The sequence below is a fragment of the Triticum aestivum genome, chromosome 6A, assembly GCF_018294505.1.
Source record: "Triticum aestivum cultivar Chinese Spring chromosome 6A, IWGSC CS RefSeq v2.1, whole genome shotgun sequence".
Taxonomy (NCBI): domain Eukaryota; kingdom Viridiplantae; phylum Streptophyta; class Magnoliopsida; order Poales; family Poaceae; genus Triticum; species Triticum aestivum.
The window spans coordinates 518,915,316-518,987,404 of NC_057809.1; the positions used below are offsets into that span (position 1 = coordinate 518,915,316).

General features: G+C 46.1%; 2 protein-coding genes across 2 annotated transcripts; one reads left to right on the forward strand and one right to left on the reverse strand.

The window, feature by feature from the left end:
• The first annotated feature begins 23,887 nt into the window (after positions 1-23,887).
• LOC123128231 (probable amino acid permease 7) lies at positions 23,888-26,392 on the forward strand. The gene is made up of 4 exons (XM_044548176.1): positions 23,888-24,132; positions 24,706-25,039; positions 25,124-25,356; positions 25,458-26,392. The coding sequence occupies exons 1-4, from the start codon at positions 24,021-24,023 to the stop codon at positions 26,180-26,182; spliced, it is 1,404 nt and encodes a 467-aa protein (XP_044404111.1). The 5' UTR covers positions 23,888-24,020; the 3' UTR covers positions 26,183-26,392.
• LOC123128232 (ADP-ribosylation factor GTPase-activating protein AGD12) lies at positions 26,275-31,867 on the reverse strand. The gene is made up of 9 exons (XM_044548177.1): positions 31,596-31,867; positions 29,475-29,576; positions 29,259-29,343; positions 28,853-28,928; positions 28,530-28,693; positions 28,321-28,450; positions 28,066-28,182; positions 27,843-27,938; positions 26,275-26,819 (listed from the first exon to the last, which is right to left on the reverse strand). Exons 2-9 carry the CDS (start codon positions 29,524-29,526, stop codon positions 26,541-26,543), a joined length of 999 nt encoding a protein of 332 aa, XP_044404112.1. The 5' UTR covers positions 29,527-29,576; positions 31,596-31,867; the 3' UTR covers positions 26,275-26,540.
• Between the last annotated feature and the right edge of the window lie 40,222 nt (positions 31,868-72,089).

Sequence of the window (72,089 nt, forward strand, 5' to 3'; positions counted from 1 at the left end):
AGATAATATAGCATGGAGCAATCAAAAATTATAGATACGTTGGAGACGTATCAGGAGTGTTCGTCGTCGCGAGTTTGGCCTTATATGCATCAACTCCGAATCATGTCTTTGGTCAAATGTTGGGTTTGCCCGGCTCCTGTGTTTTGCTGCCTTACGTTCCGCTCTATCGGCTAAGGCGGCACCAGGAGAACTACTGCGATTGTGCCCCGGTTCATCCGGACGAGCACCTCAGTAGAGAAAGCCAAAAACTGACTGTCATGATATAGCGTGGGACTGGCCAACCACTCGATGACCCATCGGAATGTTAGAATTCCTCCGCCTTAACGAAGGGCCATTTCCTGGCCAGGCATGTACGCACCCTGAATTCGGGAGAGTGCGGAGCCACCAGGGGCTATATAGTAGCCCCACCGTCAAACTCCTATGGCTAAGTGAAAGTGTTAAAGCATTATAGTCCGGTTGCCTCGTTCACTGTGCTATCACCTCCTTATTAGGACCAAGACGTTGGATTAAGTGTGAACATGCGTCTTCTGCGAACACCCCCGCATTATATGCGTGGGGGCTGAAGCCGACGACTGCAATCTTTCAGGTTATATACATATATACATAAACGGCCGCACAGGAGGCATCATATTACTTTCAGGCAAAAGTATAAATACAGCCTTAATAAATTTGATAAACATTGTTTTTACAATGGGAATACATGTCACTCAAACATAATATTCTTCAAGCACTGGGCCTCTATCAAACGAGCACCCTCAAGAACTTCTTCGAAATAGTGCTCGGCAGCCACTCGGCCTATGGCCGAACCCTGCGCCGCAATAGAGGTAGCATCCATCTCCGCCCAGTATGCTTTGACACGGGCAAGGGCCATCCGCGAGCCTTCTATGCACGCCGACCTCTTCATCACATTGATGCGCGGCACCGCACCAAGGAACTGCTGCACTAAGCTAAAATAGTTGTTCGGCTTCGGCTTTTCCGGCCACAGATGATCTACGACGGACCTCATGGCGAGTCTGGACAATCTATTGAGTTCGGCCCATTCGGCAAGTTGATCAGTTAGTGGAAGAGGACGCTCTGGAACGTTAAACTGCGACCAGAATAGCTTGTCCACTTCATGATCTGTTTGATCTCAGAAGTATTCGGCCGCATCGACAACACTCGCCGTCAAATCCAGATATGCGTCTGCCGAACTCCATAGCCGATCCAGAGGGGCATACCGCGGATCTCCGAACTTCCTCCGCAGCAAAAAGGGCTTCCCAGCCAAAATATCACCAGCTTCACGCAGCTCTTCCTTCTTTTCCCTCATGGCAGAGCGGGTGTCTTTGGCCGCCATCGTGGCCTTTTCGAGGTCCGTCTCCTTCGCTCGGTTTTCTTCTTCAAGGAACCGGCAACGGTCGACAGTATCTTTTAACTTTACAGCCATCTTGGCCATCTTTTCTCTGCTCTCGCCATGTGCGGCCTTCTCGGCTCTTAACTCTTCGTCCGCCTTTAAAGCGGCCGCATTACTAATCCTTATTTGTTCGTTGGCTCGGTCAAGTTCCGCCCGAAGGGTCTCCACGGCGGCAGCTCCATCTGCAGTCACAACATATTAAAGATACTGGCATCACGCTGCTCTTACTATGTGACATTGACCGAAAAAACATTACTTACCCTGTGCCTCGTCAAGCCGCTTGTTAACAAGCTCGATGTCGGCATCTGTCGCATCCAGTTGCCGCTTTAGTTCGGCAAACTCATTAGTCCGGCCAGCCACTGGAGCTTCCATCACCTGCACATAAAGCGGTATGGTTATTACCTGGGACTACAATCCTCTGTTTGTTGCCGTTCTTGGTGACAACCAGAGTCTCAGGGGCTACTATCTACACAGGGCACACCTAAAAATGTGCGGTACCATCACAAATGTACATCATTTTACGTACCTCAAAGCCCGTTAGTAGACTCATAAAGGCGTCATGCAACCCGCTTTCGGCGGATGAAATCCTTTCCATCACCGTACCCATCAATGTACGGTGTTCTTCCGAGATGGTCGCCCGCCTTAGCAAATCCCTCAGTGCATTCGACCGCATACCAGACGGCGTCGGACTCTTTTGTTTGCTCTCTTCAAGAGCCGGATGCTGGGGACTTCAAGTGACTATAGGATTATCTTCTGGCCTCACCAAATCCGGAGAGGCCCTCCGTGACGACACTTTAAGGTCGCCCGCTTCTTGAGCGGGGAAGTCCGGGGGAGGCGTTTCGCTCTCCATCATCTCCAGAAGAAGGTCCCCTGAAGACGAGCTCCGTTGAGAAGGGCTAAGATCCAAACTGCGAGATAAACACTTCGGTTATTTTCCTTGGAAGTAAGGTAGAATATCTTTACTATTAAGTATTTTTTGATCACTTACGGCTTGTCAGAGGGCTGATCCCCACGCGACTTTGTGCGGCAAAAGCACCCTCCGAGGCAGGATCCTCTGGTGGAGACTTCTTCTCCCGTTTGGAAGCCTTGGTTTCCGGATCTTCAGAGGCAGTCCTCTTCCTTCCCTGAAGCGAGAGAAGGTCAGATTCTTCCCCTTGGTTATCCTCCTTCACGGAGGCGCGCATTCCTTCGGTTGGAATTCGTAGCGATGGGGGCCCACTTTCGACCTCATTATTCCCCCCTTTATCTTCCTTTGAGGGCTCTGGTCAAGGTGCTAGCTCGAGCATCTTTTCCAGTACCGGATTCTCCAAACCCTCAGGAAGGGGGGCCGAACACCGAATCATCTTCGCCTTTGTTAGCCAGTCCTGGTCAAAGAGCGATTTCTCAGAATGACGTCATGGTAAATGAAATACGGTGTGTTCGGCTAGAGGATTACTTACTTGGTCGACGGTACGGTTGATGCTCAGGCCCACGTCCTCGGTAGTATCCAGACACTCTATTTGGGGTCCGAAGAATGATTTGTACATTTCCTCGTGCGTCCGGCCGAGGAAATTCTGAATAGTGCACGGCCCTTCTGGGTTGAACTCCCACATGCGGAGGGGCCGGCGTTTGCAAGGCTAGACTCGACGAACCAGCCTGACTTGCACCACCATAACCAGACTGAAATCTCCGTCGAAGAGATCTTGAATGCGGCTTTGCAGTATAGGCACGTCCTTGGCTGGACCCCAGCTCAGCCCTCTGCTAATCCATGACATCAGTTGTGGTGGAGGCCCGAGCGGAAAGCAGGGGCGGCCACCCACTTGGCACTTCTGGGAGCTGTGATGTAAAACCACTCCCGCTGCCATAATCCGGACACCTCTGAAAAGGAACCCTTTGGCCATGGAGCTCCAGCGATTTTACTTATTAATGCGCCTTCGCACGCTACGTGCTGCCCCTCGACCATCTTCGGCTTCACGTCAAAGGTCTTGAGCTACAGGCCGAAGTGAGGGGTAATGCGGAGGAAGGCCTCACATACGACAATAAATGCCGAGATGTGGAGAAAGGAGTCCGGGGCTAGATCGTGGGAATCTAGCCCGTAATAGAACATCAAACCCCTAACAAAGGGATCCAGGGTGAGGCCTAGGCCTCGGAGGAAGTGGGGGATGAACACAACGTTCTCGTTGGGTTCGGGAGCAGGGACGACCTGCCCTCGGGCAGGCAGCCAATGCGAAACCTCGGCGGTCAGGTATCTGGCCTCCCTCAACTTCTTGATATCCTCTTCCGTAATGGAGGAGGGCATCCACCGGCCTTGAAGGCTAGATCCTGACATGATTGAAGGTCCGAAGCACCTGACCTGGGCTTTGGGTGTTAGAACTCGAGACCGGGGAAGGATTTGATTGAGCACAGGAGGGAAAAAAGTAAAAGCCTCGTCCCTTTATAAAGAGGATGAATATCAAGCGTCCTCCTAGTGGCCGTTTGGGACTTGCCTAAAATCTAGGAGTCCTAGGCACGGTTGGGTTACCCACGACCGTATTGATGAGAATCCCGTAATTAGGGGAACACGATCTCTGCTTTGACAAGATGTGTCAAGAAACTGCCTCGCGTTATGTCTGGAGCTGGTTGAAGAAAAACGGTTCGAATAATCACCGAGCCATGGCCTGACGTCATGTTGCCAAAGCGTGTCAGCAGATTAAGATTTGTGGAAATATTATTCTCTCTACGGTGGTATGTGGAATTTATTTTGCAGGGTCGGACACTATCCTGGTATTCAAACTGTTCTGTGATATGTTCGGAGGAGGAACCCGCCTTGCAATGCCGAAGACAACACTGCGCGCTGGACTCATCGTCATTGAAACCTGGTTCAGGGGACTGAGGGAGTCCGGGATTAGGGGTCTTTGGACAGCCGGATTATATCCTTTGGCCGGACTGTTGGACTATGAAGATACAAGATTGAAGACTTCGTCTCGTGTCCGAATGGGACTCTACTTGGCGTGGAAGGCAAGCTAGGCAGTACGGATATGGATATCTCCTCCTTTGTAACCGACCTTGTGTAACCCTAGCCCCCTCCGGTGTCTATATAAACCGGAGGGTTTTAGTCCGTAGGACACAATAACAGACAATCATACCATAGGCTAGCTTCTAGGGTTTAGCCTCTCTGATCTCGTGGTAGATCTACTCTTGTACTACCCATATCATCAATATTAATCAAGCAGGACGTAGGGTTTTACCTCCATCAAGAGGGCCTGAACCTGGGTAAAACATCGTGTCCCCTGCCTTCTGTTACCATCCGCCTTAGACGCACAGTTCGGGACCCCCTACCCTAGATCCGCCGGTTTTGACACCGACAATAACCTTGCAGATATCTTCACGAAGCCTTTGGATGAAGCAAGATTTCGTGAGTTAAGGCATGAGCTAAATATCATTGATTCGAGAAATGTGACTTGAACCCTTGCACACCTCACCTCACTCAACTTGTTGTCTAGTTTAGGTGTTGGCATGGACATAGGGGGAGTGTTGTCCTCTCAATGAACTTTCCCTCCCCCCATAATGCATAAACTAACCAAACTCTTTCACATTAGCCATGTTTATGGTACTTGTGCTTCAACGATGAGTGTTGGTCATGGGCCCAAGGTTAAAATCTTCGCGGCGCCATACCTCTGAACTCAAACATAGGTGGCCTCGGCCACCGTCCTCTCTTGGAGAGGTGTGTGTCTTCCTTCTTTTTGTCGGTTTTGTGTGTGTGTGTGTGTGTTCTCATTTTGTCTCGGTTCTTCTCTTGTGTTCTGCCCGGTTTGGTCGGCCCTTTTTGCTGCATAGCGGTACTACCGCTGCGTGAGCTGTACTACCGCTGACAAGCGTCAAGCAGTACTACCGCCCACCCCAGTGGTACTACCGCTGCGGGGCGGGCGACGGGGGGTTATGTCGGGGCAGGGGGAGTTGCTTCTCCCCCATACCCATTCGCCCCCACTCGTCTTCCTTATTGATCCTACAACCTCTCGCCATAGGAGGGGCCCAGCCGGCCGCCGTTATCGTGCCGTCCCTCTCCATTTCCTCCAGTGGAGTTGATCCCCACCACGTCCTCTTGCCATGGATGCCGGTATTGCCCCCATTCCCATTCTCTCTTTGCCTAGATCTTGCATCTAGTTTTTAGGGGCAATAGGCATTGTTCTTCCCGTCTTTTGGCCAAGACGAGGCTTGAGTAGGATGGAGATGGATTCTAGGCACAGTGGATTGAAGTTTGGTAGGTTTCTTTTTGAATTTGGCATCTCCCGTAGTGCTGGATCTGACCACGGTAGTAGGGAACCGCCGTTCCCCATCTGGCGCGGTACTACCGCTCTCCTCGAGTAGTACTACCGCTCAAGCGGTACTGCCGCTGTTATGTCACGGTACTACCGCTCCTGCGGTACTACCGTTGGATGCCCAGTTCCATCTTTTCCTACCAAGATTGGATCCTTGTTGTTTGTTTGGTGGCTTATGCTCTTTCTTTCGTGTGTTTCTTCTGGTCGTGTGTTTTGGTTCCAGGTGATGATCATCCTGAGCAGCAGGTCCGCCGTGTCAACCTCGGTCATGCAACGTCAAAGCGCTACCGCACTTCTGAGTCAGCGGGTGGTTCCTCTAGTACTCAACCGCCGCCAGCAGGCGCAACCTAAAGTGCTCCACCGCCACCTTAGCAGACGAAGAGGTCCGCCAACAAGCCAAAGGGAAAGACTATGACTGAGATGACTGCCAAGGAGTTTTGGGCAAAGCGTCGCCGCAACCCCTATGAGGAAGACCAAGATCCCACTTTGGTCAACCGCACATTCTGGAACCGCTTTCAGTTTTCCATCTATTTTGATGTGATCAAGGCTAAGAAGAATCTCTATGTTGATGTACACTACATCGACACGGATGCTATGGAGAAGGACCCTGAGTACTTTGGTGAAGCCCTTCAGATGTGTTCTCAGCTGAACATTCTCAGAATCATGCAGTTCAACAAGGATTTTGATGCAGATTTGGTGGCTCAATTCTTTGCTACTGTTCATCTTGGAACTGATGCCGACAGGACTCTGACTTGGATGACCAATGGCAAGTTGCTTTCCGTCAAGTGGAAGGCCTTCATGGAGTTACTTGAGGTGGAAGATCACGGGCTTGAGACTCCAGTCACCTTCCGCCCTCACCACAATGCTACCTCCACTCACAAGCAAGCCCTCTGGCCCTACTGTACTGTGAAGGTTCACCCTGTGACTAAGAAGGAAACTTATGAGCTGTCTGCCTTTCTAGACATCCTTCATCGTGTCTTCCGAGAGACTCTCTTCCCTCGCATCGGGAATCTGGATATGGTCCACTCCTATCTCGTGGACATGCTTCTATTCTGCCAGCATGAGAAGGAAGCAAACACTAGAGAGTGCCTAGACATTTCTCATGTTATGTGGTCTGAACTTCTCTCTGTCGTTTCTGAGCGCAAGTGCCCAATCTATGGTCCATTCATCATGCGGCTCATTGAGAAGGCCCAGGCACGTGTCTATCCCAAGGAGATGTTGGAAATTGGAGAATTGGTTTCTCATGAGATCAAGCGTCTGAGGAAGAAGGACAATTGGGGCACCTCAGCGCCTAAACCAAGGGGGTCCATCTACTGCTGCTAACATGGAGACCGAGGGTGGGGCTGCAGCCGATGATCACGATGAGGACCTTGGGCCTTCTAGTGCAGAACCCTCTTGGGCAAAGAAGCTTAAACACAAGATGAAGAAGCTCTTTTGCATGGAGTCTCATGGTCAGTACATGACTCATGTGGCTGAGAAGCAGGCCAGGGGGCGTCACAAGGAGCTCATGCATCAGCTGGGTGCGACCGTTGCCAGCGGTTCTGAGGGCCAGATCACTGAAGAGGAGGAATGGATTCAGCAGCACTGTCCATGGACCGATTCATACACCGAGGAGTTTCCGACTGAGGATGGCAGTGCGGATGACCCTGCCAGGATGTGATGAGGTTGCTATCACCTGGAGTCGTAGCTTCACTCTTTGCCCTTTTGGTGTCTTGCTACCTCTTGAGCACTGCGTTGGTTTTCCCCGAAGAGGAAGGGATGATGCAGCAAAGTAGCGTAAGTATTTCCCTCAGTTTTTGAGAACCAAGGTATCAATCCAGTAGGAAGCTATGCGCGAGTCCCTCGTACCTGCACAAAAAAAATAAATCCTCACAACCAACGCAAGTAGGGGTTACGAGAGTGAGATCTGATAGATATGATAAGATAATATTTTTGGTATTTTTATGATAAAAGATGCAAAGTAAAATAAAGGCAAAGTAAATAGCAAAGGAAATAACTAAGTAGTAGGAGATCAATATGATAAAGATAGACCCGGGGGCCATAGGTTTCACTAGTGGCTTCTCTCGAGAGCATAAGTATTCTACGGTGGGTGAACAAATTACTGTTGAGCAATTGACAGAACTGATCATAGTTATGAGAATATCTAGGTATGATCATGTATATAGGCATCACGTCCGAGACAAGAAGACCGACTCCTCCTGCATCTACTACTATTACTCCACTCATTGACCGCTATCCAGCATGCATCTAGAGTATTAAGTTAAAAACAGAGTGACGCCTTAAGCAAGATGACATGATGTAGAGGGATAGACTCATGCAATATGAAGAAAACCCCATCTTGTTATCCTTGATGGCAACAATACAATACGTGCCTTGCTGTCCCTACTATCACTGGGAAAGGACACCGCAAGATTGAACCCAAAGCTAAGCACTTCTCCCATTGCAAGAAAGATCAATCTAGTAGGCCAAACCAAACTGATAATTCGAAGACACTTGTAAAGATAACCAATCATACATAAAAGAATTCAGAGAAGATTCAAATATTGTGCATAGATAGACTTGATCATAAACCCACAATTCATCGGTCTCAACAAACACACTGCAAAAAGAAGATTACACTGAATAGTTCTCCACAAGAGAGGGGGAGAACGTTGTATTGAGATCCAAAAAGAGAGAAGAAGCCATCAAGCTACTAACTATGGACCCGTAGGTCTGAGGTAAACTACTCACACTTCATCGGAGGGGCTATGGTGTTGATGTAGAAGCCCTCCGTGATCGATGCCCCCTCCGGCGGAGCTCCGGAACAGGCCCCAAGATGGGATCTCGTGGATACAGAAAGTTACGGCGGTGGAATTAGGGTTTTTGCTCCATATCTGATCGTTTGGGGGTACATAGGTATATATAGGAGGAAGGACTTCGTCGGTGGAGCAACAGGGGGCCCACGAGGGTGGAGGGCGCGCCTGGTGGGGGTGGGCGCGCCCCCCTACCTCGTGGCCTCCTGTTTCCTTTCTTGACGTAGGGTCCAAGTCTCCCGGGTCTTGTTCGTTGAGAAAATCACATTCCCGAAGGTTTCATTCCATTTGGACTCTGTTTGATATTCCTTTTCTTCGAAACCCTAAAACAGGCAAAAAAACAGCAATTCTGGGCTGGGCCTCCGGTTAATAGGTTAGTCCCAAAAAATAATATAAAGTGGATAATAAAGCCCAATAATGTCCAAAATAGTAGATAATATAGCATGGAGCAATCAAAAATTATAGATACGTTGGAGACGTATCAAGCATCCCCAAGCTTAATTCCTACTCGTCCTCGAGTATGTAAATGATAAAAACAGAATTTTTGATGTGGAGTGCTACTTGGCATAATTTTAATGTAATTCTTCTTAATTGTGGTATGAATATTCAGATCTGAAAGATTCAAGACAAAAGTTCATATTGACATAAAAATAATAATACTTCAAGCATACTAACTAAGCAATTATGTCTTCTCAAAATAACATGGCCAAAGAAAGTTCATCCCTACAAAATCATACAGTTTAGTCATGTTTCATTTTCGTCACACAAGAATGCTCTCATCATGCACAACCCCGATGTCAAGCCAAGCAATTGTTTCATACTTTAGTAATCTCAAACCTATAAACTTTCACGCAATATATGAGCGCGAGCCATGGACATAGCACTATGGGTGGAATAGAATATAATGAGGGGGGTTATGTGGAGAAGACAAAAAAGGAGAAAGTCTCACATCAATGACGCTAATCAATGGGCTATGGAGATGCCCACCGATTGATGTTAATGCAAGGAGTAGGGATTGCCATGCAACGGATGCACTAGAGCTATAAATGTATGAAATCTCAACAAAAGAAACTAGTGCGTGTGCATCCAACTTGCTAGCTCATGAAGACCTAGGGCACTTGAGGAGGCCCATTGTTGGAATATACAAGCCAAGTTCTATAATGAAAAATCCCACTAGTATATGAAAGTGACAAAACAAGAGACTCTCTATCATGAAGATTATGGTGCTACTTTGAAGCACAAGTGTGGCAAAGGATAGTAACATTGTACCTTCTCTCTTTTTCTCTCATTTTTCTTTTTTTATGGCCTTTCTCTTTTTTTATGGCCTTTCTCTTTTTTTATGGCCTTTCTCTTTTTTTTGGGACTTCTCTTTTTTTATGGCCTTTCAATTTTTTTATATTCCTCACTTGGGACAATGCTCTAGAAAATGATGATCATCACACTTCTATTTATTTACAACTCAATGATTACAACTCGATACTAGAACAAAAGATGACTCTATATGAATGCCTCCGGCGGTGTACCGGGATATGCACTGGACCAAGAGTGACATGTATGAAAGAATTATGAATGGTGGCTTTGCCAAAAATACTATGTCAACTACATGATCATGCTAAGAAATATGACAATGATGAATGTGTCATGATGAACAGAATGATGGAAAGTTGAATGGCAATATATCTCGGAACGGCTATGGAAATGCCATAATAGGTAGGTATGGTGTCTGTTTTAAGGAAGATATAAGGAGGTTTATGTGTGAAAGAGCGTATCATATCACGTGGTTTGGATGCACCGGCGAAATTTGCGCCAACTCTCAATGTGAGAAAGGGCAATGCACGGTACCGAAGAGGCTAGCAAGGATGGAAGGGTGAGAGTGCGTATAATCCATGGACTCAACATTAGTCATAAAGAACTCACATACTTATTGCAAAAATCTACAAGTCATCAAAAACCTCGGTACTACGCGCATGCTCCTAGGGGGATAGATTGGTAGGAAAAGACCATCGCTCGTCCCCGACCGCCACTCATAAGGAAGAGAATCAAATAACACCTCATGTTTCAAATTTGTTGCATAACGTTTACCATACGTGCATGCTACGGGACTTGCAAACTTCAACACAAGTATTTCTCAATTTCACAACTACTCAACTAGCACGACTTTGATATTATTACCTCCATATCTCAAAACAATCATCAAGCATCAAACTTCTCTTAGTATTCAAAACACTCTTAAGGAAATTTTACTAACTTTGAATACCTAGCATATTAGGATTTTAAGCAAATTACCATGCTATTAAGACTCTCAAAATAATCTAAGTGAAGCATGAGAGATCAATAGTTTCTATAAAACAAATCCACCACCGTGCTCTAAAAGATATAAGTGAAGTACTAGAGCAAAACTATATAACTCAAAAGATATAAGCGAAGCACATAGAATATTCTAACAAATTCTAAATCATGCTCTCTCAAAAGGTGTGTACAGAAAGGATGATTTTGGTAAACTAAAAAGCAAAGACTCAAATAATACAAGACGCTCCAAGCAAAACACATATCATGTGGCGAATAAAAATATAGCTCCAAGTAAAGTTACCGATAGAAGTAGATGAAAGAGGGGATGCCTTCCGGGGCATCCCCAAGATTTGGCTTTTAGGTGTCCTTAGATTATCTTGGGGGTGCCATGGGTATCCCCAAGCTTAGGCTCTTGCCACTCCTTGTTCCACAATCCATCAAATCTTTACCCAAAACTTGAAAACTTCACAACACAAAACTTAAAGTAGAAAATCTCGTGAGCTCCGTTAGCGAAAGAAAATAAAAGACCACTTCAAGGTACTGTAATGAACTCATTATTTATTTATATTGGTGTTATACCTACTGTATTCCAACTTCTCTATGGTTTATAAACTATTTTACTAGCCATAGATTCATCAAAATAAGCAAACAACACACGAAAAACAGAATCTGTCAAAAACAGAACAGTCTGTAGTAATATGTAGCTAGCTCAAGATATGGAGCCCCAAAAATTCTAAAATAAATTGCTGGACGTGAGTAATTTATCTATTAATCATCTTCAAAAAGAATTAACTAAATAGCACTTTCCAAATAAAAATGACAGCAGTTCTCGTGAGCGCTAAAGTTTCTGTGTTTTACAGCAAGTTCAACAAGACTTTCCCCAAGTCTTCCCAACGGTTCTACTTGGCACAAACACTAATTAAACACAAAAAACACAACAAAAACAGAGGCTAGATAAATTATTTATTACTAAACAGGAGCAAAAATCAAGGAATAAAAATAAAATTGGGTTGCCTCCCAACAAGCGCTATCGTTTAACGCCCCTAGCTTGGCATAACAAGCAAGAATAGATCTAGGTATTGCCATAATAGTAAGATAGATTATTAAAAATCATATCATATTCTCTATGTTCGGCGGCAAATTTTCTTTGAGGCAAGCAAAAGTAATCAAAAGGGATAAATTTAATGGGACAAAAGTCCCCAAGATCAACCTTGGGAGGTATAGGTTCCTCCTTTGGTCCTTCATATTGCACAACCAATTCATCATTATAAGCATTCTTTTGACAGAACTTTGTGAGCCTATATTCAAGAGAATATCCTAGTTCATTATTTCGAATAGCCAAATCATCATTAAGTTCAGAGATTCTGTCAACTAAAACATTGGTAGGAACCCTTTTTCTAAGATTTTCATTGAAACCAACATAGTCTAGAGATTGAAAATGCATTATTTCTTCTTGATCAAAGAGGATAGCCTCTATGGGAGGACGGCAAGCGTCCACCCTATAATGTGCAAAGATTTCTTTGGCCTCTTTTATTATGAATCTAAACTCATGAGCCAAAAAGATAGTAGTGGCACGCTTAACAGAAGAATGCTCAATATTAGAAAAATCCAGAAAAATCCTTTGTATGGAAGGATGCATGTGCATGAATTGTCTTTCAAGTTCAACTACAAGCATGGCAATAGTGTCCACAAGACTACTAGTTCTATGAAGGATAGAACTACCCATAGAAGGTAAAGCACCAGTACAAGTAAAGAAATCTTGAATAACTCCTTTTCCAATAATATTACCACTACCAACACGAAATCTTTTTGTATGTGAGATAGTGGCTTCTTTAGTAGGAGCATCAGAATTATTATCGACAATAGTTTCCCCAATTTCAGACATAGAGGCAGAAGGTAAAGGACTAGCCATAACGACAAGCAAACAAACTAACACACAAGCAAACAGAAAGCAAGCGGGCAAAGAGGCAAATGGAGAAAGAGAGGGAGGATAAAACGACAAGGGTGAAGTGGGGGAGAGGAAAACGAGAGGCAAATGGCAAATAATGTAATGCGGGAGATAAGGGTATGTGATGGGTACTTGGTATGTTGACTTTTGCGTAGACCTCCCTGGAAACGGCGCCATAAATCCTTCTTGCTACCTCTTGAGCACTGCGTTGGTTTTCCCCGAAGAGGAAGGGATGATGCAGCAAAGTAGCATAAGTATTTCCCGCAGTTTTTGAGAACCAAGGTATCAATCCAGTAGGAGGCTACGCGCAAGTCCCTCGTACCTGCACAAAACAAATAAATCCTCGCAACCAACGCAAATAGGGGTTGTCAATCCCTATAAGGCCACTTACGAGAGTGAGATCTGATAGATATGATAAGATACTATTTTTGGTATTTTTATGATAAAAGATGCAAAGTAAAATAAAGGCAAAGGAAATAGCAAAGGAAATAACTAAGTAGTAGGAGATCAATATGATAAAGATAGACCTGGGGGCCATAGGTTTCACTAGTGGCTTCTCTCGAGTGCATAAGTATTCTACGGTGGCTGAACAAATTATTGTTGAGCAATTGACAGAATTGAGCATAGTTATGAGAATATCTAGGTATGATAATGTATATAGGCATCACATCCGAGACAAGTAGACCGACTCATGCCTGCATCTACTACTATTACTCCACTCATCGACCGCTATCCAGCATGCATCTAGAGTATTAAGTTAAAAATAGAGTAATGCCTTAAGCAAGATGACACGATGTAGAGGGATAGACTCATGCAATATTAAGAAAACCCCATCTTGTTATCCTCGATGGCAACATTACAATATGTGCCTTGCTGCCCCTACTGTCACTGGGAAAGGACACCGCAAGATTGAACCCAAAGCTAAGCACTTCTCCCATTGCAAGAAAGATCAATCTAGTAGGCCAAACCAAACTGATAATCCGAAGAGACTTGCAAAGATAACCAATCATACATAAAAGAATTCAGAGAAGATTCAAATATTGTTCATAGATAGACTTGATCATAAACCCACAATTCATCGGTCTCAACAAACACACCGCAAAAAGAAGATTACACTGAATAGTTCTCCAGAAGAGAGGGGGAGAACATTGTATTGAGATCCAAAAAGAGAGAAGAAGCCATCAAGCTACTAACTATGGACCCGTAGGTCTGAGGTAAACTACTCACACTTCATCGGAGGGGCTATGGTGTTGATGTAGAAGCCCTCCGTGATCGATGCCCCCTCCGGTGGAGCTTCGGAACAGGCCCCAAGATGGGATCTCGTGGATACAGAAAGTTACGGCGGTGGAATTAGGGTTTTTGCTCCGTATCTGATCATTTGGGGGTATGTAGGTATATATAGGAGGAAGGAGTACGTCGTTGGAGCAACAGGGGGCCATGAGGGTGGAGGGCGCGCCTGGTGGGGGTGGGCGCGCCCCCTACCTCGTGGCCTCCTGTTTCCTTTCTTGACATAGGGTCCAAGTCTCCTGGGTCTTATTCGTTGAGAAAATCACGTTCCCGAAGGTTTCATTCCGTTTGGACTCCGTTTGATATTCCTTTTCTTCGAAACCCTAAAACAGGCAAAAAATAACAATTCTGGGCTGGGCCTCCGGTTAATAGGTTAGTCCCAAAAATAATATAAAAGTAGATAATAAAGCCCAATAATGTCCAAAACAGTAGATAATATAGCATGGAGCAATCAAAAATTATAGATACGTTAGAGACGTATCATGTCTCACTGCCAAAGGGGGAGAGAGTTTAGGGATTTGTGTTGTTGCCGTGTTGCGAGTGTGTCTTTGTGGTTTGTGGTGTCTTGTGTTTTCTCATCGTTTTGCTTGGTTTGGTTTGGTGCCAGTGAGACCTTAGTTCTAGACATGTGGTGTGAGACATATGCTACCCTATCTTTACCTTATTATCTATGTCTATTCAGTACTGTAGTATCTTATGAGTTGCATGTTTATCCTATTTTATACCCTACTCTCATGTATCCCGTGCTTAGAACTTTTGGACTATAAAATATAGGGGGAGTGTTCATCCGAATGTGTGTGCCTTGCATTCCAAAGGAACTACTAACTAGGTGCACACATTCAGGGGGAGCCCGTCTATATTTTGTAGTTCTAAGTATCCTTACTTTTATGTCTTTTCCCTGTGCAAATCCCTGGTTGTCATCAATCCACCAAAAAGGGGGAGATTGTTAAGGCATATCTCTCTCGATGTAGTTTTGGTGATTGATGACAACATATTTGCAGACTAACCTTGTGCTTTGAGTATTTCAGAGATTCATCCTTTGGCTCGAGACAATTTCTTTCCCCTCGGAGTGTTTTTCAAGACGGTGTAGCTCTTTCGTTTCTTGTTGGTGGATTAGTTTCGTAGGAGTCACCGTACTATCAAGAGGGGGTCCGCTTTGGTATGGCTAGGGTGGAATCATCATGTACACTTTCGTTTCACACCCTCTAGGCCTTCCCGCGTCGTTGGAGGTCTTATTCCCTGCTGTTTGGGCAGTCTTTAGCCCCAACGGTAGTACCACGGTGCCCAGCGGTAGTACTGCTTATGTGTCCTCAGCGGCAGTACCGCTGCGGTACCGGGCCACTACCGCCTCGACTCGAGGGGGCACTTCTCGTGTCGGGTTGAGCGGCACTTGCAGTGGTTATAGGTGCAGTAGTACCGCTCGAGAGCGGTAGTACCGCCCTGCCACCGCGGCAGTACCGCGCTGGGCCTGTCCGGAAGTACCGTGTTGGGCCATTCCCTCCTCTATCTTCAAGCCCTCTCTGGCTGGGCGGTAGTACCGTATGTGGGAGCGGTAGTACCGCTGCCAACTGCGGTAGTACCGCCCTCTGCGGGGTTGTTTAGTGGGGTAGATTGTTCCCCCCACTATAAAAGGGGGTCCCGTTCTTCTTTGTTGACTTACCTCTTCCCCCAAAAGCTCCATTATTGCTCCAAGCTCCATTTTCGCTCGATCTCTCTCTCTAGCCAACCAAACTTGTTAATTTGCTCGGGAGTAGTTGAGAAGGCCCCGATCTACACTTCCACCAAGAGATATTTGATTCCCCCACTAATACCTAGCGGATCTTGTTACTCTTGGGTGTTTGAGCACCCTAGACGGTTGAGGTCACCACGGAGCCATAGTCCATTGTGGTGAAGCTTCGTGGTGTTGTTGGGAGCCTCCGATTGAGTTGTGGAGTTTGCCCCAACCTTGTTTGTAAAGGTCCGGTCGCCGCCTCCAAGGGCACCAATGGAATCACGACATCTCGCATTGTGTGAGGGCGTGAGGAGAATATGGTGGCCCTAGTGGCTTCTTGGGGAGCATTGTGCCTCCACACCGCTCTAACGGATACGTACTTCCCCTCAAAAGGAAGGAACTTCGGTAACACATCCTCGTCTTCACTGGGTCCACTATTGGTTATCTCTTACCTTTACTTGTGCAAGCTTATTAGTGTTACTTCTCTTGCTTGTGTGTATGTTCATTGTTGTTGCATCATATAGGTTGTTCACCTAGTTGCACATCTAGACAACCTACTTTGATGCAAAGTTTAATTTGGTAAAGAAAAGTTAAAAATTGTTAGTTGCCTATTCACCCCCCCCCCTCTAGTCAACCATATCGATCCTTTCACCGCTCTATCGGCTAAGGTGGCACCGGGAGAACTACTGCGATTGTGCCCTGGTTCATCTGGATGAGCACCTCAGTAGAGAAAGCCGAAAACTGACTGTCATGATAAAGCGCGAGACTGATCAACCACTCGATGACTCTGCGGAATCTTCAGGATTCCTCTGCATTAACGAAGGACCGGTTTTCCGGTCACGTATGTACGCGCACCGTGTTCGGATGAGCACAGAAGTGCCAGGGGCTATATAGTAGCCCCACCGTCAAACTCCTATGGCTAAGTGAAAGTGTTAAAGCTATATAGTCCGATTGCCTTATTCGCCGCGCTATCACCTCCTTAATGGACCAAGACGTTGGGTCAAGTGTGAACACGCGCTTTTCTGAACACCCCCGCATTATATGCGTGGGGCTGAAGCTGACGACTGCAAACTTTCAGGTTATATACATACATAAACGGCCGCACAGGAGGCATCATAATACTTTCAGGCAAAAGTATAAATACAGCCTTTATAATCCAAATAGCATTGTTTGTACAATTGGCATACATGTCACTCGAACATGATACTCTTCGAGCACTGAGCCTCTACTACACGAGCGCCTTCCAGGACTTCTTCAAAATAGTGCTCAGCCGAGACCTGGCCTATGGCCGGATCCCGGGTCGCAATAGAGGTGGTCTCCATCTCTGCCCAGTATGTCTTAACACGGGCAAGAGCCATCCGCGCACCCTCTATGCACGTCGACCTCTTTACAACGTCGATATGCCGCACAGCACCAAGGAATCGTTGCACTAAACCAAAATAACTATTTGGCCTTGGCCCCTTCGGCCAAAGATGATCCACGATAGACCTCGTGGCAAGTCCGGACAACCTATGAAGCTCGGCCCACTCGGCCATTTGTTCATTCAACAGCAGTGGACGCGTTGGAGCGCTGAACTGCAACCAGAACAACCTCTCCACTTCATGATCTTTCTAATCTTTGAAAAACTCAGTCACATCAGCAGCACTCATTGCCAAGTCCGAATACGCGTCTGCAGCACTCCATAGTTGATCCAGAGGGGCATATTTTGGATCTCCAAACTTCGACCGCAACAAAAAGGGCTTCCCAGCCGTGATATCTCCGGCTTGACGAAGCTCCTCCTTCGCCGCTCTGATTTCAGAGCGGGTTTCCTTGGCTGCTTCCATGGCTTTCTTCAGGTTAGCTGCTTTCGCTTGGCTTTCCTTTTCAAGAAGCTCATATCGGCCGGCGGCATCTTTCAGCTCAATGGCCATCTTGGCTATTTTATCTTCGCTCTGGCGACGAGCAGCCTGTTCGGCTCTTAAGTCTTCGGCCGCCTTTAGGGCGGCCGCATCACTTCTCCTTGCTTGTTCCTTGGCTCGGGCAAGTTCCGCCCGAAGGGTCTCCACGGCCGCAGCTCCATCTGCAGTCATAGCATATTATAGGTAATAGCATCATGCTCCTCTTAATATTTGTTGACCACCCGAAAATACATACCATGTGCCTCGTCAAGCCGCTTGTTCACAAGCGCAATGTCGGCATCTGCCGCGTCAAGTTGTTGCCTAAGTCCGGCCAGCCACCGGACCCTCAGCCTCCTACACATGAAAGCAGCGTGATCATTACCTGGGACTATGATCCTCTGTTTGCCGCCTCTGGACAGCAACCAAAGTCTCAGGGGCTACTATCTGTATATAGCACACCTAGCGTGTGCGGTATCATCAAAAAATCTATATATTACTTTGCGTACCTCAAAGCCTCTTAGCAGGCTCGTAAAAGCCTCATGCAACCCACTTTTGGCGGATGAAATCCTCTCAGCCACCGTACCCATTAAAGTACGATGCGCCTCTGAGATAGCTGCTTGCTCCAAAAGACCCATCGGTGTGTCCGGTTGTGCACCAGACAATCCCAGACTCTTTTTGTTGGTCTCCTTAGGAGCCGAATACTCCGGACTTCGAGTGGCCGAAGGTCACCTTCTGGCCTTGGGGGATCAGGAGAAATCCTCCGTGATGACACCTCAGGGTCGTCCGCCCCAGGTGGCGGGGAGGCAAGGGGAGGCGTTTCGCTCTCCATCATCTCCGGAAGAAGATCCCCCGAAGACGAACTCTGTCGAGAAGGGCTACGAGCCAGACTGCAAGATATATGCCGCGGTTATTATCCTTGGAGATAAAGCAGGATATATTTACCAAAAGTACTCTTGTTCACTTACATCTCGGTGGAGGGTTGGCCCCCTTGCAGGCATTGTGTGGTAAGGACACCCTCCGGGGCAGGGGCCCTGGCGAAGGTTTCTTCCCTCGTTTGGAAACCTTCGTTTCCAAGTCTTCAGAGGCGGTCCTTTTCCTTCATTGGGGAGAGGGGATTCTGGATTCTTCTCCCCGATTATCCTCCTTCGCGGAGACACTAATTCCCCCGGTTTGGATGAGTAATGCGTGAAGCCTGCTTTCGGCTTCTTTATTCCTCCCTTTATCTTCCCCTGATGGCACTTGATATGGTGCGCGCTTAAGCATCCTGGCTAGCACAGGATCCGGTGAGCCTTCGAGAAGGGGGGTCGAAAACCTGATCATCTTCGCCTTTCTTATCCAGTCCTGGCCGAGAGCGATTTTTTTAGAATGATGTTGTGACAAATAAAAAGACAACATGTTCGGCCGCAGAATTACTTACGTGGGTATCTGGACGGTTGTAGTTGAGACCCGCATCCTTGGTGGTGTCTGGACACTTTATTCGTGATCCGAAGAACAATCCGTACATCTCTTCGAGCGTCACGCCAAAGAATTGCTGAATAGTTTGCGGTTCTTCCGGGTTGAACTCCCGCAGACGGAGAGATCGACGTTGGCATGACAGGACCCGGCGAACTAGCATAACTTGCATTACCTTGACAAGACTGGCATCCCTCTTGAGGAGATCTCAGATGCGACTTTGTAATGTCAGCACGTCATTAACTGGCCCCCAGTCCAGCCCCTTGTTGACCCATGACGCTAGTTGCGGCGGGGGGGGCGAGTGGAAGGTAGCGGCAGCTGCCCATTTTTTACTTCGGGGAGCTGTGATGTAAAACCACTTCCGCTGCCATAAGTTGGACACCTCCGGGAAGGAGCCCTTAGGCCATGGAGCATCGGCGCCTTTGCTTATTATGGCACCTCCGCATTCTGCGTGTGGCCCATCGATCGTCTTCGGCTTTGCATTGAAGGTCTTGAGCCATAAGCCGAAGTGTGGGGTGATGCGGAGGAAGGCCTCACACACGACGATAAACAACGAGATGTGAACGATGGAATCTGGAGCTAGATCGTGGAAATTGAGCCCGTAATAGAACATAAGCCCTCTTACAAAGGGATCAAGACTAAAGCCTAGCCCTCGAAGGAAGTGGGAAACAAACACGACACTCTCGTTGGGTTCGGGAGTGGGGATGACCTGCCCTTGAGCAGGCAGCCTGTGCGAGATTTCGGCGGTCAGATACCTGGCTTACCTTAGCTTCTTGATGTCCTCCTCTGCGACAGAGGAGGCCATCCACCGACCTTGAAGGTTGGATACGGACATGGTTGAAGGTCCGAAGCGCTTAGCCTAAGCCTTGGGTGTTGGAACTCGAGGTGGGGGAGGGGAAGGATCGGGCGCGAGAAGAAAAGGACAGGCCTTGGCCCCTTTATAAAGAGGGTGAATATCAAGCGTCCTCCGCGTGGCCGTTTGGAACTTGCCTAAAATCGCGGAGTCATACTAACAAACATGATTGGGATACCCACACCCGTATTGATGGGAATCCCGTGATAAGGGGAACACGATCTCTGCTTCGACAAGACGTGCCAATAAAATTGCCTCGCAACATGTGCAGTGGCAGGCTGGGAAAAACGGTTCTTAATGACTGGACCACGGCAGGATGTCACGTTATGAAAAATTGTCAGCAAATTAGATTTGTGAAATATTACACTCTCTACGGTGGCATGTGGAATTTATTTTGCAGAGTCGGACACGATCCTTGTGTTCAAAATCTTCTATGGAGTATTCGGAGAAGGAACCCGCCTTGCAATGCCGAAGACAATCTGCGCGCCGGACTCATCATCATTGAAGTCTGGTTCAAGGGCTACTGAGGGAGTCCTGGATTAGGGGGTCCTCGGACAGCCGGACTATATACTTTGGCCGGACTATTGGACTATGAAGATACAAGATTGAAGACTTTGTCCCGTGTCCGGGTGGGACTCTCCTTTGCGTGGAAGGCAAGCTTGGCAATTCGGATATGTAGATCTCCTCCCTTATAACCGACTCTGTGTAACCCTAGGCCCCTCCGGTGTCTATATAAACCAGAGGGTTTAGTCCGTAGGACAACAACAATCATAATCATAGGCTAGCTCCTAGGGTTTAGCCTCTACGATCTCGTGGTAGATCAACTCTTGTAATACTCATATCATCAAGATCAATCAAGCAGGAAGTAGGGTATTACCTCCATTGTGAGGGCCCGAACCTGGGTAAACATTATGTCCCCCGCCTCTTGTTACCATCAGCCTTAGACGCACAGTTCGGGACCCCCTACCCAAGATCCGCCGGTTTTGACACCGACAGCCGGCGATAGACTAGGTTACAATCCGCTATAGTTTAGTTAAAATATGTCAGAAATGTAAATGTGTTTGTCCGGTTTGCATGAATTTCGTTTGGTTTGTTGAAATCCGCTTTGAAATGTATACGGGCAAGGTTGAATGGTCGGCTCCCTCATCAATGTCCATTAACTGATCTCATCGATTCAGGGATGAATACAGTGTCCAGTGTAAGGGTCAACGGTGGAGATGCCCTAAGAGCATCTCCAGCCGTTGGCCCCCCAGGATGCATAAAAATCGCCCCCTGGGGCGAGCTGGCGATACAATCGACGCTGGGGGCGGTTTTGCGCCCAGTCGTCGCCCCCAGGCGCCGATATTGGCCCACTTTTCAGCCCCATTTTGGCGAATAAAGGGCCCATATGGGCGACAATAGGCCCATATTCGGCGTGGTTCGCCGTTGCTCGGCGTCCAATTATCAACATAAATTTTTTATCACATATTTCATCAGAGAAAAATCAAATACTTCAATAAAATAGTACAACAACAAATAGTTCAATACAAATTATATAGTTCAACAAATAAAAACTCATATTTCATCACACGTCGCGCCCGACGTCTCCCTTGAGCCTCCATAGGTGCTCTATCAGATCTTGTTGCACTTGATGATGCACCTGTGGGTCTCGGATCTCCTGACGCATACTGAGATAGGCAGTCCAGGTTGCCGGTAGCTGGTGATCAACTTCGGCTAGAGGACCCTGCCTGTAGTATGGTTCAGTGTCAAACACTGGGTCTTCTTGCTCGCTCTCGATGATCATGTTGTGCAAGATGACACAGCAAGTCATAATCTCCCACATTTGATCTTTCGCCCAGGTCTGAGCGGGGTACCGGACAATAGTAAATCGAGATTGGAGCACACCAAATGCCCGCTCGACATCCTTCCTACAAGCCTCCTAAACCTTCGCAAACCAGGCGTTCTTGCCTCCTGGCACAGGGTTTGAGATCGTCTTCACAAATGTCGACCATCTCGGGTAGATGCCATCAGCTAGATAGTACCCCTTGTTGTAGTGCCGCCCATTGATCTCGAAGTTCACCGGAGGAGAATGACCTTCAACAAGCTTGGCAAAGACAGGAGAGCACTGCAGCACGTTGATGTCATTGTGAGTTCCTGGCATACCAAAGAAGGAGTGCCAAATCCAGAGGTCATATGTGGCCACCGCCTCAAGTACCACACTGCAACCGCCTTTGGCACCTTTTTACATCCCCTGCCAAGCAAATGGGTAATTCTTCCATTTCCAATGCATGCAAGTCGATGCTTCCAAGCATCCCAGGAAATCCTCTTGCTGCATTCTATGCTAGGATCCGAGCAGTGTCTTCCGCATTGGGTGTTCTCAAGTATTGCGGTCCAAACACTGCCATCACTGCACTACAGAACTTGCAGAAACACTCCATGTTGGTCGACTCGGCCATGCGCCCATAGTCGTCCAGTGAATCACCGGGAGCTCCATATGCAAGCATCCTCATCGCTGTCGTGCACTTCTGGATCGAGGTGAATCCAAATTTGCCGGTGCAATCCATCTTGCACTTGAAGTAGTTGTCGAACTCCCGGATGGAATTCACAATCCTGAGGAAGAGCTTTCGGCTCATTCGATAACGGCGCCGAAATGTTTTGTCACCGTGAAGTGGAGCATCGGCGAAGTAGTCGGAGTAGAGCATGCAGTAGCCTTCGAGACGATGCCGGTTTTTTGCTTTCACCCGCCTCGGCGACGAGCCACCTCACCGCGGCTTTTCATTGCTCGCCAGCACCTGGGCGAGGGCGGCGAGCACCATCAGATGCTCTTCTTCCTGGACGTCGGCCTCGGCTTCCTCCTCCAGCAGCGCGACGAGCGCTTCCTCGTCATCCGAGTCCATCGCCGAGGCAGGCAAATCGCCGAACACCTTGCGCCCGGTGGGCGTGCACCCGCCGAACTGCCCCTCCGTGGCCGGAAACGCCCAGCTGTTGTTGGAGGGGCTGCCACGGCGAACCTCTACTATTTGTCCGGCGGGGAATGGCTATCTAGCGGTGAAGGGCGGCGGGCAGCGCCGGGATATAGCTAGTGGCGGCCGAGGGCGCGGGGGGTGGAAGGCGGGTCGGAGAAGAAAATCTTGACTTTTCTCCTGACGGTGTGGGCCAGCCGCGCTTTTCCCTTGCGCCGGAGCCCCCGATCAACCCCCCCCCCCCCCCCAGTGCGCCGGGTTCGGCCTGCGGCCGCCGGGCAGAAAAAAGGGCAGAACCGACGCTTTTCATCGTTCTGGGGGCACGACTGGGACGTTTTTTTTGCACCGACGCTAAAAAAGTGGTCTGGGGGGCCTGTTAGGGACGCGGCTGGGATGCTGTAAGCAAGCATTGGGATATTTGATACCTGACCAAGCTCGCTCTTCCAAATTGATGATGAATGAGTGATATGTTGGTGACTGTACGGAGTCCACTAGAAAAAGGTTGTTTTTTTAGTACAGAGTCCACTAGACCGATTTTTCATCAAACGGCACAGGAGGCTCGCTAGGTCCGACTGCCTTTGATACTTCCTTCGTCTCAAAAAAATGTCTTTACTTTATATTAATTTTATATTCTTTTCATTAAGAAATATAAGAGCTTCTAGATCATTATCTAGTGATTTAACAAATGTTTTTATATTTCTTTACAAAGAAGGTACTCCCTTTCTCTCAGTTTATAAGGAGTGCGCGTACCTCTAGATCGTCAATTTGACCAACCTAATACAAGTCATATATTACAAAAAATATACCAATATAAACTTTAGATGTTCTATTTTCAAAAGGTATAACTTTTGTTTTATATAGTTTATATTAGGATGATAAAATTGGCAACCTAGGTATACACGTAGGACTTGTAAACTGTGACAGAGGGAATACTAAAGTTGGTATATAAAGTAGAAACATGGAGGGAGTACTATCCAACTGTGGTGTGGTGGACTCCGGATCGGGACAGGCCAAGGTGCCCGCCATCAGCACACTACTACTGACGTACTGTACAATTCTGTGTTGTTTTGTGGTTTTCAACTACCAAACCCACCAGTACAAGGGATTTCTTTTCTCCTTAGTTATATAATGAAGCTGATACGCACAAGCCAAGTCTCTTGGACAATTGTCAGAAAGAGGACATAGGAGAGGATAGTGAAGCCATGGGAGGAAGGGGAGGAAGAAGAGGCGATCGCCAAGCAGAGCCGCTGCTTCGGAAGCTCTCAGGATCCTCTTCGGATAATTCCTCCGAGGAGCATCCGGTGAAGAGAACCGGTAAGTCCCTGCGTCAAGATTGTAATTGCATACCTTGTTTTTATACCAGATGATTCGTCAGAAGCTATGTCATGAGCTTCCAAGTTCCAAACCCGGCCCCATGTCTGAAACTTCCGATTTTGATGTGTTCTTTGCATTGTACATCCAGCCAGCCAGCCATGTAGTCTGTTGTTCCACATGATCCATGAACTATCTTGATCTACATGCTGGTAAACACCCCCAAAAATCTGCCATGGCATGCTCGAAACATGTAGAGGGCACTCGTTCATGGCCATAGCACATCCAGTTCGACGGTGCTCAGGTCTCAGCGAGAAACTAGGAGAGCTGCCGGTCACTGTCAGTGATGACAGTGGGTTCCACTCTGGGCCTGGCCGGCCACAACAGCGACGCGAAAGCATAACCACAATTCCAAACGCATCACAACTGCTCCGGCGCGTGCCCCTCTCAGGATGACTTCACACCCCGGCGTGAGCCGTCGCTTGCTTGCACGGCTAGACAATAGGCATGATGTCTAATTGTCTATGTGTGCATCCTACCGACGGGGAGTTTTGATCTGTGAGGCTTCTTTGACAGGCACGGTATGGACGGCGATGGCGCACGTCATCACGGCGGTGATAGGCTCCGGCGTGCTGTCGCTGGCGTGGAGCGTGGCGCAGCTCGGCTGGGTCGGGGGGCCGGCGGCCATGGTGCTCTTCGCCGGGGTCACCGTGGTGCAGTCCTCCCTGCTCGCCGACTGCTACATCTCCCGCGACCCGGAGCGCGGCGCCGCCGTCAGGAACAGGTCCTACGTCGACGCCATCAGGCTCTACCTAGGCAAGAAGAGCCAGATGTTGAGCGGGTTTTTCCTCGGCTTCAGCTTGTTTGGGAACAGCGTGGTGTACACTCTCACCGCGGCCGCTAGCATGAGGTAATAAACTTGTGATTACTTTTTCTTTTTCTTTTCTTTTTTGGGCGGGTAGACTTGTGATTAGTTGGTCATTATATTTTGCAGGGCGATTGAGAGGGCCAACTGCTACCACAGGGAAGGCCAAGGCGCGCCGTGCTGCGCCGCCGGCGCCGGCGGGTCATCGGAAGCCTACTACATGCTCCTGTTCGGCGTCGCGCAGGTGGCGCTGTCGCAGATACCGGACTTCCACAGCATGGCGTGGCTCTCCGTCTTCGCCGCCGTCATGTCCTTCTTCTACTCCTTCATCGGCTTCGGCCTCGGCGCCGCCAAAGTGATCGGTGCAGAAACCATAGCACAACGCTCCCGCCACACGCGCGTACGAACAACGAGACTCGCAAAAGGCAAAGGATTCTGACGACGGCTCCTCGATTTCTTTCAGAGAATGGAGTCATCAAGGGCGGGATCGGAGGCGTCTCCCTGGTGTCACCGACGCAGAAGGTGTGGCGCGTGGCGCAGGCCCTGGGAGACATCGCCTTCGCCTACCCATTCTCCCTGGTGCTGTTGGAGATCGAGGACACGCTGAGGTCGCCGCCGGCGGAGAGCCAGACCATGAAGAGGGCGGCGAGGGCGAGCATCGCGGTCACCACCTTCTTCTACCTCGGCTGCGGGTGCTTCGGCTATGCGGCGTTCGGGGACGGCACCCCAGGGAACCTCCTCACCGGCTTCGGGGATCCCTACTGGCTCGTCGGCCTCGCCAACCTCTGCGTCGTCCTCCACCTCCTCGGCGGCTACCAGGTGTACGCGCAGCCCATGTTCGCGCTCGTGGAGCGGCGGTTCGGCGCCGGCGTCGTCGACGCAGAGATGCCGCTGCTCGGGCGCGTGAGCGTGTCCAGGCTGTGCTTCCGCACGGCGAACGTGGCGACGGCGACGGCGGTGGCCGTGTGGTTCCCCTACTTCAACCAGGTGGTGGGGCTCATCGGCGCCTTCACCTTCTGGCCGCTGGCCATCCACTTCCCCGTCCAGATGTACCTCGCGCAGGGCAAGGTGGCGCCGTGGACGGGGCGGTGGCTCGCCATCCAGGCCTTCAGCGCCGGCTGCCTGGTCGCCTGCGGCTTCGCCTCCGTTGGCTCTGCCATGGGGGTGTTCGGCCCCGAGAGAAGCTAGCTGCGACCAACTGAGCCAAAATTAATAATCTCTACTTAGCTAGGATATGTATAAATGGGAAAGATATAATTCAAAGGGGAACACGCCGGAGGTATTTTAAGCACCAATGTGACATTAGCAAACACAAGAGTTTTAGCTTCATCTCTGCACGATACATGTGTCCTTTTAATGTGACAATACAACATGCCGAATCACATGGACAAATTACAAGACATTGTACAGCCTTCATTTTTACACATTTCGGCCATGAGGAAAAGCTAAGCTTCGGTAACTAGATAGGTTTCGAAGCCATCCAGCATAAATTACAAAGCATTTATGCTTTCTGAGTTAACTTTGACAGGGATACAGCGAGGCTTATTTAATCTAGACGAGCCCATTCCAGTTCTAACTCCATCTCACCTGATTCTACGTTCTGCAGCTTTAGGTAAACTTCCTGTTTTACCTTTCCCGACGAAATATTGACAATGCTGTCGCTCAACAGGCAATTGTCTCTGGTCATGAACCACCTTCCAATTTGCATGTCCGCGTGACGCGACGGGTCTCCAAAGGCCATAGCAGCTGTGATCATTGGCTTCAGATCTATCTCTGCTTCCCCCATGATATCGTCAGCAGAGAAAGTGTCGTGATCATACACTTCCTGGAAACAGTAAGATTGTATCAGGGAGTGAGGAAAAAAACATTGTCTTGCCTGATTTGTTACTGTTCGCAAGGACTACATGAATTTATTAAAGAGTTTCTTTTCTCACATATGTGTGTGCTTCAATGATGAGCTATCATTTGAGACATCATGAAATCTCTGTCGAGAACTACAATTTGGTAACATCATAAGATATTCAAACATGTGTACCCTACCATACCATACCAGCCCATTGGACACAAAGTTTTCCAGTCGGACAAGTGGACTACAGTTAAATGCATCTGAAGTAATAAGGAAGCAAATATATGAATCTTTGCGCTTCCACTGCACAGAAATCTTGACAAAAATGATGATGTTCATAAGGTGCTCTTCATCATAGAATCATCCCTTCATCTCGTAGTTGGTTCACTAACTAAGGCACATGTCCATAACTGATATTGATGCAACAGAAACTTATCGACAAGGTATGTTGCAGTTGAAATATGGGAATGTTAATGTGATCGAGCCAGCTATTTATTAAACTCTTTATTTTGGCATTAATCAAGTACTAATAGTTAACTAGGTTTGCAATAGTTAAAATCTGCTTATATATAATTGACTATAGGTCCTCAAACTATTTCAGAAGTGTCATGTAGGTCCTCGAACTATGAAAATCGCCATCTAGGTCCTCAAAGTGCAATATGTGTCATCCAGGTCCTCAAACTATTTCAAAAGTGTCACGTAGGTCCTTGATCTATTTTAGAGGTGTCACATATACACACACTTATTGCACTTCAAGGATTTTTTAGGACCTAGATGACACTGTTCATAGTTTGAGGACCTATATGACACCTTCAAAATAGTTCGAGGACCTAGGAAGCACTTCACTCTATATAATTGAAATCAGGGCAAATACAGTAAGGTTTACTGTTGTTTTACATAACTTCAATCATTGATACCTCGTATGTGCTTCACTATTACATGAGTTGCATGTGAAGAGAAGCAAAAAAAAAAATCTAGAGTGAATAGTTCCATCAAACTTACAAGTTTTAAAGGTCCATAATTTCGAGGAACTGATAGATTAAGAACCTCATTCCATACCGGGTTCAGGTCACTCGCTTTAACTGTTGTTTGAGCCTTCTGCATTTAGAACCCAATAGTTGATGTTTTCAGAACAGGTCACCGTAACAAACACAGATTACATTTTGACCAAAAGATGATGCCATGGGCATTAATCCTAGCAAGTGACAAGGAAATGAAACTTTACCTGCTCTCCAAGACTTAAAACAACATAAGGATCACTTGTAAGCATATCTCTGACCGCCAACCCAGAACCTTTTACCACTGTAATGTTCAGTTGTCCAACAAATTCTCTTGTATCTTCCTGTGACCATTTGTAAGGGTAAGATTGATTACAGTAATGCAGCTTCAATCAGATACGCTCAATCTTTCCAGCACAAGAAAGAAAGAGTTGCATAAATCTGTACAACTGTATCATCTATGATTCAGCACGAAAACTTACTGGGGCATGCTTCCTTGAAGTGCTAGAGAAACTATTATCCACACTGTTCAGAGATTTGGTAGATTCTAAACCTGCCTTTGAGCTAATGCGCAAACTTGGCTTCAGAAAATCTTGTGTTTCATACTTGGCTCTGTATATTAATTAAGAAAGATAAAAGATTAATACTGAAATCCTGATGACATCAGAGTGTGAAGTGGAGCAATTACCACCTTATAAATTTGGTACGATATTCCATTGGTGAGTCTGGTTTAGGTTTTGGGTGATCTTTTGGAAGAAAAGCCTCATAAATTGAATTTGCATATGAGTTTCCACCAACCTCAATCATGGAGTCAATATCACTATCAGACCAATCATCCAAAGTTAAAGACAAAACCTGACACAAAGAACAGGTGAAGAATAAAGATAAATTGAATGTGTCCTTACATATTAGGTACAACCAGGAAAATAATGAAATAAGATCCACATAGGCCTATTAGTGGAATTAGTCGGGAGAGACAAAGGTGAGAAGAAATTTATTGATGTGATAAATTACGTTTGAAATGTCTTGTCCAAGGGCCCTGTGGACGTCTCCACATTTTAAGCAAAGAAATACTCCGATATTAGAAGACCTGAATGCACGGAGGTAAGGTTAAGATAGAAGCAATGCAAGATCAAACGAAGGTTCCTAGCTTCAGTGTGCTGGCACTGTATTATGCACCACGAGTATGATTTAAGAACTATGTGTATGTCACATAACAAACCTACTGTACAATTTATCTATGTAAAATGAATAATCATTCTGTAGAAAATATATACTCCCAACGTTTCTTTTTACTCCGCATATAAGTTTTGTCTTAAAAGAAACAGAGGGAGTACAACACATCTCTCTTTTGACATGGAAAACAAGACAAGTGTATGTATATAATTGATGCCTTAATCTGTGCAACAAAGGCACTTACGCCCATTTGGGGTCAGGTGCACTACAATCAGCACACACTCGATTGTCACTTTTCAGCATGAGATCCTTCAACTTTCGTGCTTTGCCTGGAAAAAAATAGTAAAAATTCTTGAAGAACTTGCATCTGATATATCAGTTATCAGGACCTCCTATGGTTCTAGAATAATAATAATATGAGATATGGCATATAATGTAGTAGCTAGAATATGTTACGCACCTACGACAGGCCTGTTCAACTTGATCGGTTGGGAACGATTAGCAGCACTCATGTTTGAAGCGAACTTCGGATAACTCACAACAACAAAAAAGATTTATGTGCCTGCACAAAACATAGAAGGAGGAGTCAATAATCGAATTTAAAATCAAAATAAAAGGCCACAGTAAAACGTTTGTAACCATTTTCAAGTTGCAAACATGATAATATTTTTTATTTTTCTCTCACGAGAATGCATCTTCACGACGCATGACAAGTCGGACTCCAGGCCCTCAGCACAACATCAGGTAGCCTAGTTATTATAATAAAATTTAAAGCATACAAGATAGCTAGTTTTGGGCCGTAAGCCCGTAACAGTTTGGGAGTTTAAGATGCCAAGATCAGAAATTTCATTCATCAAATAGCTTCCATGCATTCTCATTTTTGGCAAAAACTAAACTTGCGCAAAATTTGCACATATATGTAACTCAAGATAAAACACATATGTCAGCTGGCATATAGACAATGCTAGAAACAGATACAGAAGCAGATAGTGTCAAATTGTGTAGGAGACACATACGGAAATGCTAGAAACAACAAAATAGACAAAAATTGCACATAGTGCCCATCTGCCTAGTCTCATTTGCTTATTATTTTTAGCATTAGTGGAAACACATACGGAAATGCTAGAAACAGATACAGAAGCAGATAGTGTCAAATTGTGTAGGAGACAAATATATGAAAGCAAATGTTAGTCTGGCAGCAAAAAACCCTTCAACTGTGCAAACAAAAAAAATCTAGTTCAATTGGCAGGGATTCACTACAAAGTAGTATAAAATTGTGCATACGTTTCTACCTTCTGCATCATAACAACAAAATACCACACACATATATGTTCAAGCCGTCTCAGTTTCTGTTTATGAAAAAACTCGCTGATTCCCTTTTTTCCCAGAATGGAGCTGAGGCAGAAACATTCCATAGTGTTTTCACCCTGGGAGGAAACATTCTACAGGTGCATGAAAAGACCAGCAGAACGTAATAAGCCAACTCAGGCTCAGATTGTGGTTACTGAACTGTAGTAGACCTGAGTTTATTTTATAATCTGCTGTGGAAAGCATCCACAAAACTAGAGATATGTTGGTTACAGAAACAACAAAATAGACAAAAGCTGGTTGGATAAGCTGGCTGATCATAATCCATCGAAATGCCAAATGCAGCCTCAATCTTCCACGATAAAAGCTGGTTGGTTAAGCTGGATTATTATAATCCATCGAAATGCCAAATGCAGCCTCAATCTTCCACGATACAGACTTAACACTTGGTTTGGCTTGGCTCGGCCAGGCCACCCCAATGAAACCTGACCGGCCAGCACACAGAAAGACATGTGATATCAGGCTCAAAACATACACATCGGTTTTAGATCAGGTAAGATGAAATACCCTGTGGAATGCACAGGACAGATAGACACCATTTCAACGAGGCGCTGAAGTTGTCGGTGGAGAACTCCAACCATGGTTCGAACTCTCATATTCACATTAGTCGCAGATCTTGTGAGATAAGCGGATTTGTCACCAGCCTCTTGTCAATTGTAGGCGTGTGCGTGTGGTTTGCAAGCGTAGTGGTGCGCCCCACGTGTATAGATCTCCCTTGTGATCACGGAAACGAAAATGGGCATGGTGAAATTCGTGCAACGAGATGAATGGGGGATTCGTATACAGAAATCGCTAGGCTCATCAATCGTCCCCGATTCCAGGCACCTTGGACCTGAGATCTTCCTAATCTATCGCCTCGAACTCCACATCAAACGGAGTACCAAATTCATGGTTGCATTCCAATCCGTAACGAGGCGAAATGGCCGACGGATCGGCAGAGGAAACAATAAGTCAAACGCAATCAAGCGACCACGCCACCGAACGGGGCCCAAATCAAACGAGCCATGCCATCAAACAAGCCTACCAAATCGGATCGAGCAATCAAACGAGCCATGCCATCAATAGCCTACGAAATCGAGCCGCATCGGCCCGACGGCGCGGCGCCACATTCCCTACCTCGCGGATCAGGAGGCTAATCGCATCTGGGGATTCCAGAACGGCCCAAACAAGCGGCACCAATCATTCATCGGCTAGAAATGAAGGGAGGACGAACCGGGTGGGGGATCGCGGAGGGCGGCGTGGGCCGGTACCGCCGGCGGCTTCGGGGGATGGGGTCGCCGGCGGCGGTGGAGGGATCGCCCCCCGGCTTCGTCGCGCTGGCTCGCGGGCCTGTGGTCGCGCAAACGAAGCACGGCGACGTGAGGGGAACCAGGTGGCTTGGGGTGATGCGGGGATCCCGTGTTTATTATTATTCTCCCAGTAGTATATTTCTGTAGTTTTGTCTCGCGGTGGATTAGTGGACGGTCAAGGCGGCCATTGGCCATTCCCACGCCCACCTGACCTTCTTTTGCCAGGTGCCCTGGTTGAAACGCTCCTGTGCTAATATTTTTCTCACCTTTGAAAAGGACAAAGAGTGAAAAAATGGCGAAAATGATGGGTATTCAAAACCAGTTTCTCACATTATTATTATCATGTTGTTTGAAGTTATTTCAAAACAATACATGCATAAAACAATTGGTATGCCGAAAGTTTTCTTTTTAGTACAGTATATACCGAAAGTTCAAACATGTAAAATTTACAAGAAAATACACGAGCGGTCATATGTCAGATCTTCCAATAAATCAGAAGGTCCAAGCGAATAATTTGAACTGGATAGATATAATCGAACTATCATGAATAGCCGTCTAGTTTCTCCATCACTTGTAACTGATTTCAACGACGATGAGAATGGTTTTCCACTGCTCTCGTAATGGATGGTTTCCCGGTTTGTTGCTATAAGCGTTGTTGGATTTTTTTTAACCTCTGATCATGGATATCATCACTAGAATAACATTGGTGGCGGTGGAGATTGCGCGTCTGAATTTCGCTATCCTTGGGCATTACCCAATGTAGGCCGATTGTCGTCATCAATGTGATTTTGAAGTTAGTGGTCATGCCATATGCTTTTAGACTTGGCCGTATTGCTAGCAAAATCGTTGACCAGTGCCAAACATCATTCATCATATCCTTATGGGCATTTTATTTCGCCACGAAATCATACACGAAGTTGAGAGAGGTTATGCTTCGCAAAGTTTTCCAAGCCGGTTTTTACTCACCGCATTATGCTTCGCAAACTTTATATCATTTTTGGGGACTAACCTACTGACCCAGTGCCCAATGCCAGTTGCTGTTTTTTGCTTGTTTTTACATCACAGGAAATCAATATCAAACGGAGTCCAAACACCGCGAAACTTTTTGTATATTTTTATGGACCAGAAGACCACCAGTGGGCCAGAGAAGCACCTAGGGGTGCCTCGAGGGGGGCACAACCCACCAGGGTGCGCCTGGGGGCCCAGGCGCGCCCAGGTGGACTGTGCCCACCTCGGTGGCCTCCTGCACCCCCTCTTTACCCTATAAATTCACAAATATTCCAAAAACCCTTGGGGTTAACCTAGATCAGAAGTTCCGCCTCCGCAAGGCTCTGTATCCACCGAAAACCAATATAGACCCCGTTCTGGCACCCTGCCGGAGGGGGGAATCATCTTCGGTGGCCATCTTCATCATCTCGGCGGCCACCACGATGGGGAGGGAGTAGTCCACCCTCGGGGTTGAGGGTTTGTACCAGTAGCTATGTGTTTAATCTCTCTCTCTCTCTCTCTCTCGTGTTCTTGAGATGTCATGATCTTGATGTATCGCGGGCTTTGTTAATATAGTTGGATCATATGGTGTTTCCCCCTCTCTATCTTGTTGTGATGAATTGAGTTTTCCCTTTGAGATTTCGTTGTTATCGGATTGAATACGTTTATGGATTTGAGAACACTTGATATATGTCTTGCAATTGAATACTCGTGGTGACAATGAGGTATCGTATTGATTCACTTGATATATGTTTTGGCACTCAACTCGCGGATTCCCGAGGTGACATTGGGGTAATCTATGCATAGGGGTTGATGCACGTTCTTGTCTTTGTTTCTCCGATAGAAATCTTGGGGCACTCTTTAAAGTTCTTTGTGTTGGATTGAGTATTATGAATATGAATTTGCTTTGGTGTTATTTTAGTACGAACTCTAGGATAGATCGAACGGAAAGAATAGCTTTGTGTTTATTTTAGTATGAACTCTTGAATAGATCGAACGAGAAGAATAGCTTTGAGGTGGTTTCGTACCCTACAAACAATTTATTCTTATGTTCTCCGCTAGATAGGAACTTTGGAGTGGTTCTTCATCGCACTTTGAGGGGTGGTTATATGATCCAATTATATTAGCATTGTTGAGAGATTGCACTAGTGAAAGTACGGACCCTAGGCCTCATTTTCAAGCATTGCAATACCGTTTTTGTGCCCGTTTACTATTTGTTACCTGATACGTCTCCAACGCATCTATAATTTATGAAGTATTCATGCTACTATTTTATCATTCTTGGATGTTTTACAATCATTTTATAGCAACTTTATATAATTTTTGGGGACTAAGCCATTGACCCAGTGCCCAATGCCAGTTGTTGTTTTTTTGCTTGTTTTTTACATCGCAGGAAATCAATACCAAACGGAGTCCAAATGCAACGAAACTTCACGGAGATTTTTTATGGACCAGAAGACCAACAGTGGGCCAAAGAAGCACCTGGGGGTGCCCCGAGGGGGCACAACCCACCAGCCCTGGCGCGCCCAGGTGGATTATGCCCCCCTCGTTGGCCTCCCACACCCCCTCTTTGCCCTATAAATTCCTAAATATTCCGAACCCTAGGCCTCATTTTCAAGCATTGCAATACCGTTTTTGTGCCATTTACTATTTTGCTACCTTGTTGTTTTTATTTATTCAGATTATAAAAATATATTTCTACCATCCATATTACACTTTTATCACCATCTCTTCGCCGAATTAGTGCATCTATACAATTTGCCATTATATTGGGTGTGTTGGGGACACAAGAGATTTCTTGTATTTGATTGTTGGGTCGTTTGAGAGAGACCATCTTCATCCTACACCTCTCACGGATTGATAAACCTTAGGTCATCCACTTGATGGAAAATTGCTACTGTCCTACAAAACTCTGCGCTTGGAGGCCCAACACATGTCTACAAGAATAAAGTTGCGTAGTAGACATCAAGCTCTTTTCTAGCGCCATTGCCGGGGAGGTGAGTGCTAGAAGGTATATCTTTAGATCTTGCAATCGAATCTTTTAGTTTCTTGTTTATCACTAGTTTGGTTTATAAAATAAAACTACAAAAAAATGGAATTGAGCTTGCATCATATTATTCATCTTTATAATGTATTTCGTGAAAATGATGGAAAGGAAAATTGTGCTCAATTGATAGAAGAAGAATTCAATAGAATGTTTGGTATAAATGATGAGCTTGATTGCAATGTTGTTAATATGAATTCTTTGAATATCCATGATGCTAATGGTATGCAATACCATAAGCTTGGGGATGCTATGTTTGGTGAAGATGATATTTTTAGTCCCCCAAGATTTGATGTGCAAATTTGTTATAATGATTGCATGCCTCCTATTTATGGTGATTATAATGATGAAAGTGGATTTGGAGAGGTCATGACTTTATTTAGTGATGAATCCACCATTTTGGATGAGGCTTCAATTGACTATAATAACAAAGTTGCTATCTATGATGATTTTGGTGATGGCATGTATGCTATAAAGAATAATGATAACCATGAAACTTATCATCGTGATTTTAATTTTCAATCACATGATAGTTATTTTGTTGAGTTTGCTCCCACTACTATTCATGAGAATAAATTTGCTTATGTGGAGAGCAATAAAATTTCTATGCTTGTGGATCATGAAAAGAATGCTTTATATGATAGTTATATTGTTGAATTCATTCATGATGCTACTGAAAATTATTATGAGAGAGGAACATATGCTTCTACATATCTCAATAATATCAAGTTTCCTCTCCATGTGTTGAAAATCTTGAAGTTTTGCTTGTTTTGCCTTCATATGCTAGTTGATTCTTGCTCCCATAAATTGTTTGCTCACAAAATCCCTATGCATAGAAAGTGGGTTAGGCTTTAAATATGCTTGCCATGTGTTTCGTGATGCTCTTGTTAAGTTTCAATTCTTCTCTTTTATGCAAGCATCATTGAAATCATCACGCCTATCTAAAAGGCATTAAAGAAAAGCGCTTGTTGGGAGACCGCCCAACATTTACCTCCATTTTTTATGTGTTCACATGATTAGGCTACTATAGTAATCATGTTTTATTGCTTTTGTTTCAATGAAGTGCCAAGTAAGACCTTTGGGATGGCTTACGGTGATAGTTGATTTGATCTTGCTGAAAAACAGAAACTTTTGCGCTCAGGAAAACAATTCTCATTTTTAACAGAAGCTTGATAAAATGTGATTCTTTTTGCAAAAGATTAATAGAAAAATTACCCAGGTTTTCCTATTTTTTTAGAATGTTTGTACTAGCAGAAATATGGTTGGTGTACAGATTACTACAGACTGTTCTATTTTTGACAGATTCTGTTTTCAATGCATAGTTTGCTTGTTTTCTAGTTTCCATGGCTTATATTGCTCAATATAAATTGTGGAAATGATATTCTATAGTAGGCATTGTGTGAGACAAATTATTAATCTTGTCTTTGACAGTACCAAAAGTGAAATGGTTTGCTCTTTATCATACTAACCTATCTCACAAAGTTCCGTTAAGTTTTGCGTGATTGAAGTTTTCAAGTTTTGGGTGAGATGTCGATATGAGGAGAATAAGGAGTGACAAGACACTAAGCTTGGGGATGCCCAAGGCAACCCAAGTCACCCCAAGGTAATATTCAAGGAAGATCCAAGCAGCTAAGCTTGGGGATGCCCCGGAAGGCATCCCCTCTTTCGTCTCCAACAATATCGGTAACCTCACTTGGAGCTATATTCATGATATGTGTTTTGCTTGGAGCATCATTTTATTTTGTTAGGATTTGATTGCTGTTATTTAGAATAATTTTGCATCTTTCTTTTCAATGAAAAGGCCAAGGATAGCCTTTACCATGCTTATTTTGCAAGTATACATGTTGCTGTTTGAAAATAGAAAGTTTACTGTTGTTGCAAAATTTCCCTAGAAAAGTAAGAATGTGATAAAATGTTGAAACTTTTTGCAAAATGAGCTCTGATAAAGTTTCTACAGTGTGGCAAATTTTCATAACTTTTGGAGTAAGGGAAGTATCGATACTCTTGCATTCTTTACAGACTGTACTGTTTTGGCAGATTGCTATTATGTTTGCATATGTTTGCTTGTTTAATGATTCTATTTGAGGATAGGAGTATTAAATATGCAGAGGCATTTAGTGTGCAATGTTGAATAATAATTTTAGTGATTTGCTGCAGTAGAGAATGATAAGGTTTTTGCATTGGTTTATACTAACTTATCTCAAGAGTCCTTGTTGAGTTTTGTGTGGATGAAGTTTTTGAGATTTAGGAAAGTTGTGATATGAGAAGAATTAAGGAGACACAAAAGCTCAAGCTTGGGGATGCCCAAGGCATCCCAAGATAATATTTCAAGAAGTCTCAAGCATCTAAGCTTGGGGATGCCCCGGTAGGCATCCCACCTTTCTTCTTCAACAATTATCGGTTAGTATCGGTTGAGCCTAAGTTTTTGCTTCTTCACATGATGTGTGCTATTCTTGGAATGTCATTTTTTTTGCTTGTTGTTTTAATAAAATGCTTAGGTCTGAAAGTTTTTGAATAAGAGAGAGTCCTTAAATAGCTACCTATTTACTTAACTACTCGCTTGATCTTCACTTATAACTTTTTTGGAGTAGCTCGTCATTTACTCTTGTGCTTCACTTATATTCTATGAGTAAATTGTTGAATAAATTAAATGTCATGAAGTTGAAATCATATCATGCCTAGTGGTAGTTTCACACTCGGTTTAGAAAGTGAAATCTTTTGAGGCTTGACAATCACAATTTTGGTCATACAAGCAATTCACGAATAATTAGTATAAGGAAGAGAACTTTCACATGCAAATACACTATCCTGGAAATCTTTTGTGATTGTGAGCCCCCATCAAAATATTGTATGCCAAAATTGTTGACGTTGGACAAGGAAGACAACGCAATGATTTGAAGGAAATATGCACTAGAGGCAATAATAAAGTTGTTGTTTATATTTCCTTATATCATGATAAATGTTTATTATTCATGCTAGAATTGTATTAACCGGAAACTTAGTACATGTGTGAATACATAGACAAACAGAGTGTCCCTGGTATGCCTCTACTTGACTAGCTCGTTAATCAAAGATGGTTAAGTTTCTACATAGACATGTGTTGTCATTTGATGAACGGGATCACATCATTAGAGAATGACATGATGGACAAGACCCATCCGTTATCTTAGCATTAATGATCATTTAGTTTTATTACTATTGTTTTCATCATGACTTATACATGTTCCTCTAACTATGAGATTATGCAACTCCTGAATACCGGAGGAACACCTTGTGTGCTATCAAACATCACAACATAACTGGGTGATTATAAAGATGCTCTACAGGTGTCTCCAATGGTGTTTGTTGAGTTGGCATAGATCAAGATTAGGATTTATCACTCAGTGTATCGGAGAGGTATCTCTGGGCCCTCTCGGTAATGCCCATCACTATGAGCCTTGCAAGAAATGTGACTAATGAGTTAGTCACGGGATGATGCATTACGGAACGAGTAAAGAGACTTTCCGGTAACAATATTGAACTAGGTATGATGATACCGACGATCAAATCTCGGGCAAGTAACATACCGATGACTAAGGGAACAACGTATGTTGTTTGTGGTTTGACCGATAAAGATCTTTGTATAATATGTAGAAGCCAATATGAGCATCCAGGTTCTGCTATTGGTTATTGACCGAAGATGTGTCTCGGTCATGTCTACATAGTTCTCGAACCCGTAGGGTCCGCACGCTTAACATTCGATGACGATTTGTATTATGAGTTACGTGATTTGATGTACCGAAGTTTGTTCGGAGTCCCGGATGTGATCACGGACATGACAAGGAGTCTCGAAATGGTTGAGACATAAAGATTGATATATTGAACCATGTTATTCGGACACCAGAAGTGTTCTGGATAGTTTCGGGTAAAAACGGAGTGCTGGAGGGGTTACTAGAACCCCCCGGGGGAACTAATGGGCCACCATGGGCCTTGTTAGAGAGAGAGGAGGGCCGCCAGGGCAGGCCGCGCCCCCCTTAGCAGTCCGAATTGGACAAGGGAAGGGGGCGGCGCCCCCTTTCCTACTCCCTCTCCCTCTCCTTCCTTTCCCCTCTCTCCCTACTGGTGGAATCCTACTAGGACTAGGACTCCCTACTGGTGGAATCCTACTAGGACTAGGAGTTCTAGTAGGACTCCCCTCTTGGGTGCTCCCTAGGGGCCGGCCGGCCCTCCCCTCCCCCCTCCTTTATATACGTGGGGAAGGGGCACCCTAGAACACACAAGTTGATCTTTTAGCCGTGTGCGGTGCCCCCCTCCATAGTTACACAGCTCGGACATATCATCGTAGTGCTTAGGTGAAGCCCTGCACCGGTAACTTCATCATCACCGTCACCATGCCGTCGTGCTGACGGAACTCTCCCTCGGCCTCAACTGGATCAAGAGTTTGAGGGATGTCACCGACCTGAACGTGTGTTGATCGCGGAGGTGCCGTACGTTCGGTACTTGGATCGGTTGGATCGCGAAGACGTTCGACTACATCAACCACGTTACTAAACGCTTCTGCTTACGGTCTACGAGGGTACATGGACACACTCTCCCCGCTCGTAGCTATGCTTCTCCTTGATAGATCTTGCGTGATCGTAGGCAACTTTTTTTAAATACTACGTTCCCCAACAGTGGCATCCAAGGTCTATGCGTAGATGTTATATGCACGAGTAGAACACAATGAGTTGTGGGCGATAATAGTCATACTGCTTACGAGCATGTCTTACTTTGATTCGGCGATATTGTTGGATGAAGCGGCCCAGACCGACATTACATGACCGCGTTCATGAGACTGGTTCTACCGACGTGCTTCGCACACAGGTGGCTAGCGGGTGTTTGTTTCTCCAACTTTAGTTGAATCGAGTTTGACTACGCCCGGTCCTTGTTGAAGGTTAAAACAACACACTTGACGAAAAAATCATTGTGGTTTTGATGCGTAGGTAAGAACGGTTCTTGCTAGAAGCCCGTAGCAGCCATGTAAAACTTGCAACAACAAAGTAGAGGACGTCTAACTTGTTTTTGCAGGGCTTGTTGTGATGTGATATGGTCAAGACGTGATGATATATAAATTGTTGTATGAGATGATCATGTTTTCTAACAGTTATCGGCAACTGGCAGGAGCCATATGGTTGTCACTTTATTGTATGAAATGCAATTGCCATGTAATTGCTTTACTTTATCACTAAGCGGTAGCAATAGTCATAGAAGCAATAGTTGGCGAGACGACAAGGATGCTTCTATGGAGATCAAGGTGTCAAGTCGGTGACGATGGTGATCATGACGGTGCTTTGGAGATGGAGATCAACGGCACAAGATGATGATGGCCATATCATATCACTTATTTGATTGCATGTGATGTTTATCCTTTATGAATCTTATTTGGCTTAGTACGACGGTAGCATTATAAGATGATCTCTCTCTAAATTTCAAGGTATAAGTGTTCTCCCTGAGTATGCACCGTTCTACAGTTCATCGTGCCGAGACACCACGTGATGATCGGGTGTGATAAGCTCTACGTTCACATACAATGGGTGCAAGCCAGTTTTGCACACGCAGAATACTCGAGTTAAACTTGATGAGCCTAGCATATGCAGATATGGCCTCGGAACACTGAGACTGAAAGGTCGAGCGTGAATCATATAGTAGATATGATCAACATAGTGATGTTCACCATTGAAAACTACTCCATCTCACGTGATGATCGGACATGGTTTAGTTGGTTTGGATCACGTGATCATTTTGATGACTAGAGGGATGTCTATCTAAGTGGGAGTTCTTAAGTAATATGATTAAATTGAACTTTAATTTATCATGAACTTAGTACCTGATAGTATTTTGCATGTCTATGTTGTTGTAGATAAATGGCCCGTGCGCTGTTGCTTTGAATTTTAATGCGTTCCTAGAGAAAGCTAAGTTGAAGATGATGGTAGCAACTACACGGACCGGGTCCGTAACTTGAGGATTATCCTCATTGCTGCACAGAAGAATTATGTCCTGGAAGCACCGCTAGGTGCAAGACCTGTTGCAGGAGCAACACCGGACGTTATGAACGCCTGGCAAAGCAAAGCTGATGACTACTCGATAGTTCAATGCGCCATACTTTACGGCTTAGAACCGGGACTTCAACGATGTTTTGAACGTCATGGAGCATATGAGATGTTCCAGGAGTTGAAGTTAATATTTCAAGCAAATGCCCGTATTGAGATATATGAAGTCTCTAGTAAGTTCTATAGCTACAAAATGATGGAGAATAGTTCTATCAGTGAACATATACTCAAAATGTCTGGGTATCACAATCACTTGACTCAACTGGGAGTTAATCTTCTGGCTGATAGTGTCATTGGCAGAGTTCTTCAATCACTGCCACCAAGCTACATAAGCTTCGTGATGAACTATAATATGCAAGGGATGGATAAGACAATTCCCGAGCTCTTCGCGATGCTAAAAGCTGCGAAGGTAGAAATCAAGAAGGAGCATCAAGTGTTGATGGTTAACAAGACCACTAGTTTCAAGAAAAATGGTAAAGGGAAGAAGGGGAACTTCAGGAAGAACGGCAAGCAAGTTGCTGCTCAAGTGAAGAAGCCCAAGTCTGGACCTAAGCCTGAGACTGAGTGCTTCTACTTCAAAGGGACTGGTCACTGGAAGCGGAACTGCCCCAAGTATTTGGCGGATAAGAAGGATGGCAAAGTGAAAGGTATATTTGATATGCATGTTATTGATGTGTACCTTACTAATGCTCGTAGCAGCGCCTGGGTATTTGATACTGGTTCTGTTGCTCATATTTGCAACTCGAAACAGGGGCTATGGATTAAGCAAAGATTGGCTAAGGACGAGGTGACGATGCGCGTGGGAAATGGTTCCAAAGTTGATGTGATCCCATCGGCACGCTACCTCTACATCTACCTTCAGGATTAGTTTTAGACCTGAGTAATTGTTATTTGGTGCCAGCATTAAGCATGAACATTATATCTGGATCTTGTTTGATGCGAGATGGTTATTCATTTAAATCAGAGAATAATAGTTGTTCTATTTATATGAGTAATATCTTTTATGCTCATGCACCCTTGATGAGTGGTCTATTTTTGTTGAATCTCGATAGTAGTGATACACATATTTATAGTGTTGAAGCCAAAAGATATAAGTTTAATAATGATAGTGCAACTTATTTGTGGCACTGTCGTTTAGGTCATATTGGTGTAAAGCGCATGAAGAAACTCCATGCTGATGGGCTTTTGGAATCACTTGATTATGAATCACTTGATGCTTGCGAACCATGCCTCATGGGTAAGATGACTAAGACTCCATTCTCCGAAACAATGGAGCGAGCAATAGACTTGTTGGAAATAATACATACTGATGTATGCGGTCCAATGAGTGTTAATGCTCGCTGTGGGTATCATTATTTTCTAACCTTCACAGATGATTTGAGCAGATATGGGTATATCTACTTGATGAAACATAAGTCTGAAACATTTGAAAAGTTCAAAGAATTTCAGAGTGAAGTGGAAAATCATCGTAATAAGAAAATAAAGTTTCTACGGTCTGATCATGGAGGTGAATATTTGAGTTATGAGTTTGGTCTTCATTTGAAACAATGTGGAATAGTTTCACAACTCACGCCACCTGGAACACCACAGCGTAATGGTGTGTCCGAACGTCGTTATCGTACTTTATTAGATATGGTGCGATCTATGATGTCTCTTACTGATTTACCGCTATCGTTTTGGGGTTATGCTTTAGAGATGGCTGCATTCACGTTAAATAGGGCACCATCTAAATCAGTTGAGACGACACCATATGAACTGTGGTTTGGCAAGAAACCCAAGTTGTCATTTCTTAAAGTTTGGGGCTGCGATGCTTATGTGAAAAAGCTTCAACCTGATAAGCTCGAACCCAAATCGGAGAAACGTGTCTTCATAGGATACCCAAAGGAGACTATTGGGTACACCTTCTATCACAGATCCGAAGGCAAGATATTCGTTGCTAAGAATGGATCCTTTCTAGAGAAGGAGTTTCTCTCAAAAGAAGTGAGTGGGAGGAAAGTAGAACTTGATGAGGTAATTGTACCTGCTCCCTTATTGGAAAGTACTTCATCACATAAATCAGTTCCAGTGATTCCTACACCAATCAGTGAGGAAGCTAATGATGATGATCGTGAAACTTCTAATCAAGTTACTACCGAACCTCGTAAGTCAACCAGAGTAAGATCCGCACCAGAGTGGTACGGTAATCCAGTTCTGGAGGTCATGTTACTTGACCATGATGAACCTACGAACTATGAGGAAGCGATGATGAGCCCAGATTTTGCGAAATGGCTTGAGGCCATGAAATCTGAGATGGGATCCATGTATGAGAACAAAGTGTGGACTTTGGTTGACTTACCCGATGATCGGCGAGCCATAGAGAATAAATGGATCTTCAAGAAGAAGACTGACGCTGAAGGTAATGTTACTGTCTACAAAGCTCGACTTGTTGTGAAAGGTTTTTGACAAGTTCAAGGAGTTGACTATGATGAGACCTTCTCACCCGTAGCGATGCTTAAGTCTGTCTGAATCATGTAGCAATTGCCGCATTTTATGATTATGAAATTTGGCAAATGGATGTCAAAACTGCATTCCTTAATGGATATATCTTAAAGAAGAGTTGTATGTGATGCAACCAGAAGGTTTTGTCGATCCAAAAGGTGCTAACAAAGTGTGCAAGCTCCAGCGATCCATTTATGGACTGGTGCAAGCCTCTCGGAGTTGGAATATACGTTTTGATAGTGTGATCAAAGCATATGGTTTCATACAGACTTTTGGAGAAGCCCGTATTTACAAGAAAGTGAGTGGGAGCTCTGTAGCATTTCTGATATTATATGTGGATGACATATTGTTGATCGGAAATGATACGGGATTTCTGGATAGCATAAAAGGATACTTGAATAAGAAATTTTCAATGAAAGACCTCGGTGAAGCTACTTATATATTAGGCATCAAGATCTATAGAGATAGATCAAGACGCTTAATTGGACTTTCACAAAGCACATACCTTGATAAAGTTTTGAAGAAGTTCAAAATGGATCAAGCAAAGAAAGGGTTCTTGCCTGTGTTACAAGGTGTGAAGTTGAGTCAGACTCAACGCCCGACCACTGCAGAAGATAGCGAGAAAATGGAAGTCATTCCCTATGCCTCAGCCATAGGTTCTATCATGTATGCAATGTTGTGTACCAGACCTAATGTGTGCCTGGCTATTAGTTTAGCAGGGAGGTACCAAAGTAATCTAGGAGTGGATCACTGGACAGCGGTTAAGAACATCCTGAAATACCTGAAAATGACTAAGGATATGTTTCTCATTTATGGAGGTGACAAAGAGCTCATCATAAACTTACGTCGATGCAAGCTTTGACACTGATCCGGATGACTCTAAGTCAAAAACCGGATACGTATTTATATTGAATGGTGGAGCCGTTAGTTGGTGCAGTTCCAAGCAGAGCGTCGTGGCGGGATCTACGGGTGAAGTGGAGTACATAGTTGCTTCGGAAGCAGTGAATGAAGGAGTCTGGATGAAGGAGTTCATATCCGATCTAGGTGTAATACCTAGTGCATCAGGTCGAATGAAAATCTTTTGTGACAATATTGGTGCAATTGCCTTGGCAAAGGAATCCAGATTTCACAAGAGAACCAAGCACATCAAGAGATGCTTCAATTCCATCCGCGATCAAGTCAATGAGGGAGACATAGAAATTTGCAAGATACATACGGATCTGAATGTTGCAAACCCGTTGACTAAGCCTCTCTCACGAGCAAAACATGATTAGCACCAAGACTCCATGGGTGTTAGAATCATTACTATGTAATCTAGATTATTGACTCTAGTGCAAGTGGGAGACTGAAGGAAATATGCCCTAGAGGCAATAATAGAGTTGTTATTTATATTTCCTTATATCATGATAAATGTTTGTTATTCATGCTAGAATTGTATTAACCGGAAACTTAGTACATGTGTGAATACATAGGCAAACAGAGTGTCCCTAGTATGCCTCTACTTAGCTAGCTCGTTAATCAAAGATGGTTAAGTTTCCTAGCCATAGACATGTGTTGTCATTTGATGAACGGGATCACATCATTAGAGAACGATGTGATGGACAAGACCCACCCATTAGCTTAGCATTAATGATCATTTAGCTTTATTGCTATTGCTTTCATCATGACTTATACATGTTCCTCTGACTATGAGATTATGCAACTCCCGAATACCGGAGGAACACCTTGTATGCTATCAAACGTCATAATGTAATTGGATGATTATAAAGATGCTCTACAGGTGTCTTCGATGGTGTTTGTTGAGTTGGCATAGATCGAGATTAGGATTTATCACTTCGTGTATCGGAGAGGTATCTTTGGGCCCTCTCGGTAATGCACATCACTACGAGCCTTGCAAGCAATGTGACTAATGAGTTAGTCACAAGATGATGCATTACAGAACGAGTAAAGAGACTTGCCGGTAACGAGATTGAACTAGGTATGATGATACCGATGATCGAATCTCAGGCAAGTAACATACCAATGACAAAGGGAACAACGTATGTTGTTGTGCGGTTTGACCGATAAAGATCTTCATAGAATATGTAGGAGCCAATATGAGCATCCAGGTTTCGCTATTAGTTATTGACCGAAGATGTGTCTCGGTCATGTCTACATAGTTCTCGAACCCATAGGGTCCACACGCTTAACGTTCGATGACGATTTGTATTATGAGTTATGTGATTTGATGTACCGAAGTTTGTTCGGAGTCCCGGATGTGATCAAGGACATGATGAGGAGTCTCTAAATGGTCGAGACATAAAGATTGATATATTGGACCATGTTATTTGGACACTGGAAGTGTTCCGGATAGTTTCGGGTAAAAACAGAGTGCTGGAGGGGTTACCGGAACCCCCCCGGGGAACTAATGGGCCACCATGGGCCTTGTTGGAGAGAGAGGAGGGCTGCCAGGGTAGGCCGCACGCCCCCCTTAGCAGTCCGAATTGGACAAAGGAAGGGGGGTGCCCCCTTTACTACTCCCTCCCCCTCTCCTTCCTTCCCCCTCTCTCCCTGTTGGTGGAATCCTACTAGGACTAGGAGTCCTAGTAGGACTCCCCTCTTGGGCGCGCCCTAGGGGCCGGCCAGCCCTCCCCTCCTCCCTCCTTTATATATGTGGGGAAGGGGGCACCCTAGAACACACAAGTTGATCTTTTAGCCGTGTGTGGTGCCCCCTCCACAGTTACACACCTCAGTCATATCATCGTAGTGCTTAGGCGAAGCCCTATGCCGGTAACTTCATCATCACCGTCACCACGCCGTCGTGCTGGCGGAACTCTCCCTTGTCCTCAACTAGATCAAGAGTTCGAGGGACGTCACCGAGCTGAACGTGTGCTGATCGCGAAGGTGCCGTACGTTCGATACTTGGATCGGTTGGATCGTGAAGACGTTTGACTACACCAACCGCGTTACTAAACGCTTCCGCTTACGGTCTACGAGGGTATGTGGACACACTTTCCCCGCTCGTTGCTATGCTTCTCCTAGATAGATATTGCATGATCGTAGGCAATTTTTTTTTGAAATACTACGTTCCCCAACATGATTCACTACAAAAAAAAGACACATCCATGACATTTTGGGCCGAACGAAATTTTTTCTGTCATACTTATGACACTTCTATGATGATAATTGTGACAAAACCCGGTATCATCATAGATGTGGTGGGGTCCTACTTCTATGACAAAAAATCATGATAGAAAATGGGCTTTTCATCCTGGGCGGGCCGAGACGCGGCTGCATGACATTCTTTGGGCCTTCCATGATGGAAAAAACCATGGTAGAAACGAGGGTGAGGAAAATATCGGGGAGTTCCTGGTTACGGTGGGTGGTCGGGGGCCGAGCGATGCGTGTTTCTCTCATATGTACGTGCGAGTGTGCGAGGCATTGGGCTCTAACTGAACCCGAGCGAGGTGTTGGGCTCTAACTGAACCCGAGCAATTGCACTGCTGGCTACGCGTTACTGAACCCGAGCGATTGATCGATCCCTTGCTGTTAACTGAACCCAAGTGATTCCTTCGCTACTGCTGCTAACTGAAGCCAATCGAACACTGCTGCCTCGTTCCCTGGATGAACAGTGAGCGTTATTGAGGGGGTTTGGATGAACAGTTCTTGGTGGGGGGTTGGATGAACAGGACCCCGTGGTAGTAGAGGCTGTTGCCGCTGGATGAACAGTACCCCGATCGATCGAGCCGGTGGATGAACAGGATCCCGTGGAGGGCTGGATGAACAGGACCCCGTGGAGGGCTGGTTGAACAGTAGCCGATGGAGGGTTGGTTGAACAGTAGCCGGTGGAGGGATGGATGAACAGTAGCCCGTGGAGGGGTGGTTGAACAGGACCCTCATGGAGAGGGCTGGTTGAACAGTAGCAGGTGGAGGAGCGCGCGGTGGAGGCTGGATGAACAGGAGCCCGTGGATGAACAGTCACAGGTGGAGGCTGGAGGAGGTCGACGGTGGATGAACAAGAGCCTGTGGAGGCAGTCGACGCTGGAGATGAACAGTATCCCGTGGAGTCCAGTTTTGTGATACGCCGCACCCCTCCCGATGAACAGGACCCCTGTTTCGACCGTAGCACTCCAACACAAGTCTGTTTCCTCCGTTTTGCGGTATGCCACACCCCTCCCGATCAACAGGACCTCGTTTCCACCGTAGGAGGTCTGTTTCCTCCGTTTTGCAGTACGCCAGACCCCTCCCGATGAACAGGATCCCGTTTCCACCGTGGCCAGTCGAACACAAGGCCGTTTCCTCCGTTCTGCGGTACGCCAGGCCTCGTTTCCATCGGCTGTTTCGTCCAAGCTGGTTGGCTCCTGATGAACAACACGCGTTCCGTTGCCTCCCGATGAACACAACACATTCCATTGCCTCCCCATGAACACGACGACGATGCAGTTTCTCCGTTCCCACCCAGCCACAACCATGTACACGAGCCCTGGCCATACGTATGCGCGAGTAGGCGTTCGAGACCCCGCCTGTATGTACGTACGTAGCCGTATTTACTTTCTTGCACCCTAGCCGCTATACATACGTGTACATGCTGCGTGCGTGCCTCTACTACCACATGTGCGTGCCTCTACTACCACATGTGCGCGCCTCTACATTGACCAGTATGTACGTACACGTTCGCGACCAGAATGACATCATTACGTACGCTTCGACCAGGTGGGTCCCGACTGTCAGGCACTTCCTTGTGTGCGAAGATGTAGCTAGTGGGTCCCAGCAGTTAGGGGGGAAATTTTTTTCCATGAAATACGATGGCCCGTCCGGTGGGTCCCTGTTGTCAGGTGGAGGAATCATTATTTTGCGCGTAATAAGGAGGCACTTCCTTGCTATGGCCGTGGACCCAGCTGTCAGCCTCTCCATGTACAGTACTCTTCTGATGGAAGTCGTTCCTTGACCACGTTGACCACGCCGCGAGAGCACCAGGGCGGTGGATGACCGCAAGGCCTAGGAAGGAGACGACGCGGAGCCGGGGAAGACGCGGTAGTGGAAGCCCACGCAGAGAGGAGTACGAGGGTTCACTGGTTCGGCTCCCATCGCCGCAGGGTCTGGCCAGCGGTGGGAGTAGTAGGGGGCAGTGAGGCCTCCGCAGCAGCACAACCAACCACGGGTGGCAGGAGCAGGCGGCACGACCGCCGCTGCTCTGGGCGGCTAGAGCAAGAAGACCAGAGGTTGAAGAAGCACTACGGCTGTTGGATGGACATCGTACGGTCACTGGAGCTAGAATCATTCATATTGACTAAGTTGACAAAGCCCTCCGTCCCCGTCATCTTAGTAGGCCCACAAGTCAGCCTCCCACTATGGTGGGTCCCAGCTAGCAAGGGGGGTATTCATTTTTGTGTGCGTAATAATGAGGCACTTCCTTGCGTCCGAAGATATAGCTGATGGGTCCGACCTGTCGGCGGGGGAACATTTTTTTCGTGAAATGCAGAGGCCCTTCCTGTGGGTCCCAGCTGTCAGGTGGAGGAATCATTATTTTGCGCGTAATAAGGAGGCATTTCCTTGCGTGCGGCCGTGGACACAGCTGTCAGCCTCTCCACGTACAGTCCACTTCCGATGCATGTCATTCGTTGACCACACCACGCCGAGAGCACCAGGGCGGTGGACGACGGCGAGGCCTAGGAAGGGAACGACACGGAGCCAGGGAAAACTTGGCAGTTGTTTCCCACGCGCAGGGGAGTGCGAGGGTTTACTGGTTCGTCTGCCGTTGCCGAAGAATAATAGCAGGTGTGGGTGAGTAGAGGGATGGCTAGGCCAGCTATGGGTGAACAATGGGGCAGTGAGGCCTGCGCGGCAGCATAGCCGGCCGCGGGAGGAGGGAGCAGGCAGTCCCGCCGGTGCTTGTTTGAGTGGCTAGAGCAGGAAGAGCAGAGATTGAAGAAGCACGACGGCCATTGGATGGACGTCCAACAGTCACTGCTCTCTTGTGTCGACTAAGTTGACACGACGTTGCGTGTGCATCAACCTTATTGTTTAGGAAAGCATACGCATCAATCTGTAGTAGGCGCACAAGTCAGCCTCAAATCTGTGGAAAATAGCATACAACCCATGTGCCATTATTTCTAATAATTTACAGCCCATTTTCCAATTCTTAAGATTTTTTTGGAGCCCATCTTCTTTTTGTTAGCATTACACCCCATATTGTGGCCACGGTTAAAAATTATACGAAATTTTGCATATTTCGATGCGGTCAACTATTTTTAATCCCGAAATATCGAGTCACATTCAAAAATATTTTGAAAAATAATTTATATAAATATAAAATCCAAATAATTGTCCAGGCATAAAAATCAATGGAATTTAAAATCTTGTAATTAAAAAAATAAAACTAATTCCCGGTTTGATGTGTTTTAAAAATGTACAACCCATTTCTGGGCAAACCAATTGAAACTCTCTCCTCGTCTTCAAAGATTTGCAGCCCAGCAGGGCCGATAAAGCAAGTAGGCCTCGTTTGGGTATTTCTTAAAAAAATTAGAATTGGCATAGCCATTTTCAGCAAGAAAAAAAAAACAAAACTGGGCTCATGATGTGGTAAACATAAATAAAACCCTGGCTAGACGGCCCACAGCCCTCGCACAGCCCCGTTGTTACCCTGATCCATCGCTTAAACTAGTATAAATAACAACTGCTTGTTCCTAAAAAAAGTAAATAACAACTGTGCGACCTACTGGGTCCCTGGTGTAAGCCGCTCGTTGTGTAATTCTCTCGTTTATTGACTACGTTGACAATGGCGTGAGCCCCAGATGTCCAACCATTAGGAGGAACCATTTTTTGGGGCTTGTAATAACGAAGCACTTGCTTGCGTACTGCCATGACGCTGGTGGGTCCCTATTGTCATACTCTCCATGTACAGTCATATCCATGTTCCTCTTGGTTGTTGACGGCATTGACAACACAAGAGGGTGGCGCACCGCGCACGGCGAGCGAACCAAGGCCGAGGACGACAGCGAGGCCTCGGATAGAACGAACAGGAGCCGTGGAAGATGCGCCTGTCCAGTCGCAGGCGGAGGGGAGTATGAGGGTTGACTGGTTTGGGTGCGGGTGCGTGTTGGGGCTGACGTCGCCGGAGAATAACAGGACGTGTGGGGGAATAGAGGGAGGGACTGGCCAACATTGGAGGGTACGGTAGGGCGGCGGAGGCGCAGCTAGCCATGGGATGAGGGAGTAGGCGGAGCTGACGGGGTGGTTTGGTTTGGGCGGGTGGAGGAAGAAGACCAGAGATAGAAGATACATGACAGATGTTGGATGTCAATCCAACGGCTGGCCAGCAGAAACATTTGTTGACTAGCTAGTAAGTCGACACCACCTTGGATAGGCTATTTCCTCGTGGGTCTCAAATGTCAGAATCCAAATTTTTCACGGTCATGCAACCTTTCCTATGAAAATTACAGCCCATTTGGTGTGCTAGTTCGAAATAAGTTTGTGGGTGCTGGTGGGGACTAATCACTTGGCTTCTGTAATGCACAGTGAGCTCAAGCAGCCGGCGAGAGTGATGTTATTTCCCTTGGTTGGGATTTGTTACAATATTTCACTCTAAATTAAACGAATGGCAAGCCATTTGCCTTGTTTCAAAGAAAATATGACAGTCACAGCCGAGTTGAAAAGGGCAAGAACATCTAACTCCAGCTTACAAACTGTACAAAAGCACGAGGGTTAATTGTTCATCAGGTTTAGACAAAACCCAGGTTGAAAAGGGCAACAACATCTAACTCCAGCACTATTTTCGGCAGTCACAGTCAAATGGATCGGTCAGGTCCATAGAATGAACATCCTGGGTCGTAAAATTTATTGGATTATGACCACAATATGTTGTAAATAGAAGCCCGGCATGTTCAGTAGCTCTTTTGCCCACCTGAAACTCCTTTTTTTGCTCTTCGACATACCCATCCGTCAAAACCATGCTGCTGATAAACTTAAGCCTGATGGACAATAGTAACCTCGCATTTAGCAGGAAGAATGTGACAAATCTAGTGTTTGCATGGTTGGCTACATATCGTTCTAGCGTTATTGTCTTCAATCGAATGTCATGAGAAATGATAAAATCCCGGTGCTTACGAATCCACCGATTGGTTATAACTTTCTTACCCAGTCCTGTTGCCTAAATAGACATGAAGATTGAAAATAGTTAAGGTCTAAAAAAAGAGTGTGGAAAGAGCAACAACTGAACGGTTAATCCTAGTACACTATATGCGGGCTTCCAATGTGCGTGAAATTATCACCTTTATATACAACTTCTCTATACATGGAAAGCATTGTAGCAAGCCAATAATCTTGTTCAGATCAAAACTATTCATTTGGATATATAAGATCTTGACAGAATCCAGCAACATTGATAGGCTATCCATGGAGAAACTCTTCATTGAGCATAGAACATAATATTAGTACAAAATGTGTACTCCGAGACGACATATAACTTATGCACAGAAATTTAAAATGCAGCTTATGGTTACAAGTGTAGATGATAATAGAAAGTACCTGAAGAACTGTGGAGCCAAACACCATCTTGAAATGAGCACAGAGATCATGTATTACACCCAAGGTCTCCAGTTTAGGCGCAGAGAGGACGGTTATTTGCGATGGTGAATAACTAGAATCAAGGATCAACCTTTGAAGTGAAGGGGCATCTTGGATGATGAGTTGCCTTCCGTCAAAAGAAATTCCAATTCTTACAAGGTTAGGCGACTTTATTTGGAGACAACCGATTCTAACTGTGAAAACAAGCACCAAGCACTCCAGGGTAGGGCAACTGGAGTGGATGATGATGTGCAATGAGGCCTCCGATATACGAACCCGCACAATTGAGAGTTTATTGAGAAATGGGAGTTGAAGGTATAGTACCAGATTGTCTAGTAGGTAGCACAGCGCAAATGTGGCAGTGTGGAGAGAGGAGGAAAACCGTGAGATGGACATCGATGCTGAGGGCACAGGTAGATGGCGTTCGGTATCTGGTAGGTGATTTCCAAGGGAATAGTAGAACTCAAGTAGCTATAGTTCTGTGAATTCAGGGGATTTCAGCCAGGCATCCACCATGCAGGGCATGGTATGCTTGCTTAGGTAGCATGACAGGATGCAGAGGCTTTGAACAGAGCCCTGGTGGGAGGAGATGATGGCTCTGGGGATTTCAAAATCATTGAAGAGAGATAGCTGATGACAGTCAAGATTAAGGGGCACGGTGCGCCATAGAGGGCGCCTCCGAATTGAGAGGACTTGGGTGCAGCAGCAATCCTTGGTGGGGAGAAGCAAGATGATCTCCCCAAGGATGGCGTCCGGGAGATCGCTGATGCGATCCACCCGAGATTCTATGAGTTCCTGGGATCCGTTAGGGGTGGGGTCGCCGCTTCTCCCCGCACTGCTGGGTGTGGGATCTACAATAGGCATTACTTCTGGCGGGAGCCTCATCTTCTTGGCGCTGGTGTCAGCCGACTCCATTATCCTCGAGGGCGCCGCGTCACGCTCACGGATTTGAGCAGAGGAACGAATGACGAGCCTAGTTGTAGTGCAAGTGAAGAAGAAGGGGAGCTGAGGTTTTTCTGTAGTAGTGAGGAAGAAGGGGAGCTGGGGTTTTCTATAGGAGTGAGGTGAGGAATTTGGGGGTACGAGTGGAGCGAGCTGACGTGAGGTGGGTGGGAGTGAGGAGGAAGAAGAGCACCCAGGTTTTTTGGGGGGCGGTGTGCTGGGTGTGGGTAGTCCCTCTCATTAAGTAAATATATGGGCTTTTGAATTGATTTTATTACTTACTAGGGTGGATGGGATGTTTTGTCTTGGGACTAGAGAAACAATTACTACTAGTATAGTGGAGACACTCTATAGCTACCAGAAAAACAATTACTACTGGTACAGTGGATACACTACCGCTTCTGGCTCCTCTGGTCATCGAAATGTCTCCCTCTACTGAATGTCGTTTTACTTTTGTTCACCGACATGCAGGCCATGCCGCGTGCGGGCCCAAATTCCATCCACCAAATTAGAAGGCACTATGCAGGCGGAGAGTCACCCTGGTCGTAGGGCGGCAATAATGAGCCGCCATATCACAAAACCCCACCTCCCCACAGTCTAAGTTTGACGGACGAAGCAACCATCATTTCACTCTTCGTTGAATCCCCTTCTCCCTCACCGTCTTCAAGAAAGCCAACACCCGCATCTGCCACTGTTCTTCTCTCCCAACAAAGGGAAGGTAAGTGTATCCGTGATATTGGTATATTTTTGTTCAAAGAAAAAAAGAACTTTTGCAAAGCAGTAACCGATCCTCACTCTCTTTTTTGTTTCATTGTCATTGCGATTGTGTTTTCCTTTCAGTGGTCTCCTAGTATTCGTCAGTTTCATGATGGACCAAGGAGAACCAGGCAAAGATCTGCCAATATTGGAGTAGACGCGGGAGGCAGATCCCCACGAGACAGAGAGCTCCAAGAAGATGGAGGCAGCCACCGAGCCGACCCCAGATATGCTCACGGCCACTACTGAGGTGGTCAATGCCCCGTTTGAGGTTACAACCCCCTTGGCACTGCAGGAGCAGTTTTCGCCCTTTGAGGATGTGTCCTCCCCCCCCTCGCTGAGTTGCCCAAGGTGATTTTCTTCTTTGCGGATCTCGATTGTGGTTTTTCATCTAAGTATGTGGTGATGAATAATGCAACATTTTATTAGCTTCGATGCCATGATATACATAGTGGTTTAAATAACTTGAGTTTCTTATACTGGAAAGTAATTCGGAATTTGTTTCTGTTTCAATTAGAGCCTTGATGCAGACAAGGATTGTGTGGTTGTACATGTCACTCGCTATGAGGCGGATGACCTTAATATACGCACTGGGAAAACAGAGTTCTTAGGCTGTTGGATCCAGGAAGCCATTTGCACTTATACCAATGTCGAGTTGTATTCCAGCCTCACTGTTGTCAGGCGTGTTGTCCAAGGTGTACTGAAGCACAAGAAGTTCAAAGCTACTCCTTCGTTTGTGAGGCATATTGTTCTTGTCAAGCTTACGCAGGAAGATGATGTGGCATGCCTCCACAAACAAGTTTATGAGTGGCAAGGCCATAAGGTTATCTTCATGAAGGTTCAAAGGATTGAGCTACTGCCGGACGTCCTCGATGATGTTCATGGCAAGGTCCGTCTTGTGTACAATCCAAATTAGATCGAGGCATGAAATAGTTGCCCTAGCTAGTATTTAATACTAGTTTGGATTGTGTCTACTTATCCGAACCTTGCCTATTATCAAGCCCTCTGGGGCTAGTACTCTGTTTGAATCCGTCTATGGGAACTGCTGCTACTTTTGTGTGCCCGTGAATCATGTGAGAACCATCGTAATTGTTGCCAAAACATATGCGTCCTCATTAGTTTTTTCATGAATATGGCATGGTAAGACATAAGTTGTCACGGTTTATCATACGAGCAGTGTGTGTTTGATGAACTAGAGTACTCGTTCGAGAAATGTGCGCCGACGTATACATAAGTACTTGTACACACTGTTGGTGCTACCCCACTTGTAAGCAGTTGTGCAAAACACGGCACATTGGCTCAGCTCGCTTCAACACTAGGCTATCGACCAGCTAACAATTAATAATCTGTTGTCTGACATATAAGCAACTACGTATCTTGTTACAGTGGTTCATGGAGTTAACTGAGGCCACAATGTAAATTCCAAACGTTCACACGCTCCAGCATTCATGTGGAACACTCACATTAAACTCGGCTTCATAAAAAACTTGAAAAGCATAAGTTAAGCAATTTTATACATCTCAATGATTCATAGAACATAACAAACATATACTAGTTCACAGCAAAAGACAAAGTTGTGAGAAGGTTAACAAATCAGGAAAAAACAAGCAAGACTTCTTTGAGCAAAGGGCCTCCCGGCATGCTTAAATTTCCTGGAGTTCACTCTGGTTTTTTCTTGTTGCCACCATCCAGGGTTAGGTTCTCTCATTCCAGAATAACCAATTATATTGTGTTCTCAGCTGGAATGCTGAACTGAACCATGTAGTGTACTGACCAGCTGAAATTCTTGTGTATTCCACTAAATTTAAGCACCGCTATTTGCAGAAATAAACACACCACAATGCCTCTTGTCCGCGCAGCTGTCCCAAAAACCTCCGTGCAGTCGTGCCAGCTAGTCCTCGGTCCATGGATGAACTGGAAGAAAGTGCATTCCGGACTAGGATGCAGTTTTTTTTGCTCATCCCTGCACCGCAATTAGGAAGTAAAATGTACGAATCAGCTTCTTTTAGATTGCGTTGGTCATTCTACCTAGTTAGTACCAATGAAGGAATACCTGGAACACTGGTGGTTAGAGGACGGTAGCTAGGAATAGCCATATCATTTTGTGCTGTTGTACTAAAACTGAGGTGTGCACTTTTGATTGCGCAGATAGAAACGATATGGAGACAGACATCCCTGTTCGTGCAAATATGAAATACGGTTATTTAAACAGTGACAGATATTTGCAGTGGCGTATGATTAACAACAATATCTATTGTGTTATAATTGGCACTGGATTGACAGTATGAAAGTGCCCTTAAGTAAGTAGCATCACATCACATCAACACTGCCACTAGATTAACATGCAGAACAATAGCATTAGTATTACTGTCATGAGAGTAGCACATGGTCAGTAAATGTGCAATCAAATTTGTGCAGTTCCACTGGGATGAAGCAATGTTAGCGGTGTGAGATTTAAGTGTAACTGCAAAAACACAATTCATGGGAAATAAAGCAAGACGGAAGCACTTCATAAAATGGTGGTGGCATTGCTTCAATTTATCGACGACACTAGACCATTACTTATAGTGACATTAGGTGGCATTGCTTAATGCTTCATGTGATTTTACATTAACGGTAGCGATATGGGCGTAGGGACAGCAGGGGCATAAAGTGGTGAGGCAGATGTGGTTGCCGAGAGCGGCAAACACTCAGGCAGCATGTCTGCATTTGTCCCATTTTTTATCACCTCGGCGACATTTTCCTATGCGAGCATAGAAAATCTAGACCTGCTCATTCTCATTTGCGTTATCCCCCAACACCCCTCACTTTCTTTCCTTTTTCAACCAAGAGACAGGTCCACTTCCCCCACCCTTCGCCATCCACCATGCTTTCTTCGCCTTTTCAACCAATAGACTGGTTGGGTAGCCAGTTTCTACTACTTTCCCCCATTTCCTCTTAGAACCAAGTCCTAGATTCATGCTACAGCTTTCCTAGTTTCTTCCCTGTTTGAACCAACTCTTAGATTCGACTGTATGAACTAGCTTTACCTCTAATAATAGTAAAAGTCTAGGTGGCTTTGGAACAGCCGACGGATGTAGAAAAAGATCCACACGTAGCCACGTGGGGAGCTGGGGCAGTAGAGCAAGGCAGGTTTCGAAGGAATATATACCTGAGGGTCGTCGGCATGTGGCAAATATAGCGTCGGTAGGCTGCATCTTGGCCACAATACCGCAGGGAGGAAGAAGGGGTCGGAGGCCCTCCCGAGCCGGCACGGCAGCCGATAGGGATGCGCAGGCAACCGTTAGTCTCCTCCCTCGCCACCGACAACAGCGTGAACAATGCACCTACACCCCTGCCCTGGTCGAGGTGGTCCGGCTGGATTTGTGACCAGCCGTGAGCAGAGAGAGAGAGAGTGTGGCCACCTATGTCTTGTTTAGATCTGGAGAGCATGCGAGAGTGAAAGAGAGGAACCCTAGTAAAGCAAGCGCTAAGGCTTCTGCTTATATATATAGTGGAGTGATTTTGTTGTACCAGCTTCAAAACAATGCGCTCCTACGTGTACCAGCGAGTGGGTGTGAGAGAACTAGTGCGTGTGTGCACCACTTCTTTTCGTGAGAGTACAATATACTATGTCCAAAGAACGTTCGCCACAAGAGTAATAGTATAAGTGTGTGATGTGTGAGCTAAAATAAAAGGTGTGCGACATCTTTTGTTTTTTAGAAGTTCTGAGGGTAGGGTGTGAAGAGCACATATGTGTCTGACGTCTACCTGCAGATAGACGATGGGTGTGAGAGGACTCGGGAGAGTCATGACTCATGAGGGTGCATGTGTGCGTGAGAGAGAGGGGGCACATATCAATGCAATGCATGTGTCCATAAGGCACGACAGCCTGCTGTGGTCACCGGAGCTCGGCGTGGAGGTGGAGCCTGGTCTTGGTACCCCCGCGCCGCCACCGCAGGCGGCGCGCGGTCTTGATGTGGTGGCGCTGGGAGCGCAGGGGCATTTTCTTGCAGTCGCGGGATTACTTGGCACCTTCTTTCTTCACGCGCAGGCACCCTGCGCGGTGGGTCACGCTGCGGGGCCGCACGTCTTGGCGCGAGGGCGACGTCTTGATGTGGGGGTGGTGGAGGCGCTCCGTGGGCTACGTCGCCCATGGCTGGAGGTGGGCGAGGTAGCGAGAGGGACAACGCAGGAGAGCCCCCAGCGGCGCTGACGAGCTCGGTGATGCGGTACAGCCAGTCGTCGTAGAGGTTGTCGACCAGGCGGTAATGCAGGAGCTCATGTGCCATGAGCAACGCGGCCTGCACATCCGTGGGCGTGCATCGGGCGTGGGACAATGAGCTGACCGGAGTCAGCGACGGGATGGCGGTGCGTCCGTCCCGCCGCACGGAAGGGTGCATCGATGAAGCTTGCTGCTCGTTTCCGGCTGGGCCGGTAGCAGCGTTGGCATCAGGCGAGGGAGAACAGCGGGGAGGTCCGCCAACGGGTGCCGTGTGAGCGACACGAGCGGCGAGGGCGGCCCGATGCTCAGCACGGGCGCGGCGAGCATCAGCCATGGATAGGGTAGGGCACTAGAGCATGGATCGGCGGAAGAAAGGCTTCAGCGCACCCCTACCTAGCATGCCAAATGTCGGATTGCTGGTTCCGGCAAACCCTTGAGATTCGAACACTGGGGTGCGCACGAAGATCTCTCTCTTCCCAGCTCGCTCTTGCTACAATCTCAAGGCCTAGCTCGACGAACCCAAAGAACAGAGACACGAGTGTTTATACTGGTTCGGGCCACTGTTGTGGTGTAATACCCTACTCTAGTGTGGTGTGGTGGATTGCCTTGTAGGTTGAGGATGAACTAGTACAAGGAATGAACGACCTCCTGAGGAGAGGTGTTCTTGAGCTTGTTGAGCTTGTATGTGTGAGGGTGGTCTGAATGATCCGTCCTTCCTAGAGAGGTGGCTAGTCCTATTTATAGGGGCCCGGGTCCTCTTCCCAAATGTTTAGGCGGGAAGGGATCCCACAACGGCCAAGTTTTAAGGGAGACAACTAGTACAAGCTATCCTGACAAAAGGTGGTCTTCGCCTGCCAAAGGCTCTGGTGGTGACGCCATTGTGGGCTCCGCGATGACCTCCGTCCTGCTGGTCTTGGTCTCGTTGCACCGATATGGAAATCTTTGCCTTATGCCTCGAGACTCCTCGTCTGTGCTTGCCCCTTTAGCACCAAAGAGGCAACTGGTACTCTGCGCCCGCTAGCGCCCACCTGGCCTTGGTCGTCATGGCTCACGTCACGTGAACCTCGCGAGGTGCCCCTTGCATATATATCTCCGCTCCTCGGGAGCCAGCCTAGTGAGGCTGCCCCCAGGAGGTCTTGGCGTCGTCTGCCTCGTGAGGCTTGGCCCCTCGCGAGGGTCTTGAGTGGTTGCTGATGAAGATGGGCCATACCAGGCCGCTGGTGGAGCCACGCCCTGGGCCGCAGGCAGGCTAGTCTGGGTACCCCGTTCCCAGGATGCCGACAACTGCTGACCCGAGAAACATTAAACTTGGCTTAGCTTCAAATGGATTTAACCCATTTGGCCACCAGAGCGCCACATATAGCATGTGGCCAGTGCTTGTTATCCCTTACAACATGCCTCCAAATGTTTGCCCCAAAGAATCAAACTACATGATGGCGTTGCTTATCCCAGGTCCAAAAAGTCCTCCAAAGGATTTTGATTTATTCATGGAGCCTCTTGCAGAGGAACTTCAACAGCTATGGAGGGGTGTTCTCACTCGAGACATATATAGTAGCCCACCAGCTGATTTCATTCTGCGTGTTGTTCTAATTTGGTGCATCCATGATTATCCGGCTTTGGGCACTATGTCAGGGCGAACGACACATGGTTACAATGCATGTGTTCGCTGTGACAGGAATCCGCTGTCATATGCAATACTTAGCAAGATCTGTTAGATTGGACACCACGGTTTCCTTGCCAAGGACAAGCCGCGTCCTACAAAATACCGAAGACATGTGGTCAATGCAAAGCATGAAAACTGTGATGCGCCAACGAGGCTCACCGCTGACGAGTTGCAAGTGGAATTAGAGAAGGTCAGGCATATTACACCAGGAAACCATCCTGATAATGGTAGCGGGAAAAGGAAACGTGGCAGATGTCAACGTCCTGGGAACGGGGGTGCCCAGACTTGCCTGCCCGCGGCCCGTGGTGTGGCTCCATCGATGGCCCAGTACGGCCCAACTTCAGCAGCAATAACTCAAGACCCTCGCGAGGGGCCAAGCCACATGAGGCGGACGACACCAAGACCTCCCTGGGGGCGGCCTCACTAGGCTGGCTCCTGAGGAGCGGAGATATCTATGCAAGGTGCACCTCGCGAGGTTCACATGATGTGAGCCATGATGACCAAGGCCAGGCGGGCGCCAGCGGGCGCAGTGTACCGGTTTCCTCTTCGGTGCCAAGAAGGCAAGCGCAGGCGAGGAGTCCCGAGAAATCAAGCAAATGTTTCCATTCCGGTGCAACAAGACCAAGACCAGCAGGATGGCAGGACGGAGGTCATCGCATAGCCCACTGCAATGTCACCACCAGAGCCTTTGCAGGAGAAGACCACTTTTGTCAGGATAACTCATACTAGTTGTCCCCCTTCAAATTTGGCCGTTTTGGGACCCGTTCCCGCCTACATTTGGGAAGAGGACCAGGGCCTCTATAAATAGGACCTAGCCACCACCGTAGCAATGGACAGATCATTCATATCATCCTCACACCCACCAGCTCATCGAGCTCAAGAACACCTCTCCTCCCGAGGCTGCTCAACCACTGTACTAGTTCATCCTCAGCCCCTTGAGGCAATCCACCACACACTGGAGTAGGGTATTACACCGTAAGGTGGCTCAAACCAGTATAAACCCCTGTGTCTCTTGTTCTTTGGGTTCATCGAGCTAAGTCATGGGATTTTGAGCGAGCGAGCTGGGGAGAGAGTGTTCTTCGTGCACACCCCAGAGTTCGAACCTCTCAAGGGTTTGCGGAACCCGTAATCAGACATTTGGCGTGCCAGGTAGGGGTGCGCCGAAACCTCTCTTCCGTTGATCGACGCACCACCGCTCCATTGCTTCCATGGCTGATGCTTGTCGAGCCTGTGCTGAGCTCCGAGCCGCTCTCAACTCTCGCATCGCCAAGATGGCGCCCGTCGGCGGGCCTCCCCGTTGCTCTCCATCACCCGCTGCCAACGCCACCACCGGCCCGGCAGGGAACGAGCAGCATGCTTCATCGCCGCACCCCTCCGTGCAGCGAGACGACCGCACCGCCACCCCGTCGCTGACTCCGGGCGGCTCATCGTCCCACGCTCGTCGCGGACCCACGGACGCGCAGGCTGCACTGCTCATGGCGCGCGAGCTCCTGCGCACCGCCCCGTCAACGACCTCTACGAGGATTAGCTGGACCACATCGCCGAGCTCGTCAGCGCCGCAGGGGGCTCTCCTGCACCGTCCCTCTCACTGCCTCGCCCGCCTCCTACAGCAGGCGATGTAGCCCATGAAGCACCTCCACCACCTCCACATCAAGACGTCGCCCTCGCACCAAGATGGGCGGCCCCACGGCGCGACCCACCACGCAGGGCGCCCGCGCGTGAAGAAGGGAGCTGCTAGGAAATCCTGCGGCCGCAAGAAGATGCTCCTGCACTCCCAGCACCACCACGGCAAGACCGCACGCCGCCTGCGGTGGCGGCGCATGGGTACCAAGACCAGGCTCCACTGAACACCGCGGGTTGCCGCGCCTTCACCCCAGAGTTGTGCAGCATTGTCTGGCCTAGCAAGTTCAAGCCCAACCTGCCTCCGTGCTACGATGGCACCCCCGACCCTGCTAAGTTCCTGCAGCTCTATGAGATAAGCATCGAGGTAGCCAGCGAGGACAAGAAGGTTATGGCGAATTGGTTTCCCATGGCTCTCAAGGACACACTCGTGGCTCATGAACCTGCCTGCAGGATCGATCTCCTCCTGAGGCGAGATGCGCGAGCGTTTCGTCGCCAACTTCTAGGGCACTCGTGACCGCCCGTCTACCGCGGGAGACCTGCGGCGCATCCTGCAGCAGCCAGGGGAAATCCTGCAGAAGTATATCCAGCGCTTCAACAGCATTCGCCTCAAGATTCCCAAGGTGACGGACGAGGCCGTCATCTCAGCATTCTCTGATGGCGTCCATGATGTCAAGATGAAGAAGGAGCTCGCCATACACGAGGATATGTGGTAAACTAAAAAGCAAAGACTCAAATCATACAAGACGCTCCAAGAAAAACACATATCATGTGGTGAATAAAAATATAGCTCCAAGTAAAGTTATCGATGGAAGTAGACGAAAGAGGGGATGCTTTCCGGGGCATCCCCAAGCTTCGGCTTTTAGGTGTCCTTAGATTATCTTGGGGGTGCCATGGGCATACCCAAGCTTAGGCTCTTGCCACTCCTTGTTCCATAATCCATCAAATCTTTCACCCAAAACTTGAAAACTTCACAACACAAAACTCAGCAGAAAATCTCGTGAGCTCCGTTAGCTAAAGAAAACAAAAGACCACTTCAAGGTACTGTAATGAACTCATTCTTTATTTATATTGGTGTTAAACCTACTGTATTCCAACTTCTCTATGGTTTATAAACTATTTTACTAGCCATAGATTCATCAAAATAAGCAAACAACACACGAAAAACAGAATCAGTAAAAAAACAGAATAGTCTGTAGTAATCTATAACTAACGCAAACTTCTGGAACTCCAAAAAATCAGCCAAAATAGGATGACCTAGACAATTTTTTATTGATCAGCAGCAATTGGAATCAATATTTTATCATGTTCTGGTGTTTTTTAACAATTATTTTCGTGAACAGAAAGTTTGTGGAATTCTCTGCAAGATCAAATAACTATTATCCAAGAAGATCCTATAGGTTTAACTTGGCACAAACACTAATTAAAACATAAAAACACATCTAACCAGAGGATAGAACAAATATTTATTCCTAAACAGAAGCAAAAAGCAAAAAACTAAAAATAAAATTGGGTTGCCTCCCAACAAGCGCTATCGTTTAACGCCCCTAGCTAGGCATAGAAGGAAGAATAGATCTAGGTAGTGCCATCTTTGGCTTTCATTTTTTAGCGGAATCAAGCTCGAATCCGGGAGGTTCTTTACGTTTCCCTTCATATTCGGAAATTTTTAGATCTAAAGAATCCAACTGCTTATTGCAAAGAGTAATCAACATATTCATGCGGTAAATATTTCCGCTAACGTTCTTAAGAGGTTCAAGAGACTTCTGTAAAATCTTAGTTACTTCGCAATTTTTTTCAAAAACTTGTGCCTCTTCCTGGGTATGATGAGGCCCCTTTTGTTGAGGTAGTGCTCCCACTATACCTTCTATAATTTCATGCGCAATATGGGGATCAATTTCAATAAAATTGCCTTTGGCAACGCAATCCAAGTGTTGTCTATGAGACATATTTAATCCAACATAAAAATTGCGAAGCAAAATTCGAAGGTTCACTTCAAAGGTACAATTACGGTAAGACTCCATTATTCTAAACCAGACATCGTTTAAGTTTTCTCCTTGTCTTTGTTTGAAGTGAAAGACTTCAAACTCAGGGGACAACAGAGTTGATAAGGGACTAGCCATAACGACAAGCAAACAAATGAAAAAGAGGCAAACGGAAAAGAGAGGGCGAATGAAACGACAAGGGTGAAGTGGGGGAGAGGAAAACGAGAGGCAAATGGCAAATAATGTAATGCGGGAGATAAGGGTTTGTGATGGGTACTTGGTATGTTGACTTTTGCGTAGACCTCCCCGGCAACGGCGCCAGAAATCCTTCTTGCTACCTCTTGAGCACTGCGTTGGTTTTCTCTTGAAGAGGAAAGGGTGATGCAGCAAAGTAGCGTAAGTATTTCCCTCAGTTTTTGAGAACCAAGGTATCAATCTAGTAGGAGGCCACGCACGAGTCCCTCGCACCTACACAAACAAATAAATCCTCGCAACCAACGCGATAAGGGGTTGTCAATCCCTTCACGGTCACTTACGAGAGTGAGATCTGATAGATATGATCAAATAATATTTTTGATATTTTTATGATAAAGATGCAAAGTAAAGAAAGTAAAATAAAAACGGCGCCAGAAATAGCTTGTTGTCGGGAGATTAATATGATAGAAAATAGAGCATAAGTATTTACGGTGGGTGAACAAATTACTGTTGAGCAATTGACAGAATTGAGCATAGTTATGAGAATATCTAGGTATGATAATGTATATAGGCATCACGTCCGAGACAAGTAGACCAACTCCTGCCTGCATCTACTACTATTACTCCACACATCGACCGCTATCCAGCATGCATCTAGAGTATTAAGTTCATAAGAACAGAGTAACGCTTTAAGCAAGATGACATGATGTAGAGGGATAAACTCATGCAATATGATATAAACCCCATCTTATTATCCTCGATGGCAACAATACAATACGTGCCTTGATGCCCCTACTGTCACTAGGAAAGGACACCGCAAGATTGAACCCAAAGCTAAGCACTTCTCCCATTGCAAGAAAGATCAATCTAGTAGGCCAAACCAAACTGATAATTCGAAGAGACTTGCAAAGATAACCAATCATACATAAAAGAATTCAGAAGATTCAAACATTGTTCGTAGATAAACTTGATCATAAACCCACAATTCATCGGTATCAACAAACACACCGCAAAAGAAGATTACATCGAATAGATCTCCACAAGAGAGGGGGAGAACATTGTATTGAGATCCAAAAAGAGAGAGGAAGCCATCTAGCTAATAACTATGGACCCGAAGGTCTGAGGTAAACCACTCACACTTCATCAGAGAGGCTATGGTGTTGATGTAAAAGCCCTCCGTGATCGATGCCCCCTCCGGTGGAGCTCCGGAACAGGCCCCAAGATGGGAACTCATGGGTACAGAAGGTTGCAGCGGTGGAATTAGGTTTTTGGCTCCGTATCTGGTAGTTTGGGGGTACGTAGGTATATATATGAGGAAGGAGTACGTCGGTGGAGCAACATGAGGCCCACGTGGGCAGAGGGCGCGCCTGGGGGGGGGGGTAGGCACGCCCCTACCTCGTGGCTTCCTGGTAGCTTTCTTGACGTAGGGTCCAAGTCCTCTGGATCGTGTTCGTTCCGAAAATCACGTTCCCGAATGTTTCATTCCGTTTGGACTCTGTTTGATATTCTTTTTCTATGAAACTCTGAAATAGGCAAAAAAACAACAATTCTGGGCTAGGCCTCCGGTTAATAGGTTAGTCCCAAAAATAATATAAAAGTGTATAATAAAGCCTAATAATGTCCAAAACAGAAGATAATATAGCATGGAGCAATCAAAAATTATAGATACGTTGGAGACGTATCAAGCATCCCCAAGCTTAATTCCTGCTCGTCCTCGAGTAGGTAAATGATAAAAACAGAATTTTTGATGTGGAATGCTACTTGGCATAATTTCAATGTAATTCTTCTTAATTGTGGTATGAATATTCAGATCCAAAATATTCAAGATAAAAGTTCAATATTGACATAAAAATAATAATACTTCAAGCATACTAACTAAGCAATTATGTCATCTCAAAATAACAAGGCCAAAGAAAGTTCATCCCTACAAAATCATATAGTTTAGTCATGCTCCATTTTTGTCACACAAGAATGCTCTCATCATGCACAACCCCAATGACAAGCCAAGAAATTGTTTCATACTTTAGTAATCTCAAACTTTTTCAACCTTCACGCAATACTTGAGGGTGAACCGTGGATATAGCACTAGGGTGGAATATAATATAATGATGGGGGTTATGTGGAGAAGACAAAAAAATGAGAAAGTCTCACATCAACGAGGCTAATCAATGAGCTATGGAGATGCCCATCGATTGATGTTAATGCAAGGAGTAGGGATTGCCATGCAACGGATGCACTAGAGTTATAAATATATGAAAGCTCTACAAAAGAAACTAAGTGGGTGTGCATCCAACTTGCTTGCTCACGAAGACCTAGGGCACTTGAGGAGGCCCTTTGTTGGAATATACAAGCCAAGTTCTATAATGAAAAATTCCCACTAGTATATGAAAGTGACAAAACAAGAGACTCTCTATCATGAAGATTATGGTGCTACTTTGAAGCACAAGTGTGGTAAAAGGATAGTAACATTGTCCCGTCTCTCTTTTTCTCTCATTTTTTTTATTTTTTTGGGCCTTCTCTTTTTTATGGTCGTTCTCTCTTTTTTTATTCCTCACTTGGGACAATGCTCTAGAAAATGATGATCATCACACTTCTATTTATTTACAACTCAATGATTACAACTCGATACTAGAACAAAGTATGACTCTATATGAATGCCTCCGGCGGTGTACCAGGATATGCAATTAACCAAGAGTGACATGTATGAAAGAATTATGAATGGTGGCTTTGCCACAAATACTATGTCAACTACATGATCATGCAAAGCAATATGACAATGATGAACGTGTCATGATAAACGGAACGGTGGAAAGTTGCGTGGCAATATATCTCGGAATGGCTATGGAAATGCCATAATAGGTAGGTATGGTGGCTGTTTTGAAGAAGATATAAGGAGGTTTATGTGTGAAAGAGCATATCATATCACAGGGTTTGGATGCACCGGCGAAGTTTGCACCAACTCTCAATGTGAGAAAGGGCAATGCACGGTACCGAAGAGGCTAGCAATGATGGAAAGGCGAAAGTGCGTATAATCCATGGACTCAACATTAGTCATAAAGAACTCACATACTTATTGCAAAAATCTACAAGTCATCAAAAACCAAGCACTACGCGCATGCTCCTAGGGGGATAGATTGGTAGGAAAAGACCATCGCTCGTCCCCGACCGCCACTCATAAGGAGGACAATCAAAGAACACCTCATGTTTCAAATTTGTTACATAATGTTTACCATACATGCATGCTACGGGACTTGCAAACTTCAACACAAGTATTTCTCAAATTCACAACTACTCAACTAGCACAACTTTAATATCACTACCTCCATGTCTCAAAACAATCATCAAGCATCAAACTTCTCTTAGTATTCAAAACACTCATAAAAAAGTTTTTACTAATATTGAATACGTAGAATATTAGGATTATTTAAGCAAATTACCATGCTATTTAAGACTCTCAAAATAATCTAAGTGAAGCATGAGAGATCAATAGTTTCTATAAAACAAATCCACCACCGTGCTCTAAAAGATATAAGTGAAATACTAGAGCAAAAACTATATAATTCAAAAGATATAAGTGAAGCACATAGAGTATTCTAATAATTTCTGAATCATGTGTGTCTCTCTAAAAAGGAGTGTACAGAAAAGATGATTGTGGTAACTAAAAAGCAAAGACTCAAATCATACAAGACGCTCCAAGCAAAACACATATCATGTGGTGAATAAAAATATAGCTCCAAGTAAAGTTACCGATGGAAGTAGACGAAAGAGGGGATGCTTTCCAGGGCATCCCCAAGCTTCGGCTTTTAGGTGTCCTTAGATTATCTTGGGGGTGCCATGGGCATCCCCAAGCTTAGGCTCTTGCCACTCCTTGTTCCATAATCCATCAAATCTTTCACCCAAAACTTGAAAACTTCACAACACAAAACTCAACAGAAAATCTCGTGAGCTCCGTTAGCGAAAGAAAACAAAAGACCACTTCAAGGTACTGTAATGAACTCATTCTTTATTTATATTGGTGTTAAACCTACTGTATTCCAACTTCTCTATGGTTTATAAACTATTTTACTAGCCATAGATTCATCAAAATAAGCAAACAACACACGAAAAACAGAATTTGTAAAAAAACAGAATAGTCTGTAGTAATCTGTAACTAACGCAAACTTCTGGAACTCCAAAAAATCAGCCAAAATCCGAGAGATTCTTTACGTTTCCCTTCATATTCGGAAATTTTTAGATCTAAAGAATCCAACTGCTTATTGCAAAGAGTAATCAACATATTCATGCGGTAAATATTTCCGCTAACGTTCTTAAGAGGTTCAAGAGACTTCTGTAAAATCTTAGTTACTTCGCAAATTTTTTCAAAAACTTGTGTCTCTTCCTGGGTATGATGAGGCCCCTTTTGTTGAGGTAGTGCTCCCACTATACCTTCTATAATTTCATGCGCAATATGGGGATCAATTTCAATAAAATTGCCTTTGGCAACGCAATCCAAGTGTTGTCTATGAGACATATTTAATCCAACATAAAAATTGCGAAGCAAAATTCGAAGGTTCACTTCAAAGGTACAATTACAGTAAGACTCCATTATTCTAAACCAGGCATCGTTTAAGTTTTCTCCTTCTCTTTGTTTGAAGTGAAAGACTTCAAACTCAGGGGATAATAGAGTTGATAAGGGACTAGCCATAACGACAAGCAAACAAATGAAAAAGAGGCAAACGGAAAAGAGAGGGCGAATGAAACGACAAGGGTGAAGTGGGGGAGAGGAAAACGAGAGGCAAATGTCAAATAATGTAATGCGGGAGATAAGGGTTTGTGATGGGTACTTGGTATGTTGACTTTTGCGTAGACCTCCCCGACAATGACGCCAGAAATCCTTCTTGCTACCTCTTGAGCACTGCGTTGGTTTTCCCTTGAAGAGGAAAGGGTGATGCAGCAAAGTAGCGTAAGTATTTCCCTCAGTTTTTGAGAACCAAGGTATCAATCTAGTAGGAGGCCACGCACGAGTCCCTCGCACCTACACAAACAAATAAATCCTCGCAACCAACGTGATAAGGGGTTGTCAATCCCTTCACGGTCACTTAAGAGAGTGATATCTGATAGATATGATAAGATAATATTTTTGATATTTTTATAATAAAGATGCAAACTAAAGAAAGTAAAATAAAAACGGTGCCAGAAATAGCTTGTTGTCGGGAGATTAATATGATAGAAAATAGAGCATAAGTATTTACGGTGGGTGAACAAATTACTGTTGAGCAATTGACAGAATTGAGCATAGTTATGAGAATATCTAGGTATGATAATGTATATAGGCATCACGTCCGAGACAAGTAGACCAACTCCTGCCTGTATCTACTACTATTACTCCACACATCGACCGCTATCCAGCATGCATCTAGAGTATTAAGTTCATAAGAACAGAGTAACGCTTTAAGCAAGATGACATGATGTAGAGGGATAAACTCATGCAATATGATATAAACCCCATCTTGTTATCCTCGATGGCAACAATACAATACGTGCCTTGCTGCCCCTAATGTCATTAGGAAAGGACACCGCAAGATTGAACCCAAAGCTAAGCACTTCTCCCATTGCAAGAAAGATCAATCTAGTAGGCCAAACCAAACTAATAATTTGAAGAGACTTGCAAAGATAACCAATCATACATAAAAGAATTCAGAAGATTCAAATATTGTTCATAGATAAACTTGATCATAAACCCACAATTCATCGGTCTCAACAAACACACCGCAAAAGAAGATTACATCGAATAGATCTCCACAAGAGAGGGGGAGAACATTGTATTGAGATCCAAAGAGAGAGAGGAAGCCATCTAGCTAATAACTATGGACCCGAAGGTCTGAGGTAAACTACTCACACTTCATCAGAGAGGCTATGGTGTTGATGTAGAAGCCCTTCGTGATCGATGCCCCCTCCGGCGGAGCTCCGGAACAGGCCCCAAGATGGGAACTCATGGGTACAGAAGGTTGCGGCGGTGGAATTAGGTTTTTGGCTCCGTATCTGGTAGTTTGGGGGTACATAGGTATATATAGGAGGAAGGAGTACGTTGGTGGAGCAACATGAGGCCCACGTGGGTGGAGGGCGCGCTTGGGGGGGGGGGGGGTAGGCACGCCCCCTACCTCGTGGCTTCCTGGTAGCTTTCTTGACGTAGGGTCCAAGTCCTCTGGATCGTGTTCGTTCCGAAAATCACGTTCCCGAATGTTTCATTCCGTTTGGACTCCGTTTGATATTCTTTTTCTGCGAAACTCTGAAATAGGCAAAAAACAACAATTCTCGGCTGGGCCTTCGGTGAATAGGTTAGTCCCAAAAATAATATAAAAGTGTGTAATAAAGCCCAATAATGTCCAAAACAGAAGATAATATAGCATGGAGCAATCAAAAATTATAGATACGTTGGAGACGTATGAAGGGCGCCTGGAGGGACCAGCCTCGTGAGGACTGTCCTCAGGGCAAGGCTGGCCTCCCTCCGCTGCCACCTCCACTAAGGAGGAACGACGACTACCACCAGGACGAGGGGGCTGGGGGCTTCAAGGAGCCGCGCACCATTGCTTGCATCATGGGCGGCGCTTAGGCCCCAGCCTCCCAGCGCATATTCAAGCAGTTCGCCCGTGAGGTGAAGGCGGCCCTCCCCAGGCTCGAGGCCACGCACCCGCTCAGGTGGTCCAAGTGCACCATTACCTTCAGCTTGTTCGACCATCTCAAGTGCGCGGCAACTGCCGGCGCCCTACCGATGCTCTGCTCGCCCATCATCAGCAACGTCCTTGTGACCAAGACCCTCATCGATGGCGGTGCAGGGCTCAATGTTCTGTCCATTGACACGTTCGATCGTCTCCAAGTGCCATATGATCAGCTGCAGCCAACCAAGCCCTTCTCAGGAGTAATCGATGGCTCCACCATCCCGATAGGGCAGATCCGCCTCCCTGTCACCTTCGGCAAGCGCGAAAACTACCGCACAGAGCTCATCGACTTCGACGTCGCCCACATTCACCTTCCATACAACGCCATCCTTGGGTATCCGTCCCTGGCCAAGTTCATGGCAGTGACTCATCATGGTTACAACGTCCTCAAGATGCCAGGGAGCTGTGGCGCCATCACGATCGCCTATGAAGAGAAGGACGCGGTGTGCTCTCTCGAGCACGCCTACCAGGCTGCGGCGGCCGAAGACCGAGACAATGAAGGTGCCATCTACCCTCCTGAGGCTGTCCCCAAGAAGAAGCAGCTGCTCTGCCAAGGGCCTCAGGGGAGCGGTGTCTCCAGCGGCACCACCTCAGGACCTGCGCCCACGGATGGGGCGCCTCCCTCCCTCGCATAGGAAGGCACGTCCGGCGCCCTCCTTAGGCGGGGCTCGGGGGCTCTCTTCTAGAGGGCCTCAGACCTAGCCAACGTCACGAGGGAGGCACTCGGGCACCATGTGGAGGCGTGCTTCACCGCACGCTTCCCTCATGAGGGCATGAGGCATGGAGTGCCTGGTGCTCAGGAGTTCATCACCAAGGCGACCGAGGAGCTTCAAGAAGCAAAAGCCATGCGCGGCGACTTCCGCCCACCTCCTGGCGCAGCTCCTTTTCCTGGCGAGGACAACGAGCTGCGCGTCTGCGTCAACATCCCAAGGCTCAATAGAGCCGCATCTCAGGAGCGCTTCTGGCCATCTCATGCTGGTCAGTGTGAGGGACCCCCTCCGAGCGAGGTTTGCATGCCCTTCGTCCTGCCGAACGCGGCTATCACCTTCCATCGACTCATGCAGGGCGGCCTAGCGGTTCGCGAGGTCAGGCACCATGCAGTCCTTAGGGAGGAGGAGCCAGAACCTCCGGGGTCCCCCTATAACCAGTCGCCGGACGACTCGTGAGGACCGACTCCTTTAGCATGCATCTTCAACTACTTCAACATCTCTCCTGCAACGGTGCCATGTGACTCTTTTTAGTTTAATTAGTTGGGGGCGCCCCTCGGGCTGCATTATCCCGAGGTCGCACGGGCCTGTCCCTACGACATGTATCCTTTTGCATCTTTGACTCACGCTGTTGGGGGCGCCCCTTGATGACCCACAAGTATAGGGGATCTATCGTAGTCCTTTCGATGAGTAAGAGTGTCGAACCCAACAGGAGCAGAAGGAAATGATAAGCGGTTTTTAGCAAGGTATTTTCTGCAAGCACTGAAATTATAGGTAACAGATAATTTTGTGACAAGATAATTTGTAATGAGCAACAAGTAACAAAAGTAAATAAAGTGCAGCAAGGTGGCCCAATCCTTTTTGTAGCAAAGGACAAGCCTGGACAAACTCTTATATAGAGAAAAGTGCTCCCGAGGACACATGGGAATTATCGTCAAGCTAGTTTTCATCATGTTCATATGATTCGCATTGGGTACTTTGATAATTTGATATGTGGGTGGACCGGTGCTTGGGTGTTGTCCTTACTTGGACAAGCATCCCACTTATGATTAACCATTATTGCAAGCATCCGTAACTACCAAAGAAGTATTAAGGTAAACCTAACCATAGCATGAAACATGTGGATCCAAATCAGCCCCTTATGAAGCAACACATAAACTAGGGATTAAGATTCTATCACTCTAGCAACCCATCATCTACTTATTACTTCCCAATGCCTTCCTCTAGGCCCAAATAATGGTGAAGTGTCATGTAGTCGATGTTCACATAACACCACTAGAGGATAGACAACATACATCTCATCAAAATATCGAACGAATACCAAATTCACATGACTACTAATAGCAAGACTTCTCCCGTGTCCTCAGGAACAAACATAACTACTCACAAAGCATATTCATGTTCATAATCAGAGGACTATTAATACACATAAAGGAACTAAACATATGATCTTCCACCAAATAAACCAACTAGCATCAACTACAAGGAGTAATCAACACTACTAGCAACCCACAGGTACCAATCCCAGAC

What these genes read in the sequence shown, in the direction of transcription:
- LOC123128231 (XM_044548176.1), top strand. Translation starts at nt 24,021, where the DNA reads ATGGGAGGAAGGGGAGGAAGAAGAGGCGATCGCCAAGCAGAGCCGCTG. An exon ending in ACCGCGGCCGCTAGCATGAG is followed by an intron (nt 25,040 to 25,123) that starts GTAATAAACTTG and finishes TATATTTTGCAG; the next exon opens with GGCGATTGAGAGGGCCAACT. An exon ending in CGGCGCCGCCAAAGTGATCG is followed by an intron (nt 25,357 to 25,457) that starts GTGCAGAAACCA and finishes GATTTCTTTCAG; the next exon opens with AGAATGGAGTCATCAAGGGC.
- LOC123128232 (XM_044548177.1), bottom strand. Translation starts at nt 29,526, where the DNA reads ATGAGTGCTGCTAATCGTTCCCAACCGATCAAGTTGAACAGGCCTGTC. An exon ending in GTTGAACAGGCCTGTCGTAG is followed by an intron (nt 29,344 to 29,474) that starts GTGCGTAACATA and finishes ATTTTTTTCCAG; the next exon opens with GCAAAGCACGAAAGTTGAAG. An exon ending in ATTATGGACCTTTAAAACTT is followed by an intron (nt 26,820 to 27,842) that starts GTAAGTTTGATG and finishes TACTGTTTCCAG; the next exon opens with GAAGTGTATGATCACGACAC.